Source organism: Mus caroli, unplaced genomic scaffold, assembly GCF_978045245.1.
Source record: "Mus caroli unplaced genomic scaffold, Mus_caroli_1 scaffold_13, whole genome shotgun sequence".
Lineage (NCBI taxonomy): Eukaryota > Metazoa > Chordata > Mammalia > Rodentia > Muridae > Mus > Mus caroli.
The window spans coordinates 21,888,745-21,957,864 of NW_028227268.1; the positions used below are offsets into that span (position 1 = coordinate 21,888,745).

Here is a 69,120-nt window from a genome sequence, read left to right on the forward strand (position 1 = left end):
TAGGTAGCAACCCCAGGCCTCTTAGATTTTATTCACTTCTTATTTCTAGTTGTCTCAGATTTCTTCCCAGGTATGTCCCTGGTCGGCTCTCTGGACATCCTGGTCGGATGTCCGATGACATCATCCCCTCCCCCAACCCCATGACTCAGATGTGGCAATGTGTCCTGTCATCCCATATCCTGTCTCACATGATCTGTTCTTCACCTAAGGACTGTGGTCACACGTCCTTGGGCCTGAAACTCAAGGAGTCACACTTGATTCTCAAGTGGTCTTCTCTAGTGACCTAGATATGGTATCTCCTGAATTACCTTTTGTTCTGAGGGAAAACAGACTCCAAGTTCAGTTTGGAGGCGCCCCCCCCACCCATGTCTTTTCCTTTCTGTATCCCCTGGAGCTCCAGCTATAACCTGTTTAGATCAACCCAAGAGGAATTTAGAATTCCAGGGTCTAAGCAGTCATAGAACAGGCGCACTTCCAGCGGCGGCCACACGATGGCAGCACAGACCGGGTTTAGAGACGAGACCTGCTGCCTGAGCCTAGCCTTCAGCTGCTGATTATTACTGGGGCTCCAGAGGTGTGTGGCACAGTCCTCTCTTTACGGCTGGGGGACTTTGGGGCTGGCCCAGGGGCGTCAAGCGTGGGGTTGTGTGTCTGTAGACCGACCAGGAAAGGGCCTACCATGGAGTTCGATCCCGCCGACGAACATGGTGAAAAAGAACACGTACACACATGTGCACACGCACGCACTCATACACACACGCGCGTGCACACACGCACATACTATAATGAAAATGTAGGACAATTTCTTGTGGAGTGACCTGGGATAAGCTCTTTGTGCCTTTGGGGCAGCTTCCCACCCATGCAGGGAGTGGGTCGCTCCTTTGGATGATGGTTGTTTGGCATTACTGGAGTGACAAATGGCCCTGCAGCTGCCAGCATCTCGCAGCTGATACTTCTGAGGCCCTAGCGGCTCCAGCATTGATAACCTCCTACCTGAAGTTGGGAGGCAGTTATGCCACAGGGCCAGCAGGGGGTGCTGTGCTCTCTGGATCTGGCATTGGGTTCCCCAGTGGGGTTGGTTGTCTTAGTCTGAGTGGATTCAGGGAGGTTCGACTGGGATGCAGTGGGTAGCGTTTGTGGGTGTTGACACAGTTTGCAACTGATGGTCAGAGTTCTGGGTGGCGATTGTGGGTTTACCTGTAATCATTCATTCATTTAGTGTTTAAGCACCTGTCAACTGTCAGGCACTGCACTGGGAACAAAGCTGTTAACAGGCGCACGTCCCGTTCCATGGTTGTAGATCCAGGTGACAGGGATTAGACAGGGCTCTGAGTGAGATCAAGGGAAGGGGCAAGGTAAGTTGACAACCAGGAAGGCATGGGGAGCCTGGGGGAGTGGGGCTGTATGGGAACTGAAGTGAACAAGAGATTCATAGGACTCTCCTCAGGCACTGTCCTGGGGCGTGTGGAGACTGCTCAGAATCTAGGACTAGCCTACCGCACACAGTGTGTGTGTGTGTGTGTGTGTGTGTGTGTGTGTGTGTGTACATACCAGGTGTGGGTGGGTACATACCAGGACTGGAATGAGCAGGGTCCTAGGAGCTTAGCTCCAAATGTCAGAAGGCATCATGTCCCCTCTGTGTAGGTCATTGGGCTGTGTGGGGAAGGAGGAACACTCCGTCCCTCCCAGCAGAGACTAGATAGTGCAGCGGAAAGTGAAGTAATATGTTAGAGTCCAGGGGAGCGGAGGGAAGAGGCTAATGGGGGGCGGGAAGAGAGAGGGGGGAGAGAGAGGGGGGGAGAGAGGGGGGCACAGAAGGATGGCAAGGGGTGCTCTGAGCCTCAGTTGAGTCAGGGGAAGTGTGGGGCAGTGGGGAGGGGGAAATGAGGGCCATTTCTTTCCATTATGAAGAGCAAAGCTCTCTGCTCTGGTCAGGGAAGGGGAGTGGGCGGGGGTGGGGTGTGTCATCTCATACGTCCTTCGCAGGTCAGAGAGCAGGATTTGAGGGCACTGGATCAGTGGAAACCATCTCAGGCCACTTATCAGATGGGGAAACTGAGGAAGGGGGAGTCCACTCTTCCAGACCGAATTCTCAGTTCCTGCTGGCACATATTGATTGATTGTATATTATGAATGCACTGTAGCTGTCTTCAGACACACCAGAAGGGGGTATCAGATCCCCATTACAGATGGTTGTGAGCCACCATGTGGTTGCTGGGAATTGAACTCAGGGCCTCTGGAAGAGCAGTCGGTGCTCTTAACCCCTGAGCCATCTTTCCATTCCTTGCTGGCACATTTTAAAATGCCGGCACAGACTCCTAGGAGCTGCTCAGGAAAATGCCCATCAGTACCAACCTCTCCTAGTACCTGCTAATGCTGAGTACTTCCCGCCCAGTCTCTCTCCCGTGAGCAGCACTGAGATCCATAGACCTCTTGCTTGACTGTGTGTGTGTGTCCATGTGTGCGGAGGTCAGAGGTCAGCCCCATCTGTTTTTCCTCAGGTGCTGCCCACCTTATTTCCTGAGGTAAGGCTACTCATTGGCCCATGACTCATGGAGTAGGATGGCTGGCCATCAATCTGAGGAGTCCACCTGTCTTGGCTTCCTCAGTGTTGGGATTTCAGGTGATTGCCCCACACCTGACTTTCCACATCTCCTCTACAGGGGAGAGAATGGAGGCTGAGAGAAGTTAAGTGGCAAACCCAAGGCCTCATGGCTAGCAAGATTCACACCCAGAGTCTGGCTCCTAAGTGCTCTCCCAGATGCTTGGAAGGACACATCTGCTATAGATCAGCTGGCAGGCAGGGTTGGGGCTGCCCTAGGGGCAGGGGTAGAGTTCTGCCTGTGTGCACCTCGAGTGCTAGAGGAGCCTGTGATCTGGGAGGCTGCTGTCAGAGCTGCAGGCGCCGAGTGAGTGGCCCTGAAGCATCCAGCATATCCTGTTTCTTCTTAGAACGGTAGCTTCCTGTTACCATGGAGCTGGGACAGAACCCTTCCCTGGTGCATTTCCCAGCTCTGGGACCTCAGTTTACCTCAGCCCCCTCTATCTCTACCTACGCTACCCCTTCTCTGTGCCACCCTGTGTCCCTGACACTTGGTCCCCTTGGCCGCTGTAGGCGCCGTTTCCCCTGTGTCTTTGCGTGGTTGATATATTCATTGGCCTGGAAACCTCTCGTGATCAGCAAGGTGAGTGGCCACGGTGCTGCCTGGTGATGCTCTCCATCCACCTAAATATGCCTTATTTCCTCTTGGAGTCCTGTCTGGGTATTTTCCCTCCACCAGGCAGGTACTGGGGGTGGGGAACACACTGCCCTTTTCTAGGGTTTCTCCTACATCTAGTAGAGCATCTTGCGTGGTGCTCAAGTGGTGTAGGGTGGATGATTGTAGCTGCCACCTTGACACACCTGGGAATAAAGAGCCTCAATTGAGGAGTTGCCTCCATCAGGGTGGCCTGTCTGCACGCTTCTGTGGACCCTTAAAGGAATGTTTCACCAAGGACTGAGTTCCTAGATGCGCTTTCTGAAGTGACCACCAGGTGGCAGAAGAGGCCGAGTCGGCGATCAGACCAGATGCTCCGTCTGCCGGCAGGGGGCGCTACTGCCTTTCAGATGCAGAGAACCTAGGTGACTTGCTGTGGGAGCAAGGGAGGCTCAGGCCAAGGGAAGGTTGAATTTCTTTCGCCAGGCAGCCGGGTTAGAAGCCTGGGTGATCCCTACTCGCATCATTTGTACAGAGAGTGGTGAGTCCTGCTTATAGGTCCCACAGGCCGACTGTGAAGGGTGCTCTGCCTCCCAGGCGTGAAAGATATCGCAGCGATGAACTGTGAGGCTGTGGCCCAATAAGGCTTTGGTAATGGGCACCTACATTTGAATTCCATAGAACTTTCCCAAGTCATAAAAATATCCTGAGCTCAGGATGTAGCTCAGTGGTGGACCCCCTGCCCAGCATGCTAAAGGCCCCCGCATAACAAAAACAGAAACAAATGTCCCCAAATCGGGAACTATTGTTCCTTGGATGTTTTAAAAGAATGACTGTCTGATGTTGGAGTGTTCAAGGCAGTAGTCTGCATCCCGCCGGTGGAGAGCAAGGGCGTAGGAAGTTCGGGAAGCTGGGGGCAACATGATGTCTTGTTCTCAATAAACGACAACAAAAGAAAACGCTCAAACAAAAATTGGGCTTATTGGTAATTTCCTGTAGCTGGCAGGACTTGAGAGGCTTAGCTGAAGCAGAAAGATCTCCTACATTTGAGGCCAGCCTGAACAGTACAGAAAAAGACTCCCACCCCCTTTTAAAAGATAAACTATCTAAAATGTAAAAAAAAAAAAAAAAAAACAAAAAAAACAAAAAAAAAAAACCCAACAAAACCCCCCCCAAAACCCAAAAAAACAACAAAAAAAACCTACTTTATTTTATTCATTTATTTTTATGTGTGTGGATGTTTTTGCCTGTGTATAGTCGGTGCCCTTGGAGGCCAGAAGAGCGTGTCAGATTCCCTGGAAGTGGCATTACAGAGAGTTGTAAGCTGCTCTGTGGGTACTGGGAATAGAACCTGGGTCCTCTGGAAGAGGAGACGGTGCTCTTCTTGACTGCTGAGCTATCTCTCTAGCTCTGCAAAAATGCTTTTTAGCTGTAGGGTGAGTTTGGCCCTATGAAGACTGAGACCAGGGCTGGCCACACTGTAGGTACTCAACTTGGCAGTGCCGAGTGTCCCAGACCCTCCAGGGAGGCCTCCTGAGCCTGCATAGGTTAGGGTTGCGGTTCTCAAAATCAGATTTTGCTGCTTCGGCTCCATTTGTGGGAATCGAACTATGAATGTTAGAGTCATGGCTGCTGGCTGCATCTCCACACCCTATGCTCTGCCTTAGCCCTTTTCCCCTCATAGGGAAGCCATTCCTCCCCTCAGGGAAGCCCTGTTTTCACCATCAAGAGAGGCCCACTCTCAGCTCTTCTTAAAAATGCATAAAGCCAAAGGCACTTACGGTTGACTCTAGAGTTCATGAAGTCTTCTACTTTTATTTAGATTGTTTTGAGATACTAGATCATATAGCACAGGCTGGCCTTGAACTTACTATGCAGCCAAGGATGACCCTTGAACTTCTCATTCTTCTGCCTCCACTTCCCAAGTTCTGGGAGGAGGAGATGTGTCCTCACGCATGGTTTTAGGTGGTGCTGGGGAGCCAACCCAGGGCTTCAGGAATGGCTGGCAGTTGGTTACCAACTGAGCCACATTGCCAGCCCGAGTTCATGAGTTTCGATGAATGTTCATACCTAGGGAATCATCACTATAGCCCAGACAGAGAATACGGTCAGTCTTGATTTAAAAAAAAAAAAAATATATATATATATATATATATATATATATATATATATATAAAATGAAACTCAAACAAAATCTCTCAGAGGTAAAACGGGCGCGGTGTCCCAGTCCCAGGAGAGCCCTGGTCAATTCTGTGTCAGTGTTGCTTAGGGACCTCGGTGAAGCGGGGCAGGTGGGCACTTGGTGAGGCTGTACACTGTGATTTGTGGGATGGAAACTAACAAATGAAGTAAGAGCCAAGCTGTGGCTGGATCCCAGTCCCCGGTCCCCGACCACTTGGCTTCAGCCTCATCCTGCTCTGCCTGCCTCCGTTCTCTGGTGTCTTCCCCACACCTGCTCCACTCCCAGCCACTCCAGATGCGACTGAGACTGCAGCCTCGCATCTCCTGCGTTGCTGGCCAGAAATGCAGAGTCTCAGGTTCAGCCACAGGTAGAGGCTGAGCAGCACTGGCTTGCCTTGCCTCTTCCCTCGGAGTGGTGGCTGCACTTTCTCTTCCCTGATGCTCTGAGGGCTTCTGGAAGGCAGGAGCTGAGTTTCAAGTTATCTTCTCTAGGGCCTCCATCTTTCTGCCCCGGGGAGAGCCAAAGATGGATTCACAGAAGGAAGGCCAATGGGCGACTGGAGTTTTCTGGGGAGGGAAAAAGGAGCTTGTGGGAAGAAGGGGCCAGAGGCGGGTGGTTTAAACTTGTGGAGTCTAGTCCTCCATTCACTGGGATGGCTTCTGCCCAATCCACTCAACGAGCCCAGCACATTTACATACATTTGCATAATTTAACATACACTTTACCTTCTACACTCCTTTCCTCTTCTCCAGGTTCTCAGAGGAGCAGTTGGATCTGGGGGCAGGGGACTGGCAGGGCCAAGGACTGGGGCACTGGGAATGTGCCTGGGCCTCAGCTCTCCATCCTGGGAGATCAGCGCTTTCCTATCTGGGTGACTCTCCCAGCCCAGGGCTGGCTGGGGCAGCTTGGCTGGCACTGGGCTGGTCCCTCTTGCTGGGGTTCCACAGGGCTCCCCCTTTCCCCTGTACCCCCATGACTATGCTACACACAGCTGTTCTTGTGGTAGGATGTCTACAACAGTGAGACAAAATGTTGACCTTGAAGATATAGAGCCTGCTGTGTGTGAATCTGGTTCCACAAAACACAAAAGCAGGAGCCATGAGCCTAGGCTGTTAGAAGTCATGGTTATGGGGCTGGAGAGATGGCTCAGCAGTTAAGAGCACCAGCTGCTCTTCCAGAGGTCCTGAGTTCAATTCCTGGCAACTACGTGGTGGCTCACAACCATCTGTAATGGGATCCGATGCCCACTCCTGGGCATGTGTCTGAAGAGGACGACATTGTTCTTGCATACATAAAATAAATAAATATTAAAAAAGTCATGCCCCCACTTTGGGGGCTAGGGCCTAAAGAGAGGCACAGGGAGCTCTTGGTACCACTTACATTCTTTGTCCTCTTCATGCTAATGATATGAGTGGGTTCATTCTGAAAGCCCATTAAGTTGGACAGTGGTCCCATAAGTACTTTTCTGCACAAAAATAACAAACTATGGAGGCTGGAGAGATGGTTCAGTGGTTAGGAACTGCTTTTCCAGAGGACCTGAGTTCAGTTCCCGGAAAACCCATGAGATTTCTCTCAACAGCCTGTAACTTGAACTTTAGGAGATCTGATGCCCTCTTCTTGTCCTCTGTGGGCACTCACACACATGTGACATACGCAGACACATACACACATATACATACGTAGAAATAAAATAAGAACAGGCTGGAGAGATGGCTCAGCCGTTAAGAGTGCTTGCTGCTCTTACAGAGGACCTGGATTTAGTTCCCAACACCCACATGGTGGTTCACAACCATCTATAACTCCAGTTCCAGAGGACCCCGATGCCCTCTTCTGAGCTGTCTAGGCACCAGGCAAAAGTGTGACCCTAACCTTCAACAGGCAGGCATTCTGTGCATGCTAAGACCTTTCTAGAAGCTCTCTGTCTCCCATCCACCCTTTACTTTGTCTATCCCCCTCGTGAGGGTTCCTGAGTTTCTTCTGTGTCTATTTGATTTGCCAGCTGGATTGTGAAGTGGCCCAGGGCCATGCTGCCCTTGTGTTCTCTGGCATAGGATCTGAACACAGAGATTCCTCAACATCTCCGGGGTACTTCTTCTACCTAGAGGACACACTCTCCCATCCTCTGAAGGCCACAAGTGGGCTAAAGGGTGGGGCAACAGAATCAGAGGACGGATGGCTAACTTGGGGTTGCCTGGAGGGGGCATCTCTGTATCTGTGTCCTCAGAAGGCTGTTCTCTGCAGCGTTGATGCCCTGACCTCTTTTTCCTGCCTTGTCTACTGAGGGTGGCACTTCCTGTGGCCTGTGTGTTTCCCAGAAGCCTGACTCCTTACAGAGCCCTGACTTCATACTTAGGGAAGAGGAGACAGGGCTCTGGCTATTTTGGACTTGTTTGCTTGGGCCCAACTTACCTCTGCCACTGCTTGTCCTGAGAGTCAGGGCCTCCTGGCTGCCCTAGTTACAGGACCCTGTCAACAGGCTCAGAGCCCTTCTCTGATCCCGAGACTTCCTGTCACTGGAGCACTGGTCTCTGGCCTCTGTGTCACTCTTTTGTGAGTAGGAGAAAAATTCAGCAGTTGTGGGGTCAGCCAGACAAGCTGAGGGATCCCCTTGGGGAACTTTAGGGCCTGCCTGAGAGGTATGGTTAGTGGGGGCCAGTAGGCTGTCACTTTTAGCTGACAGGTGTATGGTGGCAATGCCCCCCAAAGCTCTGTCCCCAGGTTCCCCTGGGAGGCAACTGGAAGTGCTGGGGTGGGCCAGGGAAAGCCCAGAGCCTAAGCTTTGGCCAACTTGATTCTAACCTGACGCAGGTCTGTTGCTCTCCCTTGCCTCAATTTACCCTCTTGTCAGCAAATTCTTCCCACAGGACTGAGCTACATTCCCTACAGTAGTTTACAATTTGGTAAGGGGTCAGGAGATTCCTCCTGCCTTATAAACTGAGACCAGAGTCTAGACGTGATGTTCCGCAGGCCAAGTGTTGCTTTTGGCTAAGTTTCTAAATGCTAGAGGACAGCTTCTGCTAGTCATTTTATCTCTTGTGTGCATATCCTAGAACTCTGGAGTCCCAGCTAGCTGCCCTGCCGGGGCCAGGGCTTCATTTTCTATGCCCCTCTTTTCTGGAAGCCCAGCTCTGGGGGCACTGGAGAATGGACTTGCTGGCCTCTCTCCATCCTGGGGCCTGCTCCTATCCAGGACTCTTGGCTCCCAGTTGCTTGAGCTTGGGCCCAGGATCAGCCCCGAGCAAGGCCCTCTGAGCCCACTTGGTATACATGCCCACCCGGCCTCTCCTCTCCTCTTTCTCTTTTGTTTTGCCAACATGAGGTTTTGGAAGGGCAGGTCTGAATCAGACTGCAATGAGGTCATGTGTTTACTCAAAGCAGAGGATTGGGTCTTGGCATTTCCTGGGGGATGGGTGTGTGGGTGGGGGTGGGGGGTGCATGCTTGAGTTAAAGGAGAGACCTCTCTTGGCCTCCCTACTGTGGTGACCACCATTCAATGTCTCAGGCTGCCGGCAGGGCCAGGAGGCCAGATGCCATCTTACCTCTAGTTTGTCCACACCGATGGCACTGCTTGGCCACAACCTGAGTCCCTTACTTCCCTTTGATTTAAACTGTGGCTTCTCCCCAACCCCCTAGACTGTTCCTGCCCCATCAGTGCGGGGTGTGTGTGTGTGTGTGTGTGTGTGTGTGTTTGGCTCTGTGCTGTTTGTTGGCCAGCGACCTCCTGCACCGGGTTGTGTGCTCTCAGATGCTAGACAGAGCCTCTTTCGACACTCCGACCTCTAGCTTGCCTGTGGCTCTGCACCAGCGCCATTGCAGGTTGGCTCAGGCTGTGACAGCGACCTGGTGGGCTACGCTGGGTTATTGCTGGGTTGGGGAGAAAGGACAGGCCCTGCCTTTGGGGTCAGTGGAGTAGGAGACCCTTTCTCTCTAATACCCTATTAGTCTTTCTGAACCTAGCCCTGGCCCCTTGCCCATTACTTTTATCGCATCCCACACATCCCAGCTGGGCCCAGAGATAGTGAACTAGCCTTTACTACCAGGGGTTTCAAGGCTGATTACAGTTCCGTGTCTGGAACGTCATCCTTCCATCTCTTCGCACAGACTTGTCCAGCTCACGACAGGAACACGGAGCAAGAAAATTCCCTCCAGAACTGCCTAGTCCAGTTCCTGATTCTTCAGAGGTGGGGAAATCGAGGCCGAAGTAGGGGCAGCGATTTGCCCAAGGTCACAGGTCCAGATCTGATGTCTGGGGCCCACCTATATCCAGGAACTGGGTCCTAGGTGGCCTGAACAGGCTGAGGTGTGAAGTCAGTCAGTCAGTCCTAGAGTGGGGACATACATCTCAGAGGCCCAGTCCCGCCAGATCTCTTTGGACCCCTCCAGCCCGCCCCAGCAGCAGAAGAGATCCGCCCTTCCCCCAGCACTTGACCCAGCCAGGCTTTCTCCCTAGAGCCAACCAAGGATAGGTGCAAGTCTGAATCGGCCCTGGGAGCTTCGAGTCCCAGCTGGCCCTCCCTGCCCTGGGGCTTAGGGAGAGGGATGTGAGCTCCACACCCCAAATCCTTCTGCCTTCCCTCCCCACCCACACTTCTGCCTGGGGCCCAAACATGGCAGAGAGCCAGGGAGTCAGGGAGCCAGGCCCTCACCCTCTGGCCTTGGTAACCAAGGCACAACACCCAACACTGGAGACTGTTTGTCCTGCCAACGCCACACCCAACCAACCTAGGCCTGCAGTTCAATCAGCTGGGGGAAGAGGCTTAGCTCAGGGTGGGATAGGAAAACTTTGGACGATGGGCTCAAGGTCCATGGCCTGGAGACTCTCACCCTCCTACCACACTCTCCAGGAGCATAGAATACCTGGCTGTGGTCTCAGCAGCTTGGCCCCTCCTCCAGCCCCAGCTTCCAACCCTGAATCCCTGATTCAGCTAAAGGGCCTGAATGGAGGGTCCAAGTGTGATCCATAGCAGAAGAACAGAGGCCAGAGAGCAGTCCCTTGGCCAGTGAGCCACAGCAGGGTCTCAGGGAGGGAAGCCATGGTCTCTTTCTTTCCACAGGCAGGGAACAAAAGGGAGCTTGGCTCCTTCAGTCCTGGAGGGCTCTGCTGTTTGGTGCCTAGGGAGGAAAGAATTGGTCTAGCCTGGAACTGTGGGCAAGGTGGTGGGATGTGGTACTTAGGGAGGCTGGGGTAGCACAGATCAAAGGGTAGTGTTTCTGGCCTTCGCTGGCCCGTGGTATTCATATACTAAGGCTTGAGGCTGTGGGGAGAGAGAAAGGCTGATGGGGAACGCTTTCCTGAGGATCTCTCAGATCTCTCTCTTTTCTGGAAAGAACAAGGGTCCTGGCTTCCAGGCTGAACTTGGGCTGAGGGAGTGAGGCTGAGATGCCCCAAGTGCCCCTGTCCTGGGAGACAGCAATGGAGGATCTCGTGGGGCCCTGTCTGCAGTGGGGTTTAAGAAGACTTGTGGGACTTGGCCAGTACTTCTGTTTTGTTTTGAGAAAGGGTGTCCCTGCGCAACAAGCCCTGGCCATCTTGGACTTTTGTAGTCCAGGCTGGCCTCGAACTCACAGAGATCTGTGCTGGGATTAAAGGTGTGCGCCACCATGCTCAGCCTAATATTTCAGTTTTTAAGGAAAGGTGGAGAGACAGAACCTTTTTTTGTGATTTTAAGTTCCTTCTCTTCTCTTCTCTTCTCTTCTCTTCTCTTCTCTTCTCTTCTCTTCTCTTCCCTTCCCTTCCCTTCCCTTCCCTTCCTCTTCCTCTTCCTCTTCCTCTTCCTCTTCCTCTTCCTCTTCCTCTTCCTCTTCCTCTTCCTCTTCCTCTTCCTCTTCCTCTTCCTCTTCCTCTTCCTCTTCCTCTTCCTCTTCCTCTTCTTCTTCTTCTTCTTCTTCTTCTTCTTCTTCTTCTTCTTCTTCTTCTTCTTCTTCTCTCTCTCTCTCTCTCTCTCTCTCTCTCTCTCTTTCCTTCAAAACCCTGGCTGTTCTGGAATTCACTGTGTAGCCCCTGCTAGCCTCAAACTTGGGGTGATCCTCCTGCCTCAGCCTCCTGAGTCTGGGATTATAGATGAGAGTGTGTTTGTACTCGGCTCAGAATCCATCTTCTGAACTCCGCCTGACGGGCAGGGCCCAGGCTCTCCTCTGAGGTCCCAGGCCTACTCAAGTCATCAGCAGTTTGTAGCTGCCTGTTAAATGATTCTGGGTTAAGTCTCTGCTGCCCAGGTTACACAGCTCAGTCCCACATGGAAGACACCAAAGATAAAGCATCCCCCAGATCCCTGTCCACAAAGCAGGGGACCCAGGCTCAGAGAAGGCTCAGGCTGGGGAGTAAGGGCTTAGTGACAGTCTCTCAGGGGCCTCTAGCTCTGATGACACTGCTGTGTGTGTGTGTGTGTGTGTGTGTAAGTGCATATACAGCCCAGTACAGTGTAGAAGGGTACACTAGACAGTGTCCCTGCATCTATCCCCCCAGAATCATGGTCTAGGTGGGTCCCAATTCCAGGCCCTGTCCCTTGCCTGGCTCTGGCTATGGAGAAACTTCAGGCAGGGTGTGGTGGGAGAGACTTGAACTGCTGAGATTGCAGCTCTGCAGACTTACCCCACCCAGGCTGAGTCAGCTCGCTGGCAGGAGCCAGAGGGGTGGCAGCTTTCCCAGGGCCAGCCTGGGCGAGTCTGCATTCCTCCCCAGGAGAGCGTCTGGGCTTGGCAGAGCCAGGTGTGCTGTGCCTCTCCCAGCCTCGCCTGCCACCCGCACCTGAGCCAGCTCAGCGCTCAGGCTTTGTCTAGGGACTCACCTGGCAGCTGCCTTGAACTGGGTGTGGGAACTGCTTGCCTTGCATGTCCTTGCTGGGTGGGGTGCGGGCTCAGGGAAGGCAGCGTGCTGGAGCCCCAGTTCCCACAGTAGCCAGGACAATGGCAGAGGGAGGCGAGACGTCAGTCCCTGCCCACCTCTTTGCCTCTGCAGTTAGAGGCCTGGAGTTTGAGGGGCAACACAGCATGGTTGTGGGCTTTGCCCTTGCTGGTGGCTGAGGCAATGGGGGCAGAAATCTGGGTGTTCCATGAGCTGTGTTGGTGGGACCTGCAGAGGCTGGGAAATATCAGGGAGGCAATTTAGGCTTGCAGCCCTGCTGTTGGGAACCCTTTTTTTTTTGACTCAGTTGGCAGCTATAGGTAGCCAGGTGGGGTGGTGGGGCACAGGGCGGGAGTGGGGTCTTTTTCCCTTGTAGATCCCCAGTTCTGGGGATCATTACCAACATCCACCACCCTGGCCCTGCTCCTCTGGGTCCCAGCTGGGCTGTCTGCTTTGCCACCTGGGACTGTGAAGGGATCTACATAGGGCATAGGTCAAGGTCGGCTCTCATTGACGCTAGAGTCTTCCCACAATCCACTTCTTTTTTTTTCTGGGTCTCATTTCCTCTCCTATAGAAAGAGTATGGGAGCCCTTTACCTTGCTAATGTCATTGGGTAGAATGTGATTCCTACCATCCTCCATTTCCCATGACACTATGAACAGAACTCAGGGCCTATCTATGTGTTCTAAGCAAGCGTGTACTACTGAGTGACATTCCTGCCTCAGTATGTGATCTTTCACCGAAGGTGTGCTTGGGATCTGATGGGATGGACTGATACCATCTTCCCTACCTGGGACCCTGGGTAGCTTCCTGTTGCCCTCTGTGGTCAGGATAAACTCCCAAGTGGGACTGAGCAGGAAACCTGGGACTTGGAGACCTTACCTCGTATTCAGGTTTTTCCTTGATGCCTTTGCTGGAGCTCACACCTCAGTCTGTTTCTGGCCGTAGGATGTTCCCTCACATTGTGGACACATTCTTAGGCCTCAGCAGTTTGGGACACAACTTGTTTGGTCTGTGCTGGGTCCCTCCATTACACCCATTTCGAGCTGTTTTTGGGAGCCCGTGGGCTCTGGCCGAGCCCAGGACAGCTTGGGCTACAGAAAGCAATTCTCAAGTCTTGGTGGGAACTGACAGGGCTGGCCCTGGGCCCAGGGTGGGCGTGGGAATTCTGTCCTACTGTCAGGATGTGGGATGCAGGGTTTGGGATGGGGAGAGAAGGCAGGATGGTGCTCTGGGCCGTTGGGCCTTCCATGTCTAGCACAGCCTCTGTTGTGAGGACTGAAGGCTGCCTGGCTAGGCCTGGGTGAGGGTGGGGAAGCAGAGGAGGTACAATTCCTGGGCCCATCCAGCCCATTGCTGGGCATGGGAACAGGACCAGCCTGAGATGCCCAAACTGGACATGAAGCCCTCAGCAACTTTGGAGGACAACATTCCCTTCCCAGATTTCCTTTGGCCGAACTTCAAGGGGCATTCTACAGTGACCTTGGTCCTGGGATGTCTCTGGAGACTGGCTTCCTACCCCTCTCTCTTGTCCTGTGCCTCGCTGGGGTGGAGGAAGGAGTGCTACAGCTCGGACAGCCTCACTCTTTGTCCTGTCCCCATGTCCTGAGGCTGAGGCTGGCTGAGCATGCACGTATACATGCATGTGTGTATACATTCGTGTGAGTGTGTCCATTCATGTGAGTGTGTGTTTAGTGGGGGAGGGCAGAAGGGCCACTGTGCATTCAGACTGTGATCTCTGTAGTTGGGGTCTGGACTGCAAAGGATTCTGGGAACTGTTCCCTGACAGCCAGGTCTAGGGCAGCTTGGGAAGTTGTGGGAACAGGAGAGGACAGGTTGGAAGGGAGCGGCCGCTGCTGGAATGTGCAGGCCTGGTGCACCCCACCCTCCCTCAGTCAGGGTTGGGCCCTCTCGGTAAAGCCAGCACTCAGTCCTTCTCTAGCTGTCCCCAGCTCTGCCATCAAGCACCCCCCACTTCCTGCTCGCTCCTAGGAGGTGCTCCATACCCCCTGGCTTTTTGTTGGGCTACCACCAATTGGCCCAGCTAGGAAAGGCTGGAGGTCCCCCCAAAGGGGGGAGACCTTTCTGGAACCCCTAGAAACTTCTCCGAGTCTTGACGCTGGGAAACATTAGTCCTCTGTACAGACAAAGGTTTTGTCGCCCACGGGGGACCTCATTCTGAGGAGTTAGGGAGAGACAGGGCCTGTGGGAGGACCAGTGGGTGGATTTCTAGGTCAGCCCCGCTCCCCAGGTGACGTCTGAGGGTCAGTCAGCCCTGTAGATTCTGGGTCCCCGTTTGCCAACCTCTGTAAGGGAAGAACGGGTTCCCTAGCCCATACCTACTGCCTTTAGGATCCAGGCTGCTTTCCCTGCTAGGGTCCCTGCAGGCTGGTCCCCCCCCCCAATCTCTCTAAGCTCAGCATCCATCTCTGTCTCCCCTCCTCTGGCTTGTCTCACTCTTTCCAGAGAGTGTGAGCTTTTTGTGTGCCACTGGCCTTCACACCTGACAGCCATACCCGTGTGGACAGGCAGTGTCTACCGTGACTCCGGTTTGTGCTGTGCCTCTGTACCTGTCCTGTCTCCTGGCTGGCCCAGGGTGCTTAGATGCCCCCAGAATTTAATCTGCTCAGGCCTTCGGTGTGCCTCATAAGGATAAGTGATAGCACCCAAGTGTCCCTGTCAGGTTTCCTGGCCAGGCCTTGCCTCATACAGTTCAAAGGTGACCTAACTGGAAGGGAACTGAAGCTTGATGTCATCAGGGCCTGGTGACCTGTGTGTGCTGTCAACACTCCTGGTCCTGATTCTGCTTACTCTAGACTGGGGATGTGGGGGACATCACTCTACCTTGGGTTTGCTTTCTCCTGGGAAGATTCTAGAAATCTATCCTGGGATCACGGCCTGCTCAGGCTTGTCTAGGGGTAGCCCTGTGGTAATGTAAGGTTTTTTTTTTTTTTTTTTTTTTTTTTGACTATAGTGGCAATGGCAGCTTTGTGTGAGTGTGAACGAGTGTGTAATGTGACAATGAAGAGGCTGTAGGACTGAAAGCACAGGCAAGTGTACAGGGCAAAAGTGTGCACACATGAGACAAGTGTGACTGTGTGTCAGTGTGAGGCAGTGCGCGCATGTGCGATTGTCTGTGAGCATGTGAGAGCATGTGTCTAAGCTTAGAGTGTAGCTGTGTGTGGGCCTGAGGATGCGGGGCTGTGAGGTATGTGTCTGTGTGCCACGTGGACGCACTAGTGCAAGGGCATGTGATTAGACTTGAATGAGGTTGAATGTGTGAGTCCATATGGTAGCCATGTGCAAATGTATGTGTGGGCTGTGTAGGTGTGCATTTGTGTGCAAGCTCGGTGAAGGTGAGTTGTATGTGCACCTGTGTGAACTGGCCACTTGCAGTGGGAAGTGCTGAACTTGAACTCAGGCCCACCTCTCCTCTAAGGTCATAGTCAATGTGAGGGAAACCCAGAGTCTTTCTATGAATTCTGGGAAATTCCAGGGAATTGCAGGCTCAACCCCCGCCCCCCCCCCCCCAGGGGAGTTTCCACATTCTAGTGAGAACTTGGAGGCCTGCCTTTCTTTCTTTCTTTCTTTCTTTCTTTCTTTCTTTCTTTCTTTCTTTCTTTCTTTCTTCCTTCCTTCCTTCCTTCCTTCCTTCCTTCCTTTCTTTCTTTCTTTCTTTTTTTCTTCCTTCCTTCCTTTCTTTCTTTCTTTTTAAAAACGTAACATGGAAGAGAGTCAAAATAATACTGACAAAATGTATGTAGGATTTAAGACATAGAATCACAGGACCTTGCACTATCATGCATTCTGAAATGTATATGTGTGCACACATTACACATGACACACAGATCCATACCTCACAGTCTTATACCCCCAATAAAGGCATAGAATCTACTATGTGTTATTAGACACTCAAACTTAAAAAAATTAATTTAATTTGAAATCACATGAATGTGTGCATGTGTGCCTTTCTGTCTGTCTGTCTCTCTGTCTGTCTGTCTGTCTTTGTGTGAGAATGTGTAAGTGAAGTGCCCACAGAGGCTAGACATATTGAATTCCCTGGAGCTGGACTTCCAAGTGATTGTGAGCTGCCTACTATGGGTGCTAGGGACTGAACTTGGGAAGGCAAAACATGCTCTTAACTGCTGAGCCATTTCTCCAGGACCTCAGACACTAAATCTTTCGACATGGGCCCTTCCCCTATCCTCATGGCCCTGGAGTTAGTGAGCAGAAGCCATTCCCAGGTCCACATTCAAAACAACCGCGGTGTCTGTCTAGCTAGCCCCGAGCAGCTCAGTGCTGCCCTCTGCAGGCACACGATGAGGGCTTCGTGCCTCTTAGCTCCAGCCTAGGTGACAAAGAGCCTATCTGGCTCATTCAGTGAGACCCTCTTGCTGTTCACCCACACATGCAGAACATGCTTGGATGTGCATGTAGGGTAGCCATATAGGTGTGCACATAGCCGTTTCTTTCATTGGTTTGTATCGGGTACCCAGTTTTGGGGGGTCACACCCTGTGTGGCATGCACACCAATAGCAGCTGCCGTTGTTAAAGAATTCTCAATAGGAAGAGGGTACTCCTCTTGAAGGATAGGGACTGACTCAGGGGCTCCCAAACTCGAAGCTGGCCTTGGGGTGAGCAGTTTCATAGAGGAGCCTAAGGGGTAGGAAGGAAGGAGTGACACGTGGGACAATGGATACAGTGGCTCAACTGGGATTTGGTGCAGTGGGAGAGTCGGGGGGTGGCATACTAGGGAGTAGTATAATGAGGAAGATGAGCTGACCCAGACTCCAGGGAAGGAATCTGAAGAGGCAGCTGGCAGATATGTGGTCCAGCATCTTCCTGAATTTCTTCTCCAGTGTCTTTGTGAACAAGGGTGCAGTACCTAAAATTACCAGCAGAGGGTGCTCTAGCTACAGGATTGAAGCTTAGGTTGCACTCTGTAATGCGTTCTTTCCAAGAATGGAAAAAGGCTGGAGCCTAGAATCCTTACAGGGAGGCCAAATGGCTTCCCTTTTGGGGCAAGAGGACCTTGGGACAAGAGGTGGGGCGGGACTCCACACTGTCCCCTCAGCTTCCTGGTCAGGTACCTGCCTGTTCAGCTTCTATTCTTTTGTGTCTCTCAGCGACTTTGAAACAACCCCCAGGACCATAAAGGCCCCTCTGGTCTGCCCTGGAGGTTTTCCTCTAGACCCCAGAGTCTGTTGAGAGTCAGACAGCCTTTTTAGAAAGCTCCTGGTTGTTATAATCCAGGGCTCCGCCCCACTTTCTTACTTCCCTGGACGGCCTGTAGGAGGAGATTCCTCGTCTGTTTTAAGCTGGAGTTGTTAGGACCACACACAGCTCACTCTCCTGCCACAAAGATCTAGAGGCTTCCACAGGGCTGGTCGGTGGGCACAGCTCTCTTCCTAGCTGAGCTTGGGACTTGGGGGCTGTTCCTTAATGGCTGTGGGGACGATGAAGATTATGGAGGAGGGCCCTTCAGTTGTATATCCTTCCCTCCTCTCCTTTGGGGAAAGGGCTTTCCCAACTCTGGTGACTTGGTCATTCATTTGATCATTTATTTGACAAGCATTGTTTGGTGTGTCCATTTCTGGGGACAGAGACGGAGGTGGCAGGGTCCCATCACCAGTAAACAGGTGAGGATGTATGAGGTGTCCCTCAGCTTCCCTCCTCCTGAATTATGTCTGCAACACAGAATTACAATCATCACTGCCCACCTGCTCAACCCAGAAAGCCATCCCCCTGTTTCCAACCTGTCCTGGCCTGTGTCCTGCTGGCCACCTGCCCTGGTCCATGCACCTGCTGGCTACCCAGCTCTGTGTCCATTTTCATGTCTGTTTCCCAGGCTGTCACCTCAGTCTGGGGTGGGTTCTGGCTTCTCCCCAGTGTTACATTTTTCTCTCACTAAGGAAAGCCTTTTTCTTAAACTCCAGGAGCCGGGGGTGGGGTGGGGGTGGGGCAGAAGCAAAGACACAATGGATGAAGGTGACCCAAAGGGACTGTTCATATGGAAAAGAAGACCCACAGACAACATGGGGAAACCACTCACACAGCGAGTGTGCGGAGGCTGAGCCAAGCTTGTGAACCACGTCATCAGTGGGCAAGGAGAAGACAGGCAAAGGTCAGGAAAGGTCAGCTCGTAGGGGTTGGTAGGGACCCAAGAAGAGATCCTGGATATTTATGTCAACTTGATATGAGCTAGAGGTATCTGAAAGAAGGGAACCTCCATTGAGAAAACTTCTCCATAAGATCCAGCTGTAAGAAAATTTCTTAACTAGTGATTGATGGGGGAGGGCTCAGCCCATTGTGGGTGGTGCTGTCCCTGGGCTGGTGGTCCTGGGTTCTACAAGAAAGTAGGCTGAGCAAGCCAGCAAGTAACCCTCCTCCATGGCCTCTGCATCAGCTCCTACCTCCAGGTTCCAGCCTGTGTGTTCCTGTTCTGACTTCCTTCAATGATGAACAGTTCTGTGGACGCATAAGACAAACAAACCCTTCTCTCCCAGGTTGCTTCCGTCACGGTGTTCCATCACAGCAATAGAAACCCTAACCAATCCAGGACGGATGCTTCGTGTCACCCAGGAGTTAGGAGTGAAAACTGAGGTGACCAAGGAGCCTTTTGACATTGGGAAAGGTAACCATAGAGCCTGCAGCACGGGGAACAGCTGGGTCTCACTGGTTTCCAGGGCTGCTACAAGTTAGTGGAGAAGCTCAATCCTATTTGGTTGGGAGAGTGGAAGCAGAATGATCAGAAGCTCAGAGACAGCTAGAGAAAGTACCCAAGGAGCTAAAGGGATCTGCAACCCTATTGTTGGAACAACATGATGTACTAACCAGAACCCCGGAGCTCTTGTCTCTAGCTGCATATGTATCGAAAGATGGCCTAGTTGGCCATCAATGGAAAGAGAGGCCCATTGGACTTGCAAACTTTACATGCCCCAATATAGGGGAATGCCAGGGCCAAAAGAATGGGAATGGGTGGGTAGGGAAGTGGGGGGCGCTATGGGGGACTTTTGGGATAGCATTGGAAATGTAATTGAGGAAAATATGTAATAAAAATATTAAAAATCAAAAAAAAATCAAAAAAAAAAAAAAAAAGAAGCTCAGAGACATCTTCTAGTCTGCCACTAGATAGCAAGTTTGAGGCCAGTCTGGGCTACAGGGGACTTTGTCTTAAACAACAACAACAACAACAACAAAACAGTCATTGGGTATGGTGGCATGTACCTTTAATCCTGGCACTTGGGAAGCAGAGGCAGGTGGATCTCTGTGAGTTACAGGATTGCCTGGTCTACATGTGAGTTCCAGGAAAGCCAGGACCACACAGTGATACCATGTCTCAAAAACAAAACAGTCCGGAGGGCTGGAGAGATGGCTCTGTGGTTAAGAGCACTCATCACTCTTGCAGAGGTCTCACGATTGCTTCCATCATCCAGACTGAGTGGCTTACACCCATCAGTAACTCCAGTTCCAGGGATCTGATACCCTCTGGCCCCGTTGGGCACATGCACACACATGTATGCATGCATAAGTATGTATTTTGCGCACTTGCATCCATCCATCCATAATAATAAAAATAAATAAAAAATGAGAAAAAAGGATAAAGATTATTTGCCAGCCAGGTGAATGTCTATACTCCTTGGAGGTAGGTGGGTTATGTAAACCCAGAAGTTCAAGGCTAGCCTTGGCAACACAGCAGGACACTGTCTCAACCAAAAATAGAACATTACCCATTAGCCCAGTGATCCCATTACCAAAGTTTCCCCTAAGATTGGGTTTGTAAAATTCACACCACCATATGTTCAGGGATGTATACTATGCCATTTTGTGTAAACAAAAAACATTGGAGTCCAGAGATGCTTGGCAGGGAGGAGTGGATGGAAAGAGTCTGCTGTTTCAGAGATACTGTTGCCTGGGAGACAGGCCTTGAGAGATGGATAGTGTTTCCTTCTGTGGAATTAAAATCTAAACAGTCTAGAGCTGTATCCCAATGGGTAGAGTGCTTGTCTAGCCTGGACAAAGCTCTGAATTTGATTCCCAGCACCATATAAGGCAGTGCCTGAAATCTCAGCACTAAGGAGGCAGGAGGATCAGAAGTTCAAGGCTGCCCTTCTATACATAGCAAGTTTGAAGCCAGCCTGGGCTATATGAGAACCTGCCTTTCTTTTTTTTTTTTTTTTTTGGTTTTTTTTTTCGAGACAGGGTTTCTCTGTGTAGCCCTGGCTGTCCTGGCACTCACTTTGTAGACCAGGCTGGCCTCGAACTCAGAAATCCACCTGCCTCTGCCTCCCGAGTGCTGGGACTAAAGGCGTGCGCCACCACGCCCGGCTTAGAACCTGCCTTTCTTAAAACATCTAGACACGTAGACATATTAAGAGTAGGTAAAGGTTGAGGACATGGCTAAGTAGGGGAAATCCATGCTTAGCATGTACCTGGCCCTAGCTTCGGTTAAGCAAGCAAGCAAGTTAGGGAACAAATGAATGAACAAACCCAAGCACAGCCATGCGGAATACAATCTGAGTTCCTCAGTATCCCTTCCTTGCAGGTTTCTTCTCAGCCTTCGTTCCAGTCACTTCCCACATGTTCTGCAAGCCCAGACATTCCCCAGAGGGGTTCCAGGAAGCTCTCTCTCCACAAAGCTCTCCCTGGAAGCAGCCTGTATCCCAGCGAGGCAGGGAAGCACTTTGTCATGTAGACGTCTGTGGAAGAAGTGAACTGAAGCCATCAGCAGATTCTGCCTTGCCTGGCCCAGGGGATTGTAGATCCTGGTTCTCAGGCCTGACACCCCATAGACACCACCCTGAAAGCTCTAGAGCAGCCTGTGGGTCATGACCCCCCCCTTTTGGTGTGTGTGTCACCTATCAGATATCCTGCATTTCCAATACATACATTATGATTCATAACAGAAGGAAAATTATGAAGTAGCAAAAAAAAATTTTATGGTTGGAGGTCACCACAACATGAGGTATTAAAGGGTCACTATGTTAGGACAGTTGAGAATTGCTGCTCTAGGGCATCAGGGGCTTCAGTCTCTGTCTGGTGGCTCAGCCTCACTCTCCACAACCTCAGGCTCTCTGAAGAGGCGCTCAGCCCAAGGGCCTGCACATCTGGAATTATCTTCCTTGTGTATAGCTGGCTCCTTCCTCAGCTCCTCTTAGCTGTAGATGGGGACCTCCTTAGACTCGGAGAACACGTTCTCGGATTTGTTGATCTTACCCAACCTTTCCAGCAGACAGATTGCTCCATTAGGGTAGAAAAGCGGGCTCTTACGTCACCACCCGATTTCCAGTGTCAGGGACAGCACCCAGCACAGAGCTCATGCTTAGCCAATAGAAAGACAAGCTGCATCTAACCATCAGGCTCCTTTCGCCAGCACTCTGGTTGCGTCATTCCAGGGTGCTGACCCAGCTTCCGGCCTTCAGGTATTCCCCAAACACACCTGGCAGGTCTTCACCTCTGCCTGGCTCGTTGCTTCTGCCCTGGCTTTGGAACCCAGCCTCCCAGTCAGTCCCTCCCTCTGAAACTGCTCTGTGCCTCCGTGTGAGTGACTGGCTCCTTCCTCACCCTGCCAAGGTGCTGGTCCACACATACCTTTGTCAGGGCACAGCGCTATTGTACTCAAATGAAATGCCTGTCTGTCTTTTGCTCACGGCTGGCTCTCGTGAAGGGCAGGGCTGGGCTGACTCAGGACTGCATTCTGAGCCAGCCCAGCCCAGTGTCTGCCACACAATGAACGGGATGAATGGGTGCTGACTGAAGTCTAACCTTGGGCTCTCACTGTCTGTATCTATCCAGTTGACAGGTCACCACCGGCAGAGCGCTTACCACGTGCAGGGTACTGAGCTAGGCGGTGGGACCAGAGAGCATCTTTTGGCTGCAAAGGATTGCCAGTGTAGACGAGGAACAGACCACAGACCTCCTTGAGAAATCTAGTACAAGTGAGAAGGGTTAGGGGACTGGATTAGTTTCTTTTTGTTGCTAAGACAAATGATCACCCCAGGGTCTTAAACACACACACACACACACACACACACACACACACACACACCCTTTCATGACTGGAAGATAGAAGCCCACATCCCGGTGTCATGATGGCTGTCTTTCTCTGGGGATCCCGGAAGAATCTGGTCCTTGCCTTTTCCAGATGCACCGTGCTGCTGGGATGCTCTATCCAAGTCTCCCGAACCACTGACATCTGCTTCTGCATCTGCGCTGCCTGACTCTGCCTCCCAACTCCAGGACCCTCGTGATGACGCTTGAGTCCCATTTGCAGAGTCCTATTTGCTTTATGAGGCATTGATTCCCAAGTCCCCAGGGTCAGGGCAGGTACATGCTTGGGGTTTGCAGACACCGATCTTACCTTTCATTGCTCTTGGGCCACTGACAACTGAGGGCTGTAGTGTGCCTACCCTTACAGGTTCGTCATGTCCTCACTGGTGATGGGCCTGACAAGCCTAGCCCTCTTGTTCTGCACAGGAATGAAAGTGGAAAGAGTCACTTATCTGAGGCCACACTGAGCTCTGATTGGATATTAGGTTCTCCAACTTGGGGTTCAGAGCCTATTCTATGTTGAATGTATTCAGGGTTATAGGTCAGGCGATATCTGGTCTTGGGGGCATGAGGAAGCTGCTGCTCCTTAGAGCCTTGCTATAGAAAGCACTTGCCTGTGACACACCGATGACCCAAAGCTTTGGGCTGAAGAACAGGGGAAGGCCGCTGGGCTTCAAGGCTTGAAGGGCAGGACTGGGGTGAGGAGGTGAGGGAGGCAGCGTGTTACCTGAGCCGAGGAGGCTGCAAAAGGATGTCTTGTCTTCGCCACCATCTTTAGAGGAATGGACAAGGCGATGGCTTGCGAGGCCGTGGCTAGGCAGCTCTGAGTGCTATCTCTTTTTCTACGTTTTCTTTTGGAGACTGGCCAAAGCCCAAGTATGTTTTCTGTGGCACGTTGGGCTTTCTCGCTTGCTCCTTCTCTGAAGCTGTACATGATGAGGGCAGCAGATGGGTGCTGGCTGAAGTCTCGCTTTGGGCTCTCACTGTCTGTATCTATTCAGTTCGCAGGTCACCACCAGCAGAGCTTTTGGCATATGGCTGCTTGCTGACCTCCACTGTTTTTTTTTTTTTTTTTCAAGACAGGGTTTCTCTGTGTAGTCCTGGCTGTCTTGGAACTCACTCTGTAGACCAGGCTGGCCTCGAACTCAGAAATCCTGCTGCCTCTGCTTCCCAAGTGCTGAGATTAAAGGCGTGTGCCACCACTGCCCGGCTTGACCTCCACTGTTGAACACACCAGCCTAAGTTAGACAGGATGGCTTTCTCCCTTATCCATCTCCATACCCCTCATGCCAGCGCCACCAAGGTTTACAAATTGCCTATCCTGTGGTTTTCCTGATCGGTCTTCCCTGGTTCTCTGTCATCCATTCCCAGGTCTTCCTATAGTTCCCTTCCTGGGTCCTTTGTGTCATCCTAGCTCTCCTTGCCTGCTTCCCCTGTCAGTAAGGCTGGTGAGCCATAGTGAGGAGGGCTGGGGAGTCGGCAGTGGACCAATGGCTGCTACCCTGAGCTTGGGCAGAAGCACCCGACACACCAGCCCTGGATGAAACCTGACCGTGAGGCCAAAGAGGAAACCAGCTCGTCCACCATCAAGGAAACTTCTCTTTGCAACAGAGGGAGACCATTACAGTCACCATAATCAATTAAAACGTAGAGTTGTGGGGTGCAGTCCCAAAGAACACATCTACAACGTAACTTGCCTACCTAAGGCTCAGGGAACATTGTGGAAGAGGGGACAGAGAAAACTGTAAGAGCCAGAGAAACACCGAGCTTGCTTGATTGTGATTCCTAGGAATTCCAGAAGCTGCACCCAGAAACATTGCTCACGTATGTTGCTGCCTAAGTAGGAGTGGAACAATAGAGATGCTGATTTTGATGGGGAGCTGGGGGGGGGGAGGGCGTGCAGGGAGGCTAAGAAGCCTCAGTCCTTCACAAAGAACTATAGTTACAGGCAACTGATGAATGTTGAGAGTGGGAGGCATAGTCTTCCCGTGGAAGAGCACACCGATTGGTTATCCAATACCAAATGGTCAACCCTAAAAACATATGCACAGGTAATGTTATACAGACCAAATCAGTTGTACTTATGTGCTTAGGAAAAAAAATACACACACACACACACACACATACACACACGCGCAACAATAATTAATGAAAAGTAGATTCTGAATTTAAAAGAAGAAAGAGGGATAAATGGGGGAATTTGGAGGCAGGAAAGGGAAAATGATCTAATTATAATATAATCTCAAAAAATAATAAAACATATGGGGTCCTGGGTCTTCTGGGTTAATTTGCACCACCCAGTGTAATACCTGGAAACTGGTTAGAGGGAGATGGTAATGGGGTGGGACAGAGTTGGCTATCCCCGGCCCCCAGAGGGATCCCCCAGTGTCTCTGGAGAGGTCAGAGTCATTAGGGTATTAGGCATCCCTGCCTCTCCGTACTGGGAAGAGACACGTGGCAATGGGGCGTTGTGGGCCCTAAGGAGGTGGAGGGTGCGGTTGCCTCTGGAGCAGGAGACAAATCATTAGTGGGTGGATCTGGGTGGGGCTGGGCCTCAGTGCAGAGCCGGGAAACAGAACGGAGGAAGAGGAGGATTCCACTTGAGGGCAGGGCTGGCAGGTGTGGCTGGCTGGCTGGAAGGATGTATATTCTAAGGGATGCTTGGCCTGGGGTGGGTGAGGGTGGGGAACCTGTACGCGCCTGGCTGGCCCTGCTCATCTGACCCCTGGCAAGGTGCCTCCTGGTGACAGGGTCTCAGTGTCTGGGTTGCATGGACAGAGCAGGGGGTGCTAGTACAAGGGCCTGCGAGTAAAGTGATGGCTTTTGGAGTGTTTTTCTCATCTTCCAAGTCAAGGTTCCTGTAGGAGACAAACCAGATGGAACCTTTTTATATTTTCAATCACTCAATTCTAACCTTTATCCTCTGTTAGGAAGACACACCCCCCCAGTCACCCTAACAATTCTATATGCACTACCTACTCCTTACTGATCTGATTTAAGATAGGCCTCATTCCAAAAACCAACCTTGGGGCTCACAGGAGCTGAGCAATGGGGCAGATGTGACATGACTTGTGCCAACGTCAGTGCGCATTTGTTAAGTGCTAGCTATAGCCAGAGCTCCCCCACTAATGAAGTGAAGGTGAACAGACCCAGTGTAAGGAGCCTGGTTTCCCTGGACTTCTGTTCGGCTCAGGTCTGAGACAGGCCTGGCTACAGTTCACTCTGGAGCCTGTTGGCTTTTGGGCAATCTTTGGAATGAGTCTGGGAGTCTTGTGGGGTGGTCCAGCTTGGAGTTAGCCCACAGGGTTCTGGAGAACATCCAGAGGTTCCCCACCACCACCCCCATTTCCCCACAGGACTTCCTCTTGCCTCTGTTTCCACCTGGGCTTTGATCCAACGATCACTGTTCTAGTGTGAAGGAACCCTTGGACTTCATCTCCTCTCCTGCTTTCAGTGTTGACAGCTGCGGGGGTAGCAGGGGCCTCTCCCTGTTGGGGCGGAGGGCAGGCCCAGGCAGGAGACTTGCTCGATTGCTGGGCCACAGGGCTTCTATGGCCCTCAGATGTCTGGACGGGCCCAGGCCTCCTGCCCTAGCAGGGCAAGCGGAGCTGCTGATGCTATCGCCAGGTTGACTTGACTGGTGTTCTTTGGCTACCTCAGTTTCCCCATGGTGTTGTGAGGATGGGAGGAAGAAGGCCCGGGTCTTCTCACCCCTGGCCAGGGATGGCCACTCATTGCAGAGGGCTGTGGAGAACTTCTTGGGACCCAGAGCCATCTTGTGCTGTGTCTTTGTTTCTCCATGTGGACAGGACCTAGGCCCTGATACGTGCCAGACAATTACTGTTCCTCTGAGCCACATGCTGAATCCCACTGAATTTTCCTTTATTTTATTTTTTTATTTTGGATTTTTTTGAGACAGGGTTTCTTTGTGTAGCTTTGGCTGTCCTGGAACTTGCTTTGTAGAGCAGGCTGGTCTTGAACTCACAGAGTTCCACCTGCCTCTGCTCGCCCCCCCCCCCCCATTGCCACCACCACCCCAGTTTTTATTTTATTTTTTAATTTTTAGTTTTTTTAAAAATTATATGTGTGTGACTGTTATCCTTGATTATATGTCTGTGTATCGTGTCTGTGGCTGGACTGTGTCCTGCAGAGGTCAAAGAGGGATTGGATCCCCTGGAACTGGGGTTGCAGATGGTCTGAACCATTGTGTAGGTGCTGGGAATTGAACTTGGATCCTCTGCAAAAGCAACAAGTTTTTTAAACCACTGAGCCATCTCTCTAGTCTTTTATTTCTTAAAACTTCCATCTATGCTGTACAAGCCTTTAAATTTCAGCACTTGGGAGGCAGAGGCAGGGGGATCTATGTGAGTTTGAGGCCAGCCTGATCTACGTAGTGAGTTATAGGACAGCTAGGGCTACACAGAGAAGCCCTGTCTCAACAAACAAAGCCAAGTGGAGCAAAACAAAACAAAGACAACGACAACAACAACAACCCAAACCCAAGCCAAACGACCTACACACAGAAACAAGAAACAAAGGCAAAATCTAAAACCAACCCCCCCTAAAACAACAAAGACATACTCTGTGTGTGAGTGTATGAGTGTGTGTGAGTATATGTATGTGTGAATGTATGTGTGAGTGTGTGAGTTTTAGTGTGTGTGAGTGTATGTGTGTGAGAGTGTATGTATGTGTGAGTGTGTGTGTGTGTGTGAATGTGGCTGTGTGTAAGTGTGTGAGTATATGTATTTGTGGGTGTGTGTGAATGTATGTGTGAGTGTATATGTGTGTATGTGTGTGTGTGAATGTGACTGTGTGTATGTGTATATGTGTGTGAATGTGAGTGTGTGTGCGTGTGTTTCAAGCCTGCCCCAGACCCTGGAGGTCAGAGGATCACTAGTAGAAGCCATCTCTCTCCTACCTTGTGGGTCCTCAGACCTGAACCCAGGCCGTTATGCTTGGTGGTAAGTGCCTTTACCCATGGAGCCATCTTTCTAGCCTCCTGCTTTTTTATATGTCATTTTGAGACAGTCTCAATAAGTCGCCCAGACTGGCCTTGCTCACCCTGCAGCCTAGGGCAGGCCATGACGTTGTTTCTTTCCTGCCTCAGCTCCTCACAGTCTGGTGTTCCACACTGGCTGGAGCTGTCTAGATTTTGCCCTTTAGTTGGGTAGGGAAGGCTAGCTAGCCAGTCCTTCATTGTGTGAGGCCTCTCTGGGCTGGGGAGTTAGAACAGAAACCAAGAAACAGACATGGCAGCCTAGAGAAGAGTGGCCTGAAGTTTGTTGTTAGGAATAAGGGACGCCATGGGTCCAGTTGGCAGTTGGTATGGTGGTGATGAGATATTGGCTGGGACTTTTGGAGGTAAACAGAGGCCTAGCTGACTCAGCATTTCTGGGGCCCTGGAAGCTGAAGCCTGGGGTCACCAGAGGCAGAAACTGGACATCTTCCCCCCCCCAAGATCTTTGAGGGAATGTGGAAAGATGGTGATGCTAGCCAGGATTTGAGGAAGCTGAAGGCAGGGTGGGCTTGGGGCTGGAGTCCAGGTCAGAGGGATAGGGTGACCTCCCACCCACTGACCCACAGCTGAGGGGAGCAGAGGAGCAGGGAGACTGGGGGAGGGGCTGCAGGGAGTGGTCTGATGGGCGATCCAGAGAGCAGCCAGTACAGGGAGATGGCCAGCTCCTAAGGAGAGGGGGTTCTTGGGAGTGAGGCTCTGGCACTATGTGGAGTGTGGGTGGCCTCCATAGCTGGCCTTTCCCTAGAACTTGTTCCTGGCCCACTCAGGTGAATGCAGGTTCTGCCGGCTTCCTTTTCAACCCCAAGACAGTCTAGATTGGCAGGAAGTCCTTCTTGATATCTAACCTTGTGGTGGCGACTGGGCATTTCTCTTTCATGTTGGCTCTGAGTCTTCCTTATCAATAGCCTTCACAGGCCAGGTGGAAACGGGTTGAAGCCAGTGCCTTCTCCTTCTTTCTCAGATAGTTCTTACAGTTCTTACTCTGGTGCCTCAGGTGAGGGGCATCTTCCCGTGAGAGCCACCCCTTCCCGTGAGAGCCACCCCCTTCAATCCAGGGTCTTTCCAGGAGTTCTGGGCTATCTGGGAAACCCAGCTCCCTCCCTCCCTGTCCCTGAGTGTGGGCAAGGATCCCAGGCCACCCGTGTGTCTCCCATCTCTGCCTGGGCCCCGGGCCCTGGCCACCCCTGGAGGCTCCACATTCAGACAGGCTCTGCTCAGACGCCAGTGTCCTGGCAGCACCTAAATCATTAGCGCCGCAGAGATTAGGCAGCTAATCTCCTTGCTGGGTGGAGCTGCTGCCAGGCTGTGGGATCTCACCGCTCCCCTGCAGGGTGCCTGCTGACTCCCAGGACTGGGATGTGGCTCTTCCATGGGGCCTGACTCCTACTCAGGGTAACCCTGGTTATAGTCCTGCTTTTCTGTGGCTTGCCCTCCCCTGGTGCTGTCTCTGGGAACCCTCTGGGTAGGCTTTCCTCAGTTGTGGGGCAAGTGAGCAGGGGCCACACTTTTTCTCTGGTCTCAGGCTCCGTCTCCATCCTCCACACCCTCTTTCCATCTCGTCACAGCTTTGCCTGAGTCAAAAAACCCTTGGGAGATATCAGTGGGTTTCTCCTTTATTATTATTATTATTAGAGAGAGAGAGAGAGAGAGAGAGAGCGAGCAGCATGCCATGCTGTGTGTGTGGAGGTCAGAAAGACAATTTTGTGGAGTCAGTCCTTCCTGCCTTTACCGTGAGTCCTGGGGACTGAACTCAAGTCACCAATCTCATACAGAAAGTGCTCTACCTGCTGAGCCATCTTGTCTACCCCAATTTCCTTTAAGAGATGAAGAAACAGATACACGCTCATTGACTTCTTGAAAACCTAGAGCTCCCTTTTGCCAATGGCCATATTTCTTCTTTCTTAGTCAGGGACCCTCAAGTCTGAGGCTATGTCTTACCTTGAAAGCTTGGAATAGTTCCAAGAGAGCTGAGGCTACCCCAACTTAGACTGAGGGGCCCTACCAAGACTATCACGTATGGGGCAAATAGCCACGTCTTTCTCCCTGAGACCCTGGAATGTCAGGAGGGACCAGATCGCCTTCCTGGTTCCTGGGCCTGTGGAGCCTTGTTTGAGGCCCTTCCCTGTTCCTGGGCTAGATTCTTCGGACTCCCCCCCAAGAATGAGCTCAGCTGCCTAATTGTGGTTAAAGATGGAAGATCACCCTAGCCTGGGGCTACAGCTCCAATACCACCTTTGTTTTGGAACAGAACAATGGACCACTAAGAGGTCATCCATGCTCAGGCTGGGCAGACACAGGAGGGGGCCTCAGGATACAGGGATGAATTACACAGGTCCAGCCCAAGCCTCAGGCCCGGTGGCTGGCTGTAACAGAGACAAATTACAAGGTTGGGGTTTTGGCTTGGACTTCAAGGAACAGAGGCTCAGGCTCCCTTCAGCCTGGCTATAAAGGGTAGCCCAGGGTCTCCATCTAGTCCAGACCCTGTTGCTTGACCTGAGGATAACATGGCTTCCACTACCAGCATCCGCCAGTTTTCAACTTCTGGCTCCGTTAAGGGCCTTTGTGCTCCTGGCATGGGATTCTCCCGGATGTCCTCTGTCCGTGTTGGGGGTGCCTGCCGGGCTCCCAGCCTCTTGGGAGGTGGAAGCTGTGGCAATATGTCGGTCACATCCTCCCGCTTCTCAGCAGGCTTAGGAGGCGGCTATGGTGGTGGTTACACTTGCAGCCTGGGTGGGGGCTTCGGCTCCAGTTTTGGTGTGTCGGATGCCCTCCTAGGGGGCAGCGAGAAGGAGACCATGCAGAACCTCAATGACCGGCTGGCCACCTACTTAGACAGGGTGCGTGCCCTGGAGGAGGCCAACGCTGACCTGGAAATGAAGATCCGTGAGTGGTACAAGAAGCAGGGCCCCGGACCGGCTCGTGACTACAGCCCCTACTTCAAGACCATAGAGGACCTGCGGAACAAGGTGGGAGCCTCTTACCTCCCTCCTGCTGTCTGCCCGTGGTCCATCCTCAGAGCGGAAGACCTCCCCATCATAGACTTCCACCATTTGGCCATTCACCCCTCCTTCTTTCACATCTCTGGAATAACCCTGTGTCTCTAGGGGTATCCTGGGTTGTGTGGTCTTTGGGAACTCTCCAAGAAGATTGAGGAGAATTTGTCTCTTCTCATGGAACTTATCTGGGGTGGGTGATAGAGGAAGGATGGGATAGCTTCAGGACATTGAAAGCAGTTGTGGGCATCGCAACTGTAGAGAATAGCCTGATAAAGGGACTGGGAGGTGGACAGTATCTGGCATGGATACTGCAACATTAGGCTAGGTGTGGTCATCTTCTTTTCTCTGGGGCTACTCTCCTGTAGCCTCACCCTTCTCCAGGTCAGCATCCTTGATGGATGGCACCTGTCTTTTATCCAGAATCTTGGTAATCCTTCAACACTTTAATGTTCAGTCTATGCCCTGTTTCTTGCGCTGACTTCAGAGTCTGTGTGTTCTCAGGGTGTGTTAGTTGTGGGTTTCTCTCTCTCTATGATGGCTCTTTGGGGGTCCGGTTTTCAACTCAGACTGGAAGCTAGCTTGACCGAGGTGGACCCTCTCTCTGCCCCTTACATACTTTCTTGATCTCTAAGAAAATGATTTTGGCATCTGTAAATGTGGCCACTCAGGTCTTAGCACAAACCTGCTCTGGGATGGTCTGGGCACTGAGCCCTATGGAAAGCAGAGGTTGAAGATCACTGAGAGACAGACTAGCCACAGACTGGTCCCAGGCAGCTGTGAGGCTGACCCAGGCTCTGGGGTAGAGAGCCAGCCCTACGGCGGTCTGGTGAGGGGCTTTGTCTGCTCCTGCCTGGGTCCTCCACCTGGCGTCAGGGGATTCCTGCAATCTCCTTTGGAAGCAGAGATCCTGGCTGTGCCAGATCAGATACCAGGTTTTGTTGGGGCAGCGGGGAACCCAGGGGAATCCTGGTGAGTCAGTGCTCGGCATTTTGGGGTTAGCCAACACTTTGCCATCATCCTCAGAGCCAAGTCCACCCCCTTCCCTGGATTCCCATTCCCTGACCTCAGTATTCTGGCTAGGCTTCCTGGGCACACTGCATATCAGGTACCTGGGGACACAGAAATGTCCAGGTCTCTGCAGGCTACAGATGGTGAGGCAGAAGAAGGGAAGAAACTTGACCCCTAGGTTCAGCATGCATGACCAAGTCACTGCATGGAAATTAGGGCATGGAGTAGGGTCTTGGAGAGGGCTGAGGTGGCCCTAGACATACGATGGTTCCCATGTCTATGGAACATCTTCCTCCTGGATCAGCCTGAAACCATAATAATTTCCACCCAGCTCCTGCTATGGGGTGAGCACTCCTCCCTTCCCCCAACCCCATTAACACTCTTGTTTGGGCCCAGCCTTGGGCATTTCCAACAATTATGGACTTCCTGTCTCTTCTTGGGCTCTGCCCTGGCTTTGAGAAGGGGCCTGGTCATAACCTCATCAATCAATTAATTAGTCACATAATTAGACAAATACACCCTGGGGGCTGACTGTGGGCCAGGCGCTGTGCCCAGGCCTGGGGAGTCCAAAGAGAACCAGACAGGTATGGTCTCGATCCATTTCCATGTTGTTCTGAGTCCAGTGGGGGAGCAACTAACACAAAATGTAGTGGAAACTGAGATAAGATTGTCCCAGAGATGGATATGGGCTATGAGGGAGACAGTGGGGAGATGAGGGGGGCAGGGAGACACAGTGACATGGTGGGGGGAGTTGGCAGGGCTTTCTAGAGCAGGTAGGGGTGAGCCTGGAGGTGAATTTAGTTGGGAATAAGGCCCAGGCAGCTTAGACCCCATGATGACAGATAGATGCCTGTTTCTCTATGTCACCGTGTTATGTCCCATTACTCTGTGAGTCCTTGGGGGGTCTTGGCAGTTGCTGAAACCACTGCTGGGTGTTCAGAGGATGACACCAAAGAGACATTCATCACCCCTCCTATGCAAGGCTGCATGCAATAGCAAGGTACAGCAGAGCCTTCTGGGGCTCTGTGGTGGGTACTTGCTCATGGAGTTCACCATCATCCACAGATCCTGGCAGCCACCATCGACAACGCCAGCATCGTGCTGCAGATCGACAACGCTCGCCTGGCGGCCGATGACTTCCGCACCAAGTGAGTCTGTGCCTATGGGCTGCCCCCAGGGAGCTGGTGGTGGGTTCCCACTCTGCACACAGCACAAGCACGGTGTGTGGACCATGCCCCCTACCTCCAACCCTGCAGGTATGAGACAGAGCTGAACCTGCGCATGAGCGTGGAGGCCGACATCAATGGCCTGCGCAGGGTGCTCGATGAGCTGACCCTGGCCAGAGCCGACCTGGAGATGCAGATCGAGAGCCTGAAGGAGGAGCTGGCCTATCTGAGGAAGAACCATGAGGAGGTGAGGCCAGCATAGGAGACATTTGAGAAGCCCGCTGTGGAGCTGGGTCCACAGAACTTCTGCAGGTTGAGTCTGTGTACTAGGTCCAGCCCTCATCACCAGTGCATTCCTGGCCTGGTGCTGACCCTCAGTGAACCTTGAGTGAAGTTTGGGGGGGGGGTGCAAAGGGTAGTTGGGAGGGGGCAGGGGATGTGGGGGGTGATCCTCCAGAGACTTCCTTCCGCTCATCCCTGCAGGCTTGGCTGATCGTGCAGGAACAGTTAGCTCACTAATGAGTGAATCAGGCTAACACGCAGTACTAATTATTATAATTAATTATAACAAGGCGCGTTTGCTCAACCTTACAACTGATCCACTACAGTTACTTCCACTGATACTGACAACACGGCTCTTGCCCTTCTCCTCTGGAAGCAAAGAAACAGAGGCTCAGAGAGTGTTAGAGACATACCTAGCGCTGCACAGTGACTTGACCTCGTGCCTGTCCTGTCTGACTTGTATCCATCCACACGAGGGTCTGACTCCATCTCTCCACAACTCCCCACCCCCCCTGACTCCCTTTTCTAGAGACTTCTGAATTTTATGTCCCCAGAGTGCAGTCCAAGGATGGAGGTCTAAGACCCCACTTGGGACTCAGGCACTGTGCCTTTGTGGCTTCCTTCCCAGCTCAGCACTGCCTGTCCTGGACTGGGGGAGCTTGACTCCCAGGTGCAGGACACCCAGACAGCGATTCCCTTAACTTTGCGGCTGAGTGCAGAACTGTCCCTTCCCACCAGACCAGCATTGCTTAATACAGTCTGGCTTGGACAGATGCCACCACAGGGTGTCTCACCCATGCTTACGCTCTTGGGTTGATGGCTAAGGGACAAGGCTAGGGGTCAGAAAGTAGGGTGAGGTTGCCTTTTCTTCCCTTCCCCCTCACCGGAATCTTCCTCTCATTTCACACAAATTCGAATGTAGGTGCTAGGTGTGCTTGTGTTAGAGTGTTTGTTAGGGGAAACTGATGGAATCCACAGCCGGAGGAGTACAGGGCCTGTCCTCCGTGTGGCAGCTTCACCCGGGAGTTGCTGGCCTGGCTGTCTACCTGCTTCCCTGAGATCCAGGGTCTTTTCCCAGAATGGCTTTGGGTGACCTCCTGCTGTCTGTCCTCTCTGCCCAGGAAATGAATGCCCTTCGTGGCCAGGTGGGCGGGGACGTCAGCGTGGAGATGGACGCTGCCCCCGGTGTGGACCTGAGCCGCATCCTGAACGAGATGCGGGATCAGTATGAGAAGATGGCGGAGAAGAACCGCAAGGATGCCGAGGAATGGTTCTTCACCAAGGTGGGTGGCCGTGTGCGGCAAGTGTGCTCACGTGTGGTTGTGGATGCTATCTGCCGGCATGGAAAACATTGGAAACCACTCAGAGCTGTACTCAGGCTTTAAGGTAACTGTGAGGCCTGGAGAAGCTCAGACACTCAAGGCTTTCCCTTGTGGCTATGGCTGTGGCCTGCGGAACTGATCCAGGCCACCCAACCTGGCTCAGGCTCCACCTATCACAGCTGTTCACTGCATGTGTTTGGATATGTAGCGGTGCTTTGGATAAACACCTACTGGATGAACATTGGTGGGGCCTGGGGGCAGTCACTAGCACACCAATAATCTCTGGTGCCTGCTTTGAGGTGCTGTAGTTCGGCAAGTGTCCCTTGCAGGTTCTAGATACATTGCATGTGTTCCTTGTGGGCAGAGAGGGGCTCTGGTTACAGGTGCTTATGAACTCCTCTGAGGCCAGGGAGGGGTAGTTCTGGAAGGATAGGGCTTAGGGACAGCTCTCATCCTCTGTTCCCCCTGAAAGCCTCCTTTAGTCTCTATGTTCACCCTGCCTTCCAGACGGAGGAGCTGAACCGAGAAGTGGCCACCAACACGGAGGCCCTGCAGAGCAGCCGGACAGAGATCACGGAGCTCCGCCGCTCTGTGCAGAACCTGGAGATTGAGCTGCAGTCTCAGCTCAGCATGGTGGGTCACTGTCCCTGTCCTGCCTGGTGCTTGTCACTTCTGTTGAGCCCTGCCACACAGAACCCCTACTTGGATGACCAGAAGCAACCTGTTTAGCCCACCCCATTAGTCTCTCTCTGCCCCAGTTCATTTAAGTCACACAGATGGGACCACGCTCCCTCCCAGGTGGGTGTCATCTTTGGGGAAGGGTTCCACTCTTGTCTCACGGTCAACCTGTCCCTTGGGCCACAGAAAGCATCACTGGAGAACAGCCTGGCAGAGACAGAGGCGCGCTATGGGGCCCAGCTGGCGCAGCTGCAGGGCCTCATTAGCAGTGTGGAACAGCAGCTGTGTGAGCTGCGTTGTGACATGGAAAGGCAGAATCATGAGTACCAGGTGCTGCTGGATGTGAAGACCCGACTGGAGCAGGAGATCGCCACCTACCGCCGTCTGTTGGAGGGCGAGGACGCCCAGTGAGTGGGGTCTAGGCACCTACCAGGCTGGGCTGGGTACTACCTTGTCCAAGGAATGTCACCAGTTCGATGTGAATGTGGAGGTGTGCAGGGGTGAAACGGATGGAAAAGGCGTGGGTCTGACCGTGAAGATTGTCATGGGTACCATCTGAAGCACATAGACTAGATCTTGTGGGCCGTGGGGAGCCATGGAGTGACATGAGGCAGAGAGATGGTCATCTAGATCTTTGGGGAATATTTGCTTTGGCTATGGAGGGAAACACGGGCCAGTGTGGAAGTGGGTGGGCAGAGGAGGCTGTGGAACAGGGAATCTGGCCAGCTAACAGAATCTCCAGTGCCAGGGGTGGTGTTGTGTAGACAGAAGAGAGGTCTTCCTAAAAACAGCAGGATGGGATGCCCATGTCTGTGTGTGTTCGAGTGCGTGTGTGTGTGGGCGTGCATATGAGAGAGAGAGAGAGAGAGAGAGAGAGAGAGAGAGAGAGAGCAAGAAAGCACATGGCTCACAGTTGCTATGCAATAAATGCCGAGGGACTATGCAAAGGAGTGGGTAACAATGACCCTGGGTTTCTGGTTTGGATGACTGATCTAGTGTGACCAGTGACATCATTAGCCAGGTCAAGGCAAGGTGCAGGACAAATGATACTTTGATTTGGAATTGGAAATGCTTAAAAAAGTCCATGGGGAGCCAAGAGTGTCCTGGGGTCTCCATGGGAAGCCAAGGGTGTCCTGGGGTCTCCATGCTTAGCCACAATTCTAGATTTTGCTTTCCAATAATGGTGAATTTTGTCTATAGTCAAACCAGTGTCTCTTGCTTTAAAGAAAGGAGTCTTATTGGGCCCTTCAGGATATGGAAAATCCACTTGTGCAGTGTCTCCTTGTAAATCATGCTTTAGTAGCCCACAACACAGGCACAAATGCCCTTGGCTATTTCTTTTTTTCCTTCCTGTTTCGAGGAGCCTATGGGATTTGATGCTTGGTTTGTGCTGTTCTCTGTGAACTCCTAGCTGTGATTTCACAATTTGTGGGATCTCTCTTACTCTTTTGGGGCCTCTTCAGCTGTTTATCCTTCCCAGAGGTGCTCCCAGGGTCTCCTTGCTTGTGACACCTCTGGGCTGACAGGTCCTCTTCTCCCTGCAGCCTGGCTACTCAATACTCCTCATCCCTGGCTTCGCAGCCCTCCCGAGAAGGTAAGAGTCTAATCCTGTCCTGCGTATGGGACATGGGGGGAGATTAGCAGTGCTACAGCCTAGCTGGTGGGTTGGTCTGGGGGGAGGGGCTCCTGCCTGACCCTCCCTGTGACCCCTCCTTTGTCATCTGTAGGTATGGTGACCAGCCGCCAGGTGCGCACCATTGTGGAGGAAGTCCAGGATGGTAAGGTGGTCTCCTCCAGAGAGCAGGTGCACCGCTCCACCCACTGAGGTCCCCGTCTGCATATGATAGCCCAGGCCCAGGACCTTAGGCTGCAGCTCCCTGCATCTACTGCCAAGCCTGAACTCCCATGAGCTAGCTGTTGCCTTCTGTGTTTGCTTTGTGCTGCCCCTTACAGAGAGGCCCTTTGGGTTGACCCCAGAAATTGCTAATAAAGCTTTGAAGAAGTCTGATCCTTGAATTCATCATTTGTCTGGTCATTGGCTCAGGCAGCGTGTGCTCAGCAGCTGGGGAGGGTTCACCTAAGCGTCTGGTATCGCTTGTCACCTGCCTGCTTGTTCTGCCCACTCCATGCAGGCTTGGGTTGTTTTGGAAGTTAAGATGGGAGGAGATGGAAGGATTGAGGGTGGAGGTGGGGAGCATCCTGTTTTCTAAGAATTTGCCTCTGGAGCTGGCTCCTGCTTGCTGGTCCCTGGGAGGGCCTGCAGGCTTTCTGGGTACCACACCTGTTAGAGAACACCTGTATTAAAACAAAGGGACAGGGGTCTGACTGGGAAAGGCAACTAACTTTCTTGGAGTGGTCGAGGACCTTGATGGATGAGGGGGTGGCAGCCTGGTAGTCTCAACCCAAGAAGCCAGACCGGCTCTACCTGGCACCCTGGGGGTGTGTGTGGGGTGGGGCGGCGGCGGTGTTTGTGAGTGTGGGGGGCGTCCTGTTTGCTTTGGTGGCTTGGCAGCTCCTGGGCTATTGGGGAAACCTCTCCCAGCTGCCGATGGGGGCTGTCTAGACCTGTCTGGGAGGAGGAACCCATTGGCAGTCTGAAACAAGACCTCATTCCGCCCAGCAGGCCTCCCAGGACCCTGGGACTGAGGGCTGGGCTTAGGATAGTGGGTGGGGCTAGGTGGAGCTAGGGGGTGGGGCCTGTGGCCCACCCTGGGGAATCATGCTGTGGTCTTTGTCTTGGGGAACCTGGCATGAATGGGGTGGGGTAAGAGTGTTAAGCGATATCTTTTTTTTCTTCCCTCTGGTTGGGATTTGAGCTGTTCTATCCTCTTAGGTCTATCAGGATACAGAAGAGGGTAAGGAACGTGAAAGGAAACAACTCATTCATGGTCCCTACAGACTCCCTTTCATAAGGGAGTCTCCTATACATAGCTCTGTTTCCCCCTGAACTTTAGCTGAGCTCCTATCTGCCCACCTGGTCCTGGAAGCTGTACTGTAGGAAGGAAGTAGAGAAAAATCTAGAAGGGAAGTCTGGGCTTCCTAAGGGACTCAGGGATGGGGACAGTTTCAGAAAACTGGCAAGAATGGGCCTCATCCCAGGATGTGTGCCTGGGTGTTGGGACTGCTCAGAGGGGTGATTCCTGGGTCAGGGGTGTTGCAGCTAGTGACGAGCAAAAGGATGTGCTATGCCAGCCCACGGCTTGAGTGAACTGGGCCTGTTTGGACATCGCATTCTTTGCTAAGCTCTGATTTCCTGCCCGGGTTGGCAATTGGAGGCTTGAGGTAGTTTCTGTGTTGTGTGGTGGGCCTGGCGGGTATAGACCTAGTTCTCAAGTCAGGATGTGTACTTGGTCTTTCTGATTTCCCCAATCCCCAGATCCAGGCTTTTCACACGCGGGGAGTGGCACGATGGGAAGGAAAGACACCTCAGGTGTGTGGGGTGCCTAACTCCCTACCTCATTTCCCATCAAACTGGGGTGGCAGCTGCCTGGGAGGGCTGGGTAGAGGTGACGTCGCCAGCTCTTCTTGTCCGTATTAGGTCATGGGAAAGCGTAGCTGGAGGGCCTGCCTGAATCACAGGTGACAGGCTTGAGACCAGAGACAGACAGACTGACACACGCACATGCACACACACACACACACACACACACACACACACACACACACACACACACGATCATGATACCCAGGACAGGGTTTGGTGAAATGAAGCAGAGCCCAGAGGTGGGAGGGGAGGGGGCCCATAGCCACCTGGGAGCTGGCGGGTGTCCAGGGGTGATGAAAGCCCAGGGGAATGGAAACAGCGGAGAGCCTGTTGTAATCGCTACGCCCACTGGCTGCCCTATAAAGGAAGCGGGCGAGCCCCAGCGCAGCACGCATCTTGGTGCCTCTCTTCCTCCCAAGCCCTCCAGCTCCACATCCGTTGCCCGCTGCCACCATGACCACCACCATCCGCCAGTTCACCTCCTCCAGCTCTATCAAGGGCTCCTCTGGCCTGGGTGGAGGTTCATCTCGGACCTCCTGCCGACTGTCTGGCAGCCTGGGTGCAGGCTCCTGCAGGCTGGGGTCAGCTAGTGGCCTGGGCAGTGCTCTTGGGAGCAACAGTTACTCCAGCTGCTACAGCTTTGGCACTGGCAGTGGTTATGGAGGCAACTTTGGGGGTGTCGATGGGCTGCTGGCTGGAGGGGAGAAAGCCACCATGCAGAACCTCAACGACCGCCTGGCCTCCTACCTGGACAAGGTGCGCGCCCTGGAAGAGGCCAACACTGAGCTGGAGGTGAAGATCCGAGATTGGTACCAGAAGCAGGCCCCGGGGCCAGCCAGAGACTACAGCGCTTATTACCATACCATTGAGGATCTGAAGAACAAGGTAGGATTGCTGGCGGGAGGGGCATCAACCACCCACTTCCTGCCCTCCAAGGCCTGGAGTCAACTGGGGCTGCCATAGGGTCTCTAGGCTCTAGTTTGACCCATCTCCCTTTGAAGGGGCAACTGGCTGGGCCAGGAACAAGCTGGCATTGTGAGGCTCCTTTGAGTGTCTGTTTCCTCCTGGAGCAGTCTTCGTGTCATTGATGCCTACCTAGACTGTGAGACATCATGGTCTAGGTGGAGGTGGAATCATGATCTAGGTGGAAAGCTGGTTTCATAGAGTGGAGCTAGATTTGTGAGTGTCCCAGGAAGAAGGGGTTTGGGTGATGGGTTCAGAGTGTGCCCCACAGCAATGCTAAGAGAGGAAGCAGGAGAGGGGTAGGGTAGTGGACTCCTGTGGGAAGGTTCTGGGGACTTTCTTTTCTGGTTTCCTTGGCATTTCCTTTTGTCTCTAAGGATATTCTAACATTATCTAACTCCTTCCACCTTCCAGCTTGAGGCCTCTTTAGCCCTCAGGCTGAGACTGGCACCAGGAGGGTCTGCATGAGCAGACAGCGCTAAGTTTCATCTCATTGAACTCCCTCCCATCAGCCCATCTCTGCCAACAAGGGCAACACTGCGTAGGGAGTGGCTGGCAGGAAAAGGGGTTTTCTCTGAAAGCAGTGACTCCCAGCCTCCAGCCAGGAAGCCTGGCTCAGAACGTGGACCTGGGTTGACCCATGGTAAACTCAATGACCTATTGCTTTGTCATTTCTCCAGATCCTTGTGGCCACCGTGGACAATGCCAGCATCCTGCTCCAGATTGACAATGCTCGTCTGGCAGCCGATGACTTCCGTACCAAGTGAGTCCCAGAGGGTTACAAGCTGAGGGGAATTCTGGGGCAACTTTCCTCACCCTATGACTTCTCAGAGGACAGGGGAGAGGGCCTTGGAGTTATGAGCTGAGCCCTTAGTTGGATGAGCAAAGACAGGCTCTTCTGAAGGTAGCTGGGGGAGGAGGAAGCAGAGGAGGAGTCAGGAAGCCAATGGGCATGGGGTCTTGTCTTGTTGTCACTGGGGTTAGGGTTGCAACTTGCTTCCATCCCACCCTCTGATCCTCTCTCAGTTGTTCTGGCTTTGGCAAAGGGAAGGCAGAGATGATACCAGGACAGAGACCTATGTGTTAGAGCATCCTGGCCTGAGGTCTCTGGTTTTTCATTGCAGGTTTGAGACAGAGCAGGCCCTGCGCATGAGCGTGGAGGCCGACATCAATGGCCTACGCCGGGTGCTGGATGAGCTGACCCTGGCCAGAGCCGACCTGGAGATGCAGATTGAGAATCTCAAGGAGGAGCTGGCCTACCTGAAGAAGAACCACGAGGAGGTGAGGAGGCAGGGTCAGCAGGTCAAAGAAGATGAGGAGTGGGTGGCAGAGCCCTGGGGTTACCTGCAGTGGAGGGCGTGGGCGAGAGGGCTTGTTGAGTTTAGTCATCCCATAGGGCTGCCCTTTTTCTTTAGAGTCTTCATTTCTGTGGTCCAGAGCTTCCACACATCCCTGCATCTTAGGGACCTGCTGGGCCTCAGAGAGGCCTTCCCTCCTCTCCCTGCCTCACTCACAGTGACAGAGGAAGAGGGAGATGCCCAAACCCTTGTTTTAGTTTCACCTCTTAAACTTGGACTGCACAAAGGCATTTGGAGATTGGAAGGGAAGGTTTTTTTGGGCAAAGGCCTAGAATCAGATGTCACTGGAGAACCCTCTGTGTAATGAGGGAGGCACAGTGTGAAGGTGGGCATCGAGTCCACACAGAGCAAACAAACAAACAAACAAACAAACAAACTATAGGAGGGTCAGAGGGAAGAGGCTGGGCAGATCTAAAGGTTTTTAGGAAGGGGCTTAGATCTGAATGTGGGCTAGGGAAGGCTTAGGTCTGTAGGGTCAACACTGGCCCCGAGGACCACATCTTCATCCCCTCTTCTCACAGGAGATGAATGCTCTGAGAGGCCAGGTGGGCGGCGAAATCAATGTGGAGATGGATGCCGCTCCCGGTGTGGACCTGAGCCGCATCCTGTCAGAGATGCGTGATCAGTACGAGAAGATGGCGGAGAAGAACCGCAAGGATGCCGAAGACTGGTTCTTCAGCAAGGTGAGAGCAGCTGCAATCCAGACAGGCCTCAGGGTCCTGAGCCCTGACAATAACCTGTCATCTTAGGGGTGCTCTACCTGGTCAAACTATGTGGACTCTATAGAGTCAGGATTGCCCATGGCATCAACAGAGCTGGTGTTAGCTAGGCAGTCATCTGGGGGATGAGTGGGAGGTGTCTTGTGGAATCAACACTGTGGGTAAAGACCCTGGGGATTTCCACCTTTCTTTAAGAAGCCAGGAATCAGCATCAGAGGCTGGGCTACATGTCCTGGCTGATTCTTAAAGTTTCTGTTCTATTGCCTGCTACTTGTAGAGATTAGCCATAACATTTCAATGAGTATGTTTCAAGCCTTGGGGAAGTAGGGAGCTTGGGGACAAGGCTGATCAAGGCTCAGGGGAGCTCAGGAAGGTGATTACAGCTAAGGGATAGAGTATGAATAGATCCAAGGTACCTGTCTGAGCTCTGGGTCATGGGAGCCATGGAGCGCCTGACTTCAGGAAGGGTCCAGGCTCATGCTTCCTGTCCTGTGTCCTGTTTGTAGACCGAGGAACTGAACCGCGAGGTGGCCACCAACAGCGAGCTGGTGCAGAGCAGCAAGAGCGAGATCTCCGAGCTTCGGCGCACCATGCAGGCCCTGGAGATCGAGCTGCAGTCCCAGCTCAGCATGGTAAGGATGCTGTTATGCACCCAGGGATGGATCCAGCACCTGGGAGGCAGCTTTGCCACTCTCACTGACTACCACCTGTCCTCCTGCAGAAAGCATCCCTGGAGGGCAGCCTGGCAGAGACAGAGAACCGCTACTGCGTGCAGCTGTCTCAGATCCAGGGGCTGATCGGCAGTGTGGAGGAGCAGCTGGCTCAGCTGCGCTGCGAGATGGAGCAGCAGAACCAGGAGTACAAGATCCTGCTGGATGTGAAGACAAGGCTGGAGCAGGAGATCGCTACCTACCGCCGTCTGCTGGAGGGAGAGGATGCCCAGTGAGTAGAGGCCTACAGGACTAGGGCGTTAGGGGCGAGGAAGGTACTCTCGGATTTCATCTAATCTCTCCAATTTTTATTTTTTTTTTCAGCCTGACTCAGTACAAGCCAAAAGAACGTAAGGATATTGGTAACTGAGGACTGGGGTAGAAGGATGCATGTGGCAGGAATTGCCTAGCAGATTGCTGGGCCAGGGTCCCTAAGGAGATTCAGGGTATGATGGCTAATCTTCAGTAAGCATAGGAGGAATGGACCTGTTAGGGCTTAGAATTGATGCTCAGAGGAAAGATCAAAGGAGAAAGATTGGTCTGATGAGGGCATGGAGAGAGGGCTGGTTACCATGGAGATGATGGTGTAAGGAGTAGACCTCATCTGAACTGGAGAGCCTCTTTGCTCACACTTCCCTATAGATGGGTCAGAGCAGTTTTGTCTCTGGGGATTTGAGCCTAGTGGGAGATAGGGTCATGGTCCCTGGCCTCCAGATCTCAGTCTTTATGGGGCTGGGTGAGACATGGTCCTAATTCTGGGGCTTCTAGTCAAATAGAGATGATGAGGAACTGGGCTTTTGTCTTGGGTATCTCTATGTGGTGGAGGAGATGGGAACATAGTCCAAGCACTGCAGACTGCAAAGGAGTGGCTATAGGACTTATTTCATTCAGCACTTGGTCTTCACTGAAGGACAAGGTGGGTTAGAACCAAATAGCCTGTTTAGGGGACCACAGCTCACACAGGGGTCGCAGCAGAATGCAGGGTTGGAAAGAAGGCAGGTGAGGGCAGGAGGGATATACATGAAGTGTGGTGTTGAGAGGTGAGCGAATACTTTGTAACATCCATCAGTAGAGGACCAGGGTGGGGGTGGGCCGGCTTCCATGCAGGGGACTGAGGGCGGAGAGTAGTTTTCTTCACCTGCTCACAGCCCGAGTGTCTGCTTCTCTTGCAGCTGTGACCACCCGCCAGGTGCGCACCATTGTGGAAGAAGTTCAGGATGGCAAGGTCATCTCATCCCGGGAACAGGTGCACCAGACCACCCGTTAAGGACTCAGCTCCTTCTGCCCAGTTCCCCGAGGCTGCAGAGAGGCAACTTCCCTCTCCGCTCCGGCATCAGTCTCCTGCTTCAGCCTCTTCCCAGCACTCCTATGCTTGATACCATTAAAGCTTGCTGACCTGAAGTGAACGGTGGCCTTTGTTCTGAATGCTGAAATAAATGACCATGGCGACAATAGGTGGACTGGTGTGTGTGTGTGTGTGTGTGTAGGGTACAGGGGAAGCATTCTGTGGATACCCATCATTACTCTTATAGATGAAGGTAATGGGTTAGCTTGTGTAAAGAGAGCTTAGCCTGTTTTGTATCCCCTGAAGACATCTCCCCCCTGATGGGGATGGGTGGTTCAGGCTAAACCAGTCTTGGATAAGAGTCAGCGCATCAGGGGTGGCCCTAGGTAGCCTTCTCTTGTCTTGTATGCAGTCCCATGACCTCAGGCAGTCACGAGGCTCTTCCTTCCGAGCAATCTCATTTCTCACCCATAAATGGATGGGAAGATCTCAAGTGCAGGAGCCTGATTCCCCAGGGGTGACTCATCCAGTCTCTGAGTCCTCCCTGAGAGAGGAGGTGGACCAGGTTGGGGAGAGGCCCGCAGGTAGAGCGGGTGGGTTGAGGTTCCCATGGGAGTCTCGTGAACCCACAAGAACGGCTTTCATGGTCCTAGTTTGGCGATGAGTGGGAGGCCCGTGCTTCTTGGAAAGGGCAGGTTCCTACTGGGGATGGGAGGGAGGAAGAATGGAATCTTTCTTTCAGTGTCTCCTCATGTGATCAGTCAGCTAACGATAGGGGTGATTTGGGGCCCTGTGTAGGGCCAGGACAGGGAGCAGTGGCCCTCTCCCTGATGGTTGGTACTCTTGATTCCTCTCTGGCGGGAAAGGTGAGGGAGGGAAACTGAGTCCTGAGGAAATAGAGGAGGGACAGTTCGTGCTCCAGCTGTGCCTAGGGATTTCTGGATGCCATGTGAGACTCATTCTGATAGCAGCTGTGAAGAACAGAGTCAGGGGCACCTACTTTTGAGTAAAATCTGGAAGTCACTGGGAAAGGCAGCTGCCTTCCTGGTTTTATCCAAGGACTGGAGGAGAGGGAGGTTGGGTAGAAGTATAAAGGGGGTCCTCTGTCTAAATTCACTACAGGGATTTGGGAATGGGGGGCACTTTTGAACCAGCACCTAGAGATACCTTCTCTCTCTCCCAGTGCCCAAGAGTGAGAGTGGAATCTAAGTGCAAAGGCACTGGAGGCGTCAGAACCCCAGAGGCCTGATGTGGTGGGAGCTTGAGGTCAGGGGAGGCCGCCAGGGGAGAGGGATGAGCCCCAGCCACTGGAGGGTGAGGACTGTGGGTGGGTCACAGGTTCTTCCTAGACCTTGGAGGACAGAGTTTACCATGAGAGGTGAGAGAGCAGTGGTGATGCTGATGTGGGGGTGTGAGTTCTTCCTTGGGCTGCAGCAGCATCAGTGGTGATGCTGATGTGGGGGTGTGAGTTCTTCCTTGGGCTGCAGCAGCATCAGCAGTGATGCTGATGTGGGGGTGTGAGTTCTTCCTTGGGTTGTAGCAGCATCCGAGGGACTCAAAGCTGTACCAGCTCTGCGTCATCAAGCTGGCGCCTCTCAGCTCCCTGCCAGCAGGTACACCTTGGATGGGGGCAAGAGAGAAGCTTGCTCCCCTAGCCCCTGATGTGCATCAAGTCATAACCGGAAGAACCAGCCTGGGCCAGGATGGCTCACTCTGGGGGAGGTGGGGGGAGGGCATGAGCTCATTTATCTGAACCACAGACTTAGGAAGCAGGGAGAATCTGGGGAGAGGTGCCGCATTGAGTGGATTGGGACACCAAGGCTCTGACAAACTGTGACTCAGCTATTCTCCCAAAGTGTGACATTATCAAGTTGGAGGTGGAGCAGGGGAAGGTGAGAGTGAAGCCCTACTCTGTTCTGGGAAGAGGCCATAGCTCCACCTCCTACCTCTCCTCAGCTGTTAGGCAGGGAAGGGCTTCCTCCATTCTGGAGACTGGGGATTTACTCTTACTGCCATTGGGAGGAGTCAGTGTTGGGAGGTGGTGGTGCGGGAGATACTCCTGGATTGTGGACCTCTCCTGAGTGAGTAGGTGATATGGGTTTGGTGTGTTCTGTGGGGGACCCCCCCTGGAAGGGCCCATGGCATGAGGTCAGACTGCCACACTGAGTCCTAGGGGACTGTGTAGAGAACCTTGGTGGCTTTGTCCCAGGACATCTTAGATACTGGGGATAAGCCTGGCTTGGGACTGAGTGTTGAGACTGTGGAGGGGTCACTGTTCATCTCTATGCAGTCTGCCCACACCACCAACTCCCCTTTCCTGTGACAGACACAGCCCCATGCCACCAGTAGTTGAGCCTGAGACTCTTCTTCCGTCACACCAGCTCCTGGTAAGATGGATGTGGTGAATAGCACTGTCTGCGGTACAGCATGTGCCCAGCACAGCACTGAATCTAGGGGAAGAAGGGACAGTGGCCTGCGAGGACTTGATGGACTTCAAACAAACGGTGGGCCTGACAATACAACCCTCATGCAGTGTGTGTCTCTTGGAGAGTTGAAGGGAACAGAGATACCAGAACTAGTGTGGTTCTGCCTCTAGGGACAGGGCAAGGCCATATCCCAGCTAGAGAAAGAGCCTTAGGCCTCCTCAAGGGCTCCTTGTTTGTGACTGGTGTGAGGGCCTGTGACAGCCTTGCTCTCAGTGGGGGACATCAGGCATGCAGGAGGGAGAGGACCGTGCATATACATAGGAAGGGCTTGACCTATGTGGATTCTTACTGATCCAGGACTAGTCACAGAACTGGGTCTGGAATGGATTATTTGTTCATTCCTGAGGATCTTGCTCTGTCTCCTTACATGGTGGTCTTCTACCAAGACCCAGACACACAGCACTGGAATTGTCCCTAACGAATTCTCTCACTAGCCTGGACATTTTGGAGGACCTCTCTGTCTTGTTCTTTGAGTCAGGGTCTGGCACATAGTGGGTGCTTTCTAGACCCCATTGAATAACTGCAGCGATGCTTAGTGGTCTAGCAGGCACTTGCTTTATTTTGTCTTTCCCCTCATGTGCCTGTGAGACAGCAGTATGATTTCCACAACCCAGAGAAGAAAACAGGTCCCCAGATACTGAGCAGCTCACCCCTGCCTGACTCCAGGTTGCTCTGTCATGGTGAACCACATATCCACCAGGGACCTCCCTGGACACCCCACCTCCCCCCATCTCATAGCTCTCAGAGCTGCCTCCTGCATCTCCAGCCTGGGAATCCCCTGGGGAGCTTGTAAAAGAGCCCCAAGACCAGGCTTGTCCTGGATAATGCTGAAGCAGGGGCTGGGGCAGGCAAGGAGTCTGTGTGGAGATTCTGATGATCCCATTGGATTTAAGAACCGCTGTGAGTTGAGGTGTGGCATTGGCCAAAGATATTTCCTGGCCAATTCAAACGTGACAGAGACATGACTTCATACCTGAGAAGGGGTGGGGCGAAGGGCAGAGATGGGGGAGGAGTTTATTGCCTGGAGATATGCCAGCTTGACTGGATCAGCGCCTGTTCCCTGTAGCTTAATGGTTCTGGTTCTGACAACTTTGGGACAAATATGCATCGCTAGCACACAGGAAGTATCCTCCACTTCTCTACTTTATTGCACTACCTGAAGCCCGGACACAACCTTGCTCTGCCAAGATCCTTCAGAGGGTCAGACTTCTCCTTTATAGTTAGGTCCCAGATGAGGTCACACTTCTTTAGTTGTTTCCTGTGGTGGATTTGGTCGGGGAGTCAAACACCACAGGACTTCATACCACCAGAATGCCTGTGATCCTGACTGTGGGTTTCTCTCCAGGGTCAAAAGACAGGTTGTCTCCTATCCCCTAACCTCTGAGAGTAGAGAGCAGTGTGTGTGTGTGTGTGTGTGTGTGTGTGTGTGTGTGTGTATGTGTGTATGTGTGTGTGCTATCTGTGGTGTTCGCTGAGCACTGCACTGTTCAGTCAGTCCAGGAAGACGACTCTAAGATCTTCTGGGCTAGGCCTTGGTATGGTCTTTAGATTCCTCCAGAATGGACACATTTGGTGTGTGTGTATATGTGTGTGTGTTGATATGAACCCTAGCTTCCCAATTGGAGCTGGGTTTGAGGCTCTGCCTCCTTTCATGCTGTTAAATCTTGGGCAGACATTTCACTTCCTGTAGTTGGGGTTTGGTAGCCTATGGTGAGCAAGATGACCATTTCCAATCCTAGGGAAGATGGATTTGGGTTTGGGCATGAATTCCTGGCCCATCCATCCATCAACAGACCGGTTCCATGTAGCACAATTAATTACTCAAATCGATCCTGGCAGCAGCAGCAGTGGCTCCATACCTTTCCCAATATTCTGGGTTCCTGAATGAAACACACCCACAGCCTTTTATATTTTGATAAGCCTTAAACAACTCAATGGCTGGGCTACTTCCTAACCTCCACGTGGCTAATCCACCTCCCTCTGATATTCCCAAGTCTGTGCTTACTAAAATCTATATTCCATCTTTGCAGCCCAGGACCCAGTCAGGCAGCCCTCTTGGGCCACTCTCCCCTGGCTTCTACATGGTGGCTATGCTCTCTCTCCCATACCTTCTCAGCCATGCTGTCTTTCCTGGCCTAGTAGTAGTTCTTCTTTCTTCCTTCTTCTGTCCATTGCCCAGGAATCCTAAAAGCTGTCTGTCTGCCAGCCCAGCCATTGTCTGCTGGCAACTTTATTTACCAATCAAAACCAACTGGGGTTCAGCGTCGCTCAGTGTCTTGTATGCAGATGTGCAAATTCTTGTGCAATTTTGGGTATCCAAATTAACATAATATAAGCAACATTAGACCAAACCCGTTTCCCCTTTTTGTCCAGTTAAAAAGACTCTCAGATATAAATTGAACACAATGAAAACTATTATGCAAATTGTAAAGTATGATATACACTTATAATGTCTAGTCTATCATATTTGGCAATTTAGATGAATTACTCTATCATCTATCCTAACTTAAAGATAACACAGAAGGAACATATGTGGGCCAGCTCAAGGCCCTGAAAGAGGACATAAAGATATTGGTGATGGTTGACTGCAGATGGGCTAGCTCAGGGCCTCCAAAACAGATATGAGACAGTGGGTGATTGTGGGCCCTGCTGTTTAGATTATATTAAAGAATTTTAAAGATAGTTTTCAGGATGGTGGTAGTGGTGCATGATTTTAATTCCAGCGCTTAGGAGGCAGAGGCAGAGGCAGAGGCAGAGGCAGAGGCAGAGGCAGAGGCAGAGGCAGAGGCAGAGGCAGAGGCAGAGGCAGAGGCAGAGGCAGAGGCAGAGGCAGAGGCAGAGGCAGAGGCAGAGGCAGAGGCAGAGGCAGAGGCAGAGGCAGAGGCAGAGGCAGAGGCAGAGGCAGAGGCAGATTGGTCTCTAAATTGGAGGCTAGCCTGATCTACAGAGTGAGTTCCAGGACAGCCAGGGTTACACAGAGAAATGTTATTTCGACAAATGGAACGAATCGGGAGGAAGAAAACCAAACAGAAAAAAATTAATATTCGGGAGCGCATGTGCTGAGGTCCATTGCTCTTTCCCCTCAGAAGCCTTTCACTTTTGGGGTGCTTAAACCCTTAAGCATATTCTTGGGTCTTATACTTTGACTTCTAAAAGATGAAATTCTGAGCAAAGTGGGCTTGTGAGAAAAAGCACACCCCTTTTCTAGACGTGTGTTCCCTGGGAGACGCACATGGCAGCAGATAACAGCAGGGAGGAGAGAATTGAAGCCCTGTGCCTGTCAGGGTAGAGGCCGCTGCTGCTAAACTCAGCATGTCTAATGTGTGTGCTCCTGCTTCCTTGCTCTGATCAAACCACTCAGTGCTTGATACACTAATACGTCCCATCTGAAGTCTTCTTTTCCTGGAGACGACTGCTGGGGTCAAGGCCAGAGGAGACTATAGACCACAGCAGAGTAGTTTAACTTCTATTTGAGTGATCAACAGCCCAAAATGATTGTGATAGCAATAAATACACTTTCCTGTCCCAGAATAACTTAGGCAAGACTCTTTGGGCTCCTGTCACCTCAAGAGAGGAACGTCAGAAAAAACGACAGAGTCAAGTGCCGTGGGTGTGGCCTCATGGGATCCAAGAGACTGCTTTTGGGCCCAGACTCCATCCTTGCTCTCAGGCTGAGGCTATGCCCATTGTGGTCAGAGCTCCTACCAAGCACTATGGGCAGGTCGGTGAGAATTGGGCTTACCTGGCTCCTGACTGCAAGGCATCATGGGAGCCTGGAGAGTTCTGGCTTCATGGCTAGAAGCTTAGTGGCACTGGTTGACTCCCACCACTCTCGTGTTCTTCCTCAGTCCTTGTCACCTACAAGGTTAATCCAAGGATCAAGAAATGATGTGAATTTGAGAGGGGCAGAGAGAGATGGTGAAGAGTCTGATGTTGCTGGAGCCTACTGAGCCTCTGTCACCTGTAGATTGGTGTTGGGAAGAACACCCACCGTGGGGCTGCTTCTGAGAAGTGTGTAGCAAGCATGACAGGTATTCCTTACCAGTGCAAAGCCCTGTGCACACTGGGTGAACAAAGCCACCACGCCCAGCTTGAGCAGTTCCTGGGCAAGATGGTTTCCACATGGGAACTCTGAGGCCCATGGAGGGGCAGAGTGGGGATAGGGCTGGTGACACACAAACAGTATTAGCAGCAGGATAGAATTCCCTCCTACTGAATCCACAGCAGAGCAAGGGGGTGCCCCTGAGTGGGTGAGGGCAGGAGGTGGCATGGAGGAGCTGTGGCTGGGCACTCTCTTAGTGCAGGGGTTTTATGTTAGGAGTCAGAATATGGAGGTTGGATCGAAAAGCAAGGCTGCAGAGGGAGGATGGAGAGGCTGAACACAGGAATAGGGTCCTGCAGGCATGCTTCTTTGTGACTAAAAGAACTGAGGCCCAGAAGGATGACAAGGTCCTCCTGTACTGGGCAGTGAGTGAGAGGCAGGGTGGGCCTGTGGCAGCATAGTGTGTGGATGCTATGGTGGACACCACTCTTGTCATCCTGGTGTCTCAAAGGCAGCTTCCAAATGCAAACTAGATCCTATGGGAATGGAAACCTCTGATTTTTTAGAACTAGAAAGGACTGCAGCTACCCAGCCCAGACTTGTCCCTCTGGAGGGAGAGCAGGCACAGAGAGGGGAGGTGAAACACTTCAGGATCCCTGTTTAGCAACCTAGGTCTACCATGGGCCTTGTAGGACTCATACGACAGTATCCAACGACAGTTTGGGATGACATCAGTGAGACTCTAGCCACCAAAGGTTCTCACTGTGGGGCAGGGACTGGTTGACTCACAGCCTGAGGACGCGCCTGCCAGAGGTGGCCTGCACCTAGGGCTCCTTGTTGCTTTCCCCTCAGGCTCCTGGAACAGAAGCCCATTTCTGACTACACAACGTGAGTCAGTAGTGACTTGAATTTGTGTGTTTTTCTCTTGGCCCCACACCCACAGATCTGGGCAGGAACTCTGAGCCAGCAATGGAAGAGAGAGAGTCCACCCTGGGCTGAACAACCCAGAATAGGGTGTTAGACAGGACTGACTGAGGAAATCCACAGGGGAACTGGAGTCAGCAGTTGGAGGTACCGCCTTCCCCTGGTGCATATAAAAGAACCCGGTGTCTGAAGCACCCTCAGCATCTGCAGCCTCCACAGAGCAGTTCTCTCTTCTCCCTGCTCACTTGCCCACACTCTCCAGTTCCTCAGCATGGCCACCTGCAGCCGCCAGTTCACCTCCTCCAGCTCCATGAAGGGCTCCTGTGGCATCGGTGGTGGCTCTAGCCGCATGTCCTCCGTCCTGGCTGGAGGATCCTGCCGGGCTCCCAGCACTTACGGGGGCATGTCGGTTACCTCCTCTCGCTTCTCCTCTGGCGGAGCCTGTGGGATTGGAAGTGGCTATGGTGGGAGCTTCAGCAGCAGCAGTTTTGGTGGAGGACTTGGTAGTGGATTTGGCGGTGGTCTTGGCGGTGGTTTTGGTGGTGGTTTTGGTGGTGGTATTGGCAGTGGTATTGGTGATGGGCTCCTGGTGGGCAGTGAGAAAGTGACCATGCAGAACCTCAATGACCGCCTGGCCACCTACCTGGACAAGGTGCGTGCCCTGGAAGAGGCCAACAGAGACCTGGAGGTGAAGATCCGGGACTGGTACCAGAGGCAGCGGCCCACTGAGATCAAAGACTACAGCCCCTACTTCAAGACCATTGAGGACCTGAAGAGCAAGGTGGGTGGCTCTGGTGGATGAGAGGTTAGAACTACAGTGGCCTTTAGCAAAGACAGTTTTAGAGAGTCTAATACATAGGCAAGAAGACTAAAGACCTTTGGAGGTTAGTGGTCATAGTTATCCAGAGCAGTGGCTGAGGGTCCTTTAAGAACATCCATGCCTCAGGTGGACCTGGGACCCTGACTCTTAATATTCCTGAGGGACACTTTATGCTGCAAGCTCAGCTCTTTAACTCTGTGCCCAGGATAGGGGTGATGGTAGACATGAGTGCACGTGCATATAACTTGAGCTGTGTAGAGAAGTATGTAATCAGCTGTCAGAAGCTCTAGGAGCTGGCCTGCTGGGCTTGGGTGGCTCCTTTTTCTCCCATCTGTCCTTCTACCTTGAGTCGTAGGGTCTCTGGGTGATCTGACTTCACATCTTTTCATTTTCTCTCTAGATCATTACTGCCACCCAGGAGAATGCACAGTTCACTTTGCAGATTGACAATGCCAGGCTGGCAGCTGATGACTTCAGGACCAAGTGAGCAGCCAAAATGCTGGGCAGAGGGCAGAGGGCAGAGGGCAGAGGGCAGAGGGCAGAGGGCAGGGACAGAGTAGGTCCATCTTCAGCTTTGACTTCTCTCCTCCCAGGTATGAGAATGAGCTGTTCTTGCGGCAGTCTGTGGAGAACGACATCAATGGCCTGCGCAAGGTGCTAGATGAGCTGACCCTGTCCAGAGCTGATCTGGAGATGCAGATTGAAAGCCTCAGAGAAGAGCTGGCCTTCCTGAAGAAGAACCACGAGGAGGTGTGGCTCCTGCTGGGTTTGGGGATGGAGGGCTGGTGTGGTGAGTTTCCCAGGAAAGGTGACCATGCTCTTGTGATCTTTCCTAGGAGATGCGTGCCTTGAGGGGTCAGACTGGTGGGGACGTCAATGTGGAGATGGACGCAGTCCCTGGTGTGGACCTCAGCCGCATTCTGAATGAGATGAGGGACCAGTATGAGCAGATGGCAGAGAAGAACCGCAGAGATGTGGAGGCCTGGTTCCTGAAAAAGGTGGGGACCCACTTCCTCCCTACTCCATGACTCTTGGCCAGGTAGGCTTTGGAGAGTCTCACACCTTTCCTTCTCTTCTGTCTCAGACTGAGGAGCTGAACAAAGAGGTGGCCTCTAACAGTGATCTAATCCAGAGCAACCGAAGTGAGGTGGCTGAGCTCCGCAGGGTGTTCCAGGGCCTGGAGATCGAACTGCAGTCCCAGCTCAGCATGGTATGAAGAATGGGGCCCTAGTGCAGTCCAGTAGTCCCCATCCCTCAGGAGCCACCAGGGAATGAGACTGGAAGCACCATGGTATCCATTATAGAGATTGAGAAATTAAAGGCAGAATGTTGGGGAAACATTTTTCCAATATGTCTCTTCTAAATACTGCTCCAGCTGGGGTCAAGATCCATGTACCTATCTAAGTAACGTGCCCATGTTCCAGCAGAGACAGAGGTGAGCATCACCATTGATCTTCATTCCCCTTTTCTTCCCTCACAGAAAGCATCCTTGGAGAACAGCCTAGAAGAGACCAAAGGCAGATACTGTATGCAGCTGTCCCAGATCCAGGGCTTGATCAGCAGTGTGGAGGAGCAGCTGGCTCAGCTGCGCTGCGAGATGGAGCAGCAGAGCCAGGAGTACAACATCTTGTTGGATGTGAAGACAAGGCTGGAGCAGGAGATCGCCACCTACCGCCGTCTGCTGGATGGCGAGAATGTCCAGTGAGTTGGCCCTGAGTCCTTGCTCACAGTACCTCTGCCTCTGCTGCTCCCTGCACATCTAATGCTGCTGTTTTTCTTCCCTCATCCCAGCAGCTCCTCCTCACAGCACTCCTCTGGACAGTCCTATTCTTCTCGAGAAGGTAAGGCTCCTGAGACCAACAGCTTGATTCTGCAGAGTCAATGCTAAGGCCCTCCTTCCAGAGTCCTGGGACTCCCTTTCCCTGCTTGGCAGCTTGCTTAGCTCCCAGAATCCACCTTACCTTTTTCTTTCTCTTTTGCAGTCTTCTCCTCATCCTCCCGCCAGCCCCGGTCCATCCTCAAGGAGCAAGGTTCAACCAGCTTCAGCCAGAGTCAAAGTCAGAGTTCCAGGGACTAATGTTTTGCCTAGAGCCTCCTCACCCACACCTGCCTCTCAAGCTGAGGGCTTGGGGCAGGACCCTGTTTTCTTTGCGCAGTCCCCATCTGTCTCCCCTACCCTCTCATGGTGGTAGGCTAATAAAGCTTTTTGGTTGATGCAAACTTGTGTGATCTCCATGTCTAGCTACTGGGAGAGGAGTTGAAAGGACCTCCCAGGAACTTCTCTTGGGTCCTCAGACTTAAATCGGTGCAGTGAAAGATTGTGTTTCAAAAGACCTTGCATAAGTTTCCAGAAGTTCTCTATGGTATCACGGTGGGGGTTGGGGTTTACTGTGGGTATCCCAGGAGGGATGATATTCATGTGTGTGGATGGCCAGTGTGTGAGATCCTACAAAGCATCTTTAAGTATCTTCTTCTAAGGACCTTGCAAGGCAGATGAAATTAGGGCCATTTTGGGGTTGGGAACTTCTACGAATCAAGGGGTACATGTGTGTTTATTTAAGACACAGCATGAGTCATTTGAAGCTTCCCCTCAGGTCCAGTGTGTGGCTGTAACCTATGCCTTTCTTTTAATACCTCTCCATATCACGTGCTCAGCTATTTCTCCCCTAAAGATTTCTATGTTTGACCTCTGAACTTTGTAGTTGTGCCTGGGAATGATGGATCTTCTACACATAAGTGAATCTCTCTCTGTCTCTCTCTGTCTCTGTCTCTCTCTGTCTCTTTAACACACACCCACACCCACACACACCCACACACACCCATACACACCCACACACCCACACACACCCACACCCACCCACACACACACACACACACACACACACACACACACACACACAGAGAAAGAGAGAGAGAGAGAGAGAGAGAGAGAGAGAGAGAGAGAGAGAGAGAGAGAGAGAGAGAGAGATATTTTGGCTTTGAAGGGAAGGAAGGTAGAGCCTTAGGGAGGAGTTTTGGTCATGGCCAGGATAAAAATCTCTCCAAGGCTGACCTTTCCCCCTCTCCTTATCCATTCCTTCCTTTGAATGGAGATATGTACCTGGGAGATATTTGCTACCAGTGTGCTCTTCCACATCTCCATTTCTCCCCATGGCTAAAACCATTTCTGGAGCTTTTCTTATCCTTCCCAGAAACTGTGTACACACATCTCTTTCCATTGGTCTCTCCCATCCCAAGTTCCAGCCAGATGACCCTTCTCACAAGAGCATGGTCAAAGTCATGGTCAAAGCATGAGAAATTGAGATCAGCACACCTTACTCTTGAGCCTGTGATGGTTTGGGCCTGATATGGTTCCCTTTCCTTCTCCCACTTGGCTCTTCCCTGAGCTGCTCCCATGAGTCAACTCTTCCTGCTTAATTGCATGGTCCACACCTCTCAGGCTCTGTTCCTTTTTCCTGGATGCCTTCCAGAATTTAAAAGGAAAAAAGATTTATGTACATATAGTAGCATAATGTGTGTGTGTGTGTGTTTCTGTGTATCAGTATGAGTGTGTGTGTAGTATGTGTTGGTATGAGTGTGTGTGCATGTGTTGGTATGTGTGTATGAGTCCATGTGCATATGTGTCAGTATGTGTTCGTGTGTGTGTGTGTATCTGTGTGTGTTGTATGTGTATGTGTGCATATGTGTCAGTGTGTGTTTGTGTGTATGTATGTGTGTGTATGTGTATGAGTGTGTTGATATGACTCCTAGCTTGGCAATTGGAGCTGGGTTTGATGCTCTGTCTCCTTTCATGATGTTAAATCTTGGGCAAACATTTCACTTCCTGTAGTTGGGGTTTGGTAGCCTATGGTGATCAAATTTGTAATACTAAGGTAGAAAGATCTGGGTTTAGACATGAATTTCAGGCCCATCAATACATCAACAGATTGGTTCCATGCAGCTGTACACAATTAATTACTCAAATTGCTTCTGGTAGCAGCAGCAGCAGCAGCAGCAGCAGCAGCTCAATACCTGCCACAATGTTCTGGGTTCCTGAATGAAATACATACACACAGCCTTTATATTTTGATAAGCCTTAAACAGCTGAATGGCTGGGATACTTCCTAACCTCCACGTGGCTAATCCACCTCCCTCTGATATTTCCACGTTTGTGCTTACTAAAATCTATATTCCATCTTTGCAGCCAGTCAGGCAGGGTCCTCTTGTGCTGCTCTCCCCTGGTTTCTACATGGTGGCTATGCTCTCTCCCCCATACCTTCTCAGCCATGCTGGCTTTCCTCTCCTATGCCCAGCATGGTGGGTCTCCTTCTTCTTTCTTCCTTCTGTCCATTGCCCAGGAATCCTAAAAGCCCTGCCTCTGTCTGCCAGCCCAGCCATTGTCTGCTGGGAACTTATTTACCAATCAAAACCAACTTGGTTCAGATGTGCAGATGTGCAAATTCTTGTGCAATTTTGGGTACCCAAATTAACACAATATAAGCAGCATTAGACAAAACTCACTACACTTCCCCTTTTTGTCCAATTAAAAAGGCTCCTTTCTCTCAGATATAATTGAACACAATTATAACTTTTATGCAAATTATAAGGTATGATATACACTTATGTTTAGTCCATATTCGCCAATTTAGGTAGATTACTCTCTTATCTATCCTAACTTAAAGAATTTACAATTCTATACCTGAGTTATATTTTAACTTGTATTACTCTCTGAAAACCATCCTTTCAAATGTAGATCATCCTTAATGCTGAACATCTTGTTTGCATATGAGACTATAACTAGTCTTCAACTCGCTCAGAGATCCAAGAATGAATTAAATGTTACCTGACTATATAGGAAGTAGAAAAAACATAGTTTCCAAAACATACAATTTGTAGAACAGCTGACTGCCTAGACAATCTTCTATATTCCTCAGAACAGTGTTGGAGCATTTGTCTTCAGCCTTCTGTCCCATAGCCATCTGACAGACCTTAAGTGAAGCAGGAAATATGAAGGATTTGCTTACATTGTCTTGGCAGAGCTAAGCTGTTGACTATCTTGCATCTTGTGTCCTTTCCTGGACAGTACTTTTTGTCTGCAGATGAATTAGGGAAATTCTTGCCCACTGGCTACCTTGCCACAATTGGAGCAACTCCATATGGAGGTAATGATGCTCAATATTCTCTTTGAAGTGTGAAGGTGATATAGTCAGGAGCAGACATGTCTCCTAGTCAAAAGATTTATAAATAATGAAATGATTTTAAATACCATATTTTATGGATCTCTGATGTGAGGAGCGGGTGGGGCCGACACCCCAAGATGGCGCCCCGGACGGCTGCCAGTTCTTATGACCTGCACCTGACTTCCTCATTACCTCAGACGTAGCCATATCCCATCTGCCTGCACTGCTCAGACCCCATGCCTCGTCAGCTTGCCTGAGGTGTTGTCACTTGCTGTGAATCAATGGACTGCTGTTACATGACTGGGGTGATTGGGAGGAGTCAGTAGTGTATTTAAGGCATGCCCAGGGCTTCTTCAAGCAGATTTCTGCTCTTGCATTGCAATGCAAAGTGTTCCTGAATAAACCTGCTTGAAGAAGGACAACGTGGTGTTGCATCTTTCCTGCTGGTCGGGGTGGATGCGACATTCTGATGCTTTTGAAGACTATCTATTATAGTATATCTGAACTGCTAAACTGTGACTGCTCTTAGTACTTATTTGAATAATATTGGAATCATTTTATTATAATTAAATCAGAATAAAAAATTGTCGTGAGTTTACTACATGACCTTAACTTGCATTACTTAATCATCCTAAACAGTTTGTAATTGCAGTTATAAAGGACTGGGTTTAAGCGCTGTATTCCTAAATGAGTTACAGAGGCACAATGCCTATTTAAGAGTATCAAAATTTATACCAATGAAAACCTTAAACCTGTGTCAATATTTAAATTCTGTACCAGTGTAAGAAAATATAACTTCAATTCTGAATCAAAATGTGAAGATTCCTACCAATGTAAGATTATGGCTATAAAATATTTCATTTATGAGTAAATTTAGTAATCTATTCCCATATATCTAATATCTTATAATATTTCTCTATTCCCATTTTTTTCTTTCCGATCCCTTTCCTTTACCTAAGAAAGAAAGGATAGAGAAGACAAAAGGTCACCAAGCCATCTCAGTTAGTTTACAGGTTCTCCAAAGCAGGAGTGAGGATTAAAAAGAAAAAAAGAAATTAGACAACATTGTAGCATGACCCCAGCCAGTTCTGAGGCTGAGGCCGGTTTATTTCTTCCAGTCTGCTTTTTATAGCATTTTAATTACATGCAGATGATAAGGTCAAGCAGTACAATAAAGCACAAAGAGCCAAGGAACAAGCAAGGCAATAGACAAAGTCCCATGATCACTCCTGTGATCACCGTTTCTAAGGGCTTACTAGGATGACCAAGATATTTGAGCCTTCTTCCTTCAGCTTTCTTCTTCCTGAAGCCTACTTCTTTGTGCTAGCCTAAAATCAGATTCCTGCCTGAACTTACTTCCCTGTTCTAGCCTAAAATTAGATTCCTGCCTGAGTTTACGTCCTTGTCCTGGCCCAATGTCAGGTTCCTGCCAAATGGCTCCAAAAGTTCTCCACATCTCCCCACTTTTTATTCATACACAAGACTGTGCCTGTCTTAGGTCATTCGACAAGAATGTCTTCCTTACCGGTCATGGTCTGTCTTAGGTTGGTAAGGCACTGTGCAGAACTTATCCATCATTGGCTGGCAGCCTGTTAAATTAATAACTCTGTCTGGGGGTTAATTTTTAGTTTCAGGCCACACATTTTGGCCACCAACATGTTGATGTTGTTAAAGACAGGTTTTATCACAATGGGCAGGAATAAATGTATTCACAGGTCAAGAAGGGCTAGCATGATCAAGCCATATATGCCATTCTTAAAGCTTGACCAAGATGGAAATACAGACCTCAGGCCATGAATAATTTTATCAGCTGTATCTGCAGCATCAAAGCTCAGCAGAGCAGCATTCTTTAAATTCATAATCTCACTATGCAAAGTTAAAACATCCAGAGAGGTGTTAGAATTATGCCAATGTTGTCTAATTTCTTTTTTTTCTTTTTAATCCTCACTCCTGCTTTGGAGAACCTGTAAACTAACTGAGATGGCTTGGTGACCTTTTGTCTTCTCTATCCTTTCTTTCTTAGGTAAAGGAAAGGGATTGGAATTATACACTGCAAGTGCCTTTGAACGTTTTCCCAATTATAGTGACCATCATTGTAAATTTTAGAAGTAACACAAATTCATTGGCATTTAGCATGACATCTGAGATGGCTCTTTACTCTTAGACTCTGGACCTCCTCTCCAATAATTTGAATAGTATCATAAAGAGTGTCAATCCATTGTTCCAAACACATATCTAGGTCCTCTTGAATACTCAAAACTTTAGTAACATTTTGCTAAATGATTAACAAAAGTAGCTGTTGTAACTTGTGTCAAAGCAATTGCCGAAGCAGTGGTGCTAGCTATTAATGTAATTAAACTGTATCAGCAACACTCAAGCCTACTACCCTCTTGTTTCTGTTTAAAGCCTGACTGAGGTCTTGCAGTACTTGCAACAAAAGCTGGTTGATCGACCACCATAACAGACATGCCAGTTTTCAATACACTAAAACAATTGGAAAGTGTACAATCAGTCGGGCAGTGGTGGTGCATGTCTTTAATCCCAGAACTTGGGAGGCAGAGGCTGGTGGATTTCTGAATTCAAAGCCAGTCTGGTCTACAAAGTGAGTTCCAGGACAGCCAGGGCTATACAGAGAAAACTGTGTCAAAACCAAACCAAACCAAAACCAAAACCAAAACCAAAACCAAAACCAAAACCAAAACCAAAACCAACCAACCAAACAAACACAATGTAGAAAGTGTACAATCAATACAACTTATATTAAATATTATAGAACAACATTTTAACATGACCAATTAATAAAAGATTAGGAGCCTTAGCATATACACTAACACTTGTTCCAAATCCAGATCCTGTCCCAGTTTTATCCACTGCAAATGTAACTTCATATAAGGCAGTGGTCAACTTTCAAATATGTCTCTGAAACTGTCCAGAACCAGCATTCAAAATGAAGACTGCTATTTCCAATATTGGATTGATTTCTAGAGTAGCCTATGATTGAGTCAGAATAACTGATCACATTAAAGGGAAGAGAGGAGTCATTAAAACTTCTCTTTTTGATTCTCTGCCCCACAAGTTCTAAAGTCTTGAGGCAAGGCAGCTTGTCCCATCTGGGATATAGGCAAGCAAAGGTAGGTCAGGAACATATGTCTAATACAGCTTCCCAGTCTCCAATGTCAGGCACTCAGCAAGCTCACAGGTCAGCATCATTCTTTGTCCCAGCATCAGCATGTCTCACCAATCACTCTGGCAGCTAGCATGTTCCTTCAGCACCCTGCAGAAAAAACTTCCCCATATTAAATACTGACCTGATCAGGACCATGCCATGTGCCAGTATGTGGATCCTTCCATTTCACCTAGGCATAAGTATGCCTAGTTGTAGGGTACCATAGACACTCAGAGAGTTCCTTGGCATCCAAATGTTTTAAAAATTTAAAATAAAAAGAACATAATTTAAATAAATTTTTGGTGTACATGGGTATAACTCCCCCCTTTTTATTTTATGAAGATATTGTTTTAAAGTTCCACAGTAACTGTTTCTCAACACCTTGTCCTTGAGGGTTATAAGGAATCCCAGTAATATAGGTAATATTAAATTGTCAACAAAACATCTCAAATGCTTGACTGTAATAGTCAGTTCCATTATCTGTTTTAATCTGATTTGGAACACCAAGCATAGAAAAACAAAGTAGGCAATGCCTAATTACATATTTAGTTGCTTCTCCTGTTAATGAAGTTGCAATTAGAAAGCTTGAAAAGGTGTCAGTAGACACATGTACATATTTTAATTTTCCAAAATCAGAAATATGAGTAACATCCATTTGCATAATTGATTAGGTATAAGTCCTTGAGGATTAGCACCATTATGTGGTACAGAAAGAAACTGAGGACATTCAGGACAAGTCTTTACAATTTGACCTGCACATTCTCTAGAAATGCCAAATTGATGTCTCAAGCTATTACGATTTTGATGATGTAAAGAATGAGATTGTTTGGCTAATTGTTCCTGTGTAGGGCCTATAATCGTCCGGGCATACAAATTTGCTCTGGCATGCCCTGACTAAGGGGTATAGGCAATCCAGTATGAGCTCTTTTTTTTTTTTTTAAAAGATTTATTTATTTATTATATGTAAGTACACTGTAGCTGTCTTCAGACATTCCAGAAGAGGGCGCCAGATCTCGTTGCGGATGGTTGTGAGCCACCATGTGGTTGCTGGGATTTGAACTCTGGACCTTCGGAAGAGCAGTCGGGTGCTCTTACCCACTGAGCCATCTCACCAGCCCCAGTATGAGCTCTTAAATGTCCTACAAAATAAGGAACAGTATGTTCTCTTAAATTGAGTTGTATTTGAATAATCACAAAATTTGAGAATTAGCAGTATCAGAAAATGGACCAGTTTTAAGTAACTTCAAACTATGAGCTATATATTGGCTATCAGTATACAAATTAAAAGTTGAATTTTTCAACATTTCAAAAACAGCAGCTACAGCATGTAGTTCAATTATTTGTGCTGAAGCAGGGGGGAACTCAAGAGAATGAATATGTGATCCAATCACACATGCTGCCTTTCCCATTAAATTTATACATGCAGCCCATAGAAAATGGGCTTCTGTAAATACAGTAAATACAGTAAGCCCATTTTCTATGGGCTGTATGTATAAATTTAAAGGAAATACAAAAGCATGCATAGAGGGAAATTGTTAATAACTAGTCTTTTGGATAATGATTATCAATTTTGTCTGAAAAGTTTGCACGTGCCATAGGACAAATCTCAGTATCCTCCAATAACCAATTTAATTGCTGTTTGGAATAATAAATATTTCATTCCCCAAATACTTTCTTGATTCTATCCTACAATTCTGTATTAATACAGCAACAGCTTCATAATTGGGTGTTAAAACTTTACTTGGAGATAAAGAAAGATGAACCCACATTTATGGTCCCTTTTGCCAAAGGACTGCTGTGGGCATGTGAGTTGTAGCAACGATGCAAACAGCCAACAATTGATCATAGATTATATAATGTATCTGTTGTTGACTAATAGCTTCCTCTTCCCTTTTTAAAGCCATTCATCCCTCATCAGTTAATTGTCGAGGGGAATTAAGATTTACATCCCCCTCCAGAATATCAAACAGATTTAAGTTCTTCTGTGTGGTAAGCTTAAGATGAGGTCTTAGCCAATTAATATCTCCTAACAACTTCTGAAAATCATTTAAAGTAAGTAAATTGTTTTATTTGAATTTTCTATGCCACAATTTGTTTAATATATAACTTATGTTCCAAATATTGAAAAAGATATTGCAGCTGGGTGGTGGCGGCGCACGCCTTTAATCCCAGCACTTGGGAGGCAGAGGCAGGCACAGGGTTTCTGGGTTCGAGGCCAACCTGGTCTACAAAGTGAGTTCCAGGACAGCCAGGGCTACACAGAGAAACCCTGTCTCAAAAAACAAAAACAAAACAAAACAAAACAAAACCCACAAAAAAAAAAAAAGAAAAAAGAAAAAGATATTATCTTTGAATCTTTTCTGGAACAACCACTCCTCAAAATTTTAAAGCTTGTTGTATAAGAGCAAAGGTTTGAAGTAAAATGCCTTTAGAGGGATCAGCTAATAAAATATCCATATAATGAATAATATACACAGAAAGACTCAAAGTCCTTACTTCCTATATTGAAGCAGCAACAAATTTTTGACATAATGTAGGACTTCTATGATGCAAAACTTCTCAATGACATTGCTTCATGTCACTTCAATTACAAGGTCACTAAAAGCAAACCCTTTGCAATCACCAGAATGCAAAGGAACAGTATAAAAGCAATCCTCTGAATCCATAAGAATTCTGTAAGAATTTCCTAGAATGGCAGCCTGAGTAGGCAAGCCAGGCTGCTATGCCCCCACAAGTTCCATAGCCTCATCAACCCTTCACAAACCCTGCAACAATCTCTACCTGCCAGATTTTTTCTTAATTACAGATATGTATGAGTTAGAATCCTGAGCCTGTGATCGAACTGCCAACTGCAGCCAATGGAACATTGGCAGTTTAACTGCAATCTTCAAGTTTCCCTGGCAATTCCAGCGCACAACCACAACGTTGGAAAGCAAAACTCAACGCCAACAAACAATCCAGTCTCTCTAAAACCACCAAGTGAATCGCCCATGTTACAAAGTTTGGCTGCCAATTTGTGCACATGAACACACGACAGTGCAGCTTTCAATACCTCAAAGAGACACTGCCCTAGATGCTATCTTTTATAAGTCTCATTTCTAGGATAAGAATTACACAAAATATTATCCCAATTAGAGATATCTTTAGAGACCTGTTTCCCTGGGTTGGCTTATGCCACATGCTGCTGTTCTGAATTACTCCAACCCTGAGTTACCAGTTTTAAGCCAACTTTCTGTTACCAATGTTATAAAATTTTAATCATACCCAATAACTTATAAGTCAGTAATTTATAACCAAGACATGCAGAACATATTTATACTTTTAAAATCAGTCAGAAACAAAAATGAAGTGGCCACACACATCTTCTATATTTAGACTGGACAAAATTCTTACTTTTTCTAGCTATAATTTCAAGAAGGCAGCACCTTGCCACTGCTGAACCCAATAAATACAGTCATTGAGATTTTTCTAGGAAAACCAACCATCAGCTTACTTGCCATAGAAGCCAAGAAACTGCTGGCCTCTTTAAGAGCAGCTTTTACAGACATTCAGCTCCTGGCAGGACTTCTCCAGCTATGCTAGACTCCTAGCTACAGGTGCAGGGTTCCAAAGGCCAATTGAGACTGCTTTTTTTGTTTTTAAAATGAGTTAAAACTAAATGAAGGGGTGAATGACCAGTAGATAAAGTTTTAACCATTTTTTTCTTTTGAACATGAAACACAGACCAACATTCAAACAACTCAATGAAAACTCAGACATACATTGACAGACATGGACAGATTGGTGCACAAAAGACAGACAATAGACAAAGAGGGAAGAGAACTAGATGTCCCAAAGGAACCCAGATATCCTGCCTAAGGGACCCAGAACCAGAACTAAGCATTCCTCCAGTAGGAGCCAGAGAGGAGGCAGGACATCTTCCGACCTCCTCCTATCCCTAGGAGAGCTCTGAAATGTTTTGTTCATTTTCCTTCTCTTTCACTAAGGCAAGCCTGATAGACTGCTTTTCTCAAGCCCATTCTGTCTCATGTCTAGGGTGTAAACTACCTCTAGTCAGGGTCCAAAGACTAAAAGCATCTACGAGAATTATCTTCGCTTCTCTAGATTTTAGCATAACTCTAAACACATACACACAACACATTTTACCACTACCCTGTACTCCTACCATGTTTATTCACTGCTGCCCCAAATCTTGTTTACTTTCCATCGCGTGCATGTACTTCCTGTGGTCTTCTTCACTGTACACTGATTACTGGAGCTCCAACATTGAGGTGCCATTTGACCAAGCCAGCTCAGTCAATCAACAAGTTCTTCAGTGCAGGAGTGAGGATTAAAAAGAAAAAAGACCATTAGACAACATTGTAGCATAATCCCAGACAGTTCTGAGGCTGAGGCAGGTATATTTTTTTCACAATCTGCTTTTATACCATTTTAACTACGTGCAAGTAATAAGGCCAAGTGGTACAATAAATACAAATAGTCAAGAAACAAGCAAGGCAATAAATAAACTCCCATGATCACTGTTTCTAAGGGTTTTTCAGGACAACCAAAATATCCGAGCCTACTTCCTTGTCCTAGCCCAAAGTCATATTCATGCCTGAAGCCTATTTCTTTGTTATAGCCTAAAATTAGATTCCTGTCTGAACTTACTTCCTTGTTCTGGCCCAATGTCAGATTCCTGCCAAGTGACCCCAAAAGCTCTCCACAGAAAGGATAGACAAAAATCCCCAAGTCTAAGCTCTCTGTTTAGTTTCCTACCTGTCCAAAATTATTACCATTTCAAAACTGTCTCTTAAAATGGCAATATATCTATAATTTTAAAAATAATCAGGTATGTTCCCCCAAACATATATCTCAATCTTGTTCTTATTAGGTAAGAAGTTTGCTCCAGAACGTTCTGACTAATAGTCCTCCAAAGACAGCACAGAAGGAACACACGTGGGCCAGCTCAAGGCCCTGAAAGACGATATAAAGATATGGGTCGTGGTTGACTGCAGATGGGCTAGCTCAGGGTCTCCAAAACATATAGGGGAGACAATGGGTGATAGTAGACCCTGCTATTTAGATTATATTCCAGTATTTTAAAGATAGTTTTCAGGATGGGTGGTAGTGGTGCATGAATTTAATCCTAGCACTCAGGAGGCAGAGGCAGAGGCAGAGGCAGAGGCAGAGGCAGAGGCAGAGGCAGAGGCAGAGGCAGAGGCAGAGGCAGAGGCAGAGGCAGAGGCAGAGGCAGAGGCAGAGGCAGAGGCAGAGGCAGAGGCAGAGGCAGAGGCAGAGGCAGAGGCAGAGGCAGAGGCAGAGGCAGAGGCAGAGGCAGAGGCAGAGGCAGAGGCAGAGGCAGAGGCAGATTGGTCTCTAAATTGGAGGCTAGCCTGATCTACAGAGTGAGTTCCAGGACAGGCAGGGCTACACAGAGAAACCCTGTCTCAAAAAACAAAACGAAATGCAAAAAGCCAATCCGAACAGAAATACCAAAAACCAAACAGAAAGACTTAGCTTTCAAGACAGCATGTGCTGATTTCTGTTGCTCTTTTCCCTCCTAAGCCTTTCACTTTTGGGGTACTTACACCCTTAAGGATATTCTTGTGTCTTGTACATTGACTTATAAAAGACAAAATTGTTAGCAAAGAGGGCTTCTGAGAAAATCACACCCCTGTTCTAAAAGTGTGTACCCTGGGAGTGGCACAGGCAGGTGACAGCGGGAAGGAGAGAATTGAAGCCCCTTGTCTGTCAGGGTAGAGGCCACTGTTGCTAGCTCAGTTCCCCTTGCCTAAAGTGTGTGCTCCTGCCTCCTTTCTCTAATGAGACCACTCATTGCTTGATTTACTAATACGTCCCATATGAATTCTTCTTTTTTAGTAGGCCTGGAGACCACTGCTGGGACCAAGACCAGAAGAGACTATAGACCACCGCAGAGTATTTTAACCTCTAGTTGAGTGGCCAACAGGTCAGAATAATATGAGGTAGCAATAAACAAACGTTCCTACCCCAGAATAACTCAGGCAAAACTCTTTGGGCTCCTGTAAACTCAAGAGAGGAACAACAGGACAATGACAGAGTCAAGTGCCCTGGGTGTTGCCCCATGGTATCCAAGAGACTGTTTTTCGGCCCAACTCCATCCTTCCTCTCGGGCCAAATCTATGCCCATTGTTGTAGCATGAATTATTTAAAAAGCAATCCATGCTATTCTGGCAGTGCACAGGTGGGCAGGAGGGTCTGTTCTCATCTCTGCAGACTCTCTGACCTGAAGCTCTGAAATCTGTCCTCCTGGCTCCCTAAGTTCCCATGGCAGGTCGCTGCCATGCCGGCCCCATGCTTCCAAATTTCCATGGCTTTTTGGGCCGCATTTCTTACAAACCCACACTTTGCCGCTGTACCTTTGTTTCTTTAGGCCAGTTGATTCGCCTTGTGAACCAAGGGCACCATACAAACTTAGTTTAGAATCAACAGGTAACACACAGAATTAGCATCAAAATACAAATAGCACCAGGGTTTTCCACAACACATTGTGGTCAGAGCTCCTACCAAGCACTTTGGGCAGGTAGGTGAGAATGGACTTACAAGGCAACTGCCTGCAAGGCATCATGGGAGGCTGGAGACTTCTGGCTTTGCTTCTATACACTTAGTGGCACTGGTTGACTCCCACCACACTCTTGTTTTTCCTTAGTTCTGAGGGAAACCCAGGAGAGCTCAAGAACTGCAGAGTCCCCTGCAATTTTGCATAAGAGTCCTTTATTATGAGTCTCCACCCGGATCTCAAACCTTCCCACCGGGTAGGTCAAGAGTGCGACCACGAGCTTGGGTATCTTGGCACTTATATACAGCATAGTTAGAAATTCTTTGAATGCTTAGGGGGAAGGGAAGGGATGGCGGTTAAAATAAGTCATAATTCAGACACGATACCATGGTAGGGCAGAATCTGGAGGGTGAGAGAGGGATTCTCCCGACCTAAAGATTATCATTTGTGGGGCTATCAGGAACTAGTTTTATGGCCAGCCATTTAACTGTCTGTGACCCCCGATTACCTTTCTTCTATGAAGTAAGTGTAGGACCCTAATCTCCTTTCTCCAAGGACAGGCACCGGCTGCACCTGGTTATCTGGGAGAGTGCTAGTCTCGGTGCCACTGAAGCTGGGGAGTTTTGTCATTTGTCTTACTCAAGCGGGCACCTGTGGCTCCTTGAGTCCTCTTGGAGTGGTGGTGGGGGGGGGGAAGAATCCCCACATTTTCTGCAGGGGCGGGGGAAGCAGGGGTTGGAGAAAGCAGAACTTCTGAGCGAAATCGCCAAGGCAAGCTGCAGAAGCAAGCCACTTGTGTGTCCCACAGTGCTTGCTGTGGGAAAGAGCCTAGGGTGGGGGATGTGGGAGCTGGCAGAAGCAAGCAGCCTGTGCTTCTGAGGGAAAACACAGAGGCAAGCTGCCTGCACACTCACCAGGCTTGTTGTGGGAGAGGGCTTAGGGGGACTTCTGGGGGAGAGTGCAGAAACAAGACACCTGTGCCCTTCATTCTCACCTACAAGGTTAATTCAAGGATCAAGACATGATGTGAATTTGAAAGGTGCAGAGAGAGATAGTGAAGAGTCTGATGTTGCTGGAGCCTACTGAGCCTCTGTCACCTGTAGATTGGTGTTGGGAAGAACACCCACCGTGGGGCTGCTTCTGAGAAGTGTGTAGCAAGCATGACAGGTATTCGTTACCAGTGCAAAGCCCTGTGCACACTGGACGAACAAAGACACCAAGCCTAGCCTAGGCAGTTCCTGGGCAAGATGGTTTCCACATGGGAACTCTGAGGCCCATGGAGGGGCAGAGTGGGGATAGGGCTGGTGACACACAGACAGTATTAGAAGCAGGATAGAATTCCCTCCTACTGAATTCACAGCAGAGCAAGGGGGTGCCCCTGAGTGGGTGAGGGCAGGAGGTGGCATGGAGGAGCTGTGGCTGGGCACTCTCTTAGTGCAGGGGTTTTATGTTAGGAGTCAGAATATGGAGGTTGGATCGAAAAGCAAGGCTGCAGAGGGAGGATGGAGAGGCTGAACACAGGAATAGGGTCCTGCAGGCATGCTTCTTTGTGACTAAAAGAACTGAGGCCCAGAAGGATGACAAGGTCCTCCTGTACTGGGCAGTGAGTGAGAGGCAGGGTGGGCCTGTGGCAGCATAGTGTGTGGATGCTATGGTGGATACCACTCTTGTCATCCTGGTGCCTCAAAGGCAGCTTCCAAATGCAAACTAGATCCTATGGGAATGGAAACCTCTGATTTTTTAGAACTAGAAAGGACTGCAGCTACCCAGCCCAGACTTGTTCCTGTGGAGGGAGAGCAGGCACAGAGAGAGGAGGTGAAAGGCTTCAGGATCCCTGTTGAACAACCTAGGTCTACTATGAGATATGTAGGACAGTATCGCAAGATATTTTGGCATGGTATCAATGCACTCATTCCTGCCAACTAAGCTTCTCACGGTGGGGCAGGGATTGGTTGGTTTACTGCCTGCCAGAGATTGCCTGCACCTAGCCCTCCCCACTGTTGTCCCTTCAGGCTCCAGGAACAGAAGCCCATTTCTGGCCACACAACCTGTATCAGTACTGACTTGAATTTGTGTGGTTTTTTTTTCTTGGCTTCACAACCACAGAGTTGGGCAGGAACTCTGAGCCAGCAATGGAAGAGAGAACGGGGGAGGGAGGGAGGGAGGGAGGGAGGGAGTGAGGAAGGGAGGGAGGGAGAGAGAGAGAGAGAGAGAGAGAGAGAGAGAGAGAGAGAGAGAGAGAGAGAGAGAGACAGAGAGAGAGAGAGAGAGAGAGAGAGAGAGAGAGAGAGAGAGAGAGAGAGAGAGAGAGAGAGACAGAGACTACCCTGGGCTTAACAATCCAGAGTGGGGTGTTAGACAGGACTGACTGAGGAAATCCACAGGGGAACTGAAGTCAGCAGTTGGAGGTACCGCCTTCCCCTGGTGCATATTAAAGAACCTGGCGTCTGAGGCACCCTCAGCATCTGCAGCCTCCACAGAGCAGTTCTCTCTTCTCCCTGCTCACTTGTCCACACTCTCCAGTTCCTCAGCATGGCCACCTGCAGCCGCCAGTTCACCTCCTCCAGCTCCATGAAGGGCTCCTGTGGCATCGGTGGTGGCTCTAGCCGCATGTTCTCCGTCCTGGCTGGAGGATCGTGCTGGGCTCCCAGCACCTATGGGGGCATGTCGGTTACCTCCTCTCGCTTCTCCTCTGGGGGAGCCCGTGGGATTGGAGGTGGCTATGGTGGGAGCTTCAGCAG

General features: G+C 50.3%; 4 protein-coding genes across 5 annotated transcripts in view; all 4 read left to right on the forward strand.

The window, feature by feature from the left end:
- Nucleotides 1-29,795: 29,795 nt before the first annotated feature.
- LOC110304137 (keratin, type I cytoskeletal 42) lies at nt 29,796-36,568 on the forward strand. The gene is made up of 8 exons (XM_021175374.2): nt 29,796-30,257; nt 32,361-32,443; nt 32,552-32,708; nt 33,865-34,026; nt 34,573-34,698; nt 34,930-35,150; nt 36,288-36,337; nt 36,471-36,568. The coding sequence occupies exons 1-8, from the start codon at nt 29,796-29,798 to the stop codon at nt 36,566-36,568; spliced, it is 1,359 nt and encodes a 452-aa protein (XP_021031033.1).
- A 2,040-nt stretch (nt 36,569-38,608) lies between these two features.
- LOC110304138 (keratin, type I cytoskeletal 17) lies at nt 38,609-43,409 on the forward strand. The gene is made up of 8 exons (XM_021175375.3): nt 38,609-39,112; nt 39,871-39,953; nt 40,315-40,471; nt 41,070-41,231; nt 41,774-41,899; nt 41,989-42,209; nt 42,302-42,327; nt 43,150-43,409. Exons 1-8 carry the CDS (start codon nt 38,681-38,683, stop codon nt 43,242-43,244), a joined length of 1,302 nt encoding a protein of 433 aa, XP_021031034.1. The 5' UTR covers nt 38,609-38,680; the 3' UTR covers nt 43,245-43,409.
- Nucleotides 43,410-50,985: 7,576 nt separating this feature from the next.
- Nucleotides 50,986-53,611, forward strand: LOC110304136 (keratin, type I cytoskeletal 16). Of its 2 annotated transcripts, none has more exons than XM_021175372.2 (8): nt 50,986-51,495; nt 51,935-52,017; nt 52,128-52,284; nt 52,371-52,532; nt 52,619-52,744; nt 53,015-53,235; nt 53,326-53,375; nt 53,517-53,611. In XM_021175372.2, the coding sequence occupies exons 1-8, from the start codon at nt 50,986-50,988 to the stop codon at nt 53,609-53,611; spliced, it is 1,404 nt and encodes a 467-aa protein (XP_021031031.1). The 2 variants fall into 2 exon arrangements, with proteins under 2 accessions (XP_021031031.1, XP_021031032.1); XM_021175373.2 differs by having other exon boundaries at nt 53,329-53,375.
- Nucleotides 53,612-68,911: 15,300 nt separating this feature from the next.
- LOC110304139 (keratin, type I cytoskeletal 16-like) overlaps nt 68,912-69,120 on the forward strand; it is a 4,307-nt gene continuing 4,098 nt past the window's right edge. The window contains 1 exon segment of the mRNA XM_085829219.1: nt 68,912-69,120. This exon segment is cut by the window's right edge and continues 227 nt beyond it. Within this exon segment, the coding sequence (XP_085685345.1) occupies nt 68,912-69,120 (209 nt within the window).

Excerpts from the sequence above, each read along its gene's own strand:
- LOC110304138 (XM_021175375.3), top strand. The coding sequence starts at position 38,681 with ATGACCACCACCATCCGCCAGTTCACCTCCTCCAGCTCTATCAAGGGC. Across the intron at positions 41,900-41,988 it reads TGCAGTCCCAGCTCAGCATG|AAAGCATCCCTGGAGGGCAG; the intron begins GTAAGGATGCTG and ends GTCCTCCTGCAG. Across the intron at positions 42,210-42,301 it reads CTGGAGGGAGAGGATGCCCA|CCTGACTCAGTACAAGCCAA; the intron begins GTGAGTAGAGGC and ends TTTTTTTTTCAG.
- LOC110304136 (XM_021175372.2), top strand. The coding sequence starts at position 50,986 with ATGGCCACCTGCAGCCGCCAGTTCACCTCCTCCAGCTCCATGAAGGGC. Across the intron at positions 52,018-52,127 it reads GCTGATGACTTCAGGACCAA|GTATGAGAATGAGCTGTTCT; the intron begins GTGAGCAGCCAA and ends CTCTCCTCCCAG. Across the intron at positions 53,236-53,325 it reads CTGGATGGCGAGAATGTCCA|CAGCTCCTCCTCACAGCACT; the intron begins GTGAGTTGGCCC and ends CCCTCATCCCAG.
- LOC110304137 (XM_021175374.2), top strand. The coding sequence starts at position 29,796 with ATGGCTTCCACTACCAGCATCCGCCAGTTTTCAACTTCTGGCTCCGTT. Across the intron at positions 30,258-32,360 it reads TAGAGGACCTGCGGAACAAG|ATCCTGGCAGCCACCATCGA; the intron begins GTGGGAGCCTCT and ends CATCATCCACAG. Across the intron at positions 35,151-36,287 it reads TTGGAGGGCGAGGACGCCCA|CCTGGCTACTCAATACTCCT; the intron begins GTGAGTGGGGTC and ends TTCTCCCTGCAG.